Source organism: Ambystoma mexicanum, chromosome 6p (genome assembly GCF_040938575.1).
Source record: "Ambystoma mexicanum isolate Mex_15411 chromosome 6p, UKY_AmexF1_1, whole genome shotgun sequence".
Lineage (NCBI taxonomy): Eukaryota > Metazoa > Chordata > Amphibia > Caudata > Ambystomatidae > Ambystoma > Ambystoma mexicanum.
In genome coordinates, this window is record NC_090935.1 from 796,916,983 (window position 1) to 796,989,071 (window position 72,089).

The window sequence follows — 72,089 nt, forward strand, 5'->3', positions numbered from 1 at the left end:
TCACTGTCTCCAGAGTTCTGATCCTCTCTAGCCTGGGCTATTGCAACAGCTTCTTTCTAGATCTTCCTGCCTCTACTCTTTACAACTTATCCAGAACAGGACTTTGAGGCTTGTGCTTGGCCTCAAGCCCAGGGATCGTTTCTCTCCAGCTCTGAAATCTCTTCACTGGCTCCCCGTGGCTGCAAGGATCAAGTTCAAGACCCTCTGCATTGTCCACAATGCTTTCTGGAGCCTAGGACCACTCTACCTCCTGCTTTCTCTTCCAAAACATTTGCCTTCTCGCGCTCCCCGATCATCCACCTCCAACTCTCTGAGGATCAGACGCTTCTCCAAGCAGATAGTTTGGGGGCAGATCTATCTCCTCGACTGGGGCCTCCCCTCTGGAACAGATTCCCTGACTCTCTCAAACTTGAGCTGAACTACCTCCGGTCCTGGAAACAACTCAAGACCTTCCATTCCGCTTCCGCTTGCTCTCTTCTTCTCCCCTGCTGATGTACCTGACTGCTCAGCGCACTTGTCATCTGGTCACCCTTTGTACTCAGGCATAGGCTCCTGCATGTCCAATTGCCCTCACGCGGCCTCTGGGCTCCCCAGCACTTGAGGGGCTTTATCTGCAACCCTACAGTCCCTTCTCTCTGCACTTATGAGTCACCCGCTGGCTGCATTTGTGAGTTAGCTGCACTTCCCCTCCCCCGGCACTTCTCCCCTTCCTTCTTCCCTGCACTTGCACAATCTGAATGTCACAAGGCCTAGTAAGATCGTTATTTTGTCCTCCCTTTGTTTACCCCTCCTTGTCTTGTTGTGCCTAGAAGCACTTGTGTACAGGCACGTTATCAATGTCACCTCAAATCATATCATACGGGGCAGTCCTACACCTTGGAGATCTCACAAAACTTTGCAGGACTATAATATGGATTAAGCAACCCTTTCTTGTTCTCTTCAGGGATCTGCAACGCCCATGATTCCGCATCATTCACTATGCTAGCTAGGGTGAATGGGAGTTTTTGTCCAACACATCTTGAGAGCCGAAAGTTGCAGAACCCACGTGTAGAAGAAGGGGATATTCCATGTTCTGGCTTAACCTGTTTCCCAAATTGTATGGTGGAGGCATTGTCATAGAACCTTGTTGTCTGTGGTATATTAGGCAGCTGACACTTTGAGCCTGATGGGAGCTGCTGGCATACCAACATGGGGCCTCATTACAAGTCTTCCGGCCTAAAATAAGGGTACTGATAGCAACGTACCAGCCGCCTTTCCAGACAGGCAGACTACAATTCTGCTTTCTGGGGCCTCTGCGCCCGGCAGGTCTGACCTGCTTGGCACAACAGCTCCAGAAAGCATAGTTGTCAGAGAAGCACCAGCACCATTAGGAACAGTGGCAGTGCTTCCAAATCCCCATTCCCGTGGAGTCCTATTCGATTCCACGGGAATGGGGACTAACATTTTCCGGTGCCTGACTTCCCGGTCCACCGGGACTTGTAATGTTCCAGTGGCACTGGGAAGTCAGGCGCTGGAATTGGTGTTATGGGGTTGGCAGCAACCCGTCGGTGGCACCTGTGGGTTAGCGCCAACCTCAAAATGAGGCCCAAAGAAATGTGTACTGTACAGACACATGTTGCCTCTTGCACCAAGGGACCATATTAACGGTATATGTTTCCACTTTGAAAGTTCTCCAAATAAAAATAATCTTACACATTTTATTATAAACACCTCAACATATAAGGTTTGCCTCCTTCCCTGCCAAACACCCCGTTTTGGCCTGAATAATATTTATTTAGAAAGAAATGGGAATAGTGTGGAAGCCAAAATCATCTTTTTTTAGCATTTGATCTTGCTCAATGTAGCTACACTAAATATAGGCCAACCAGCTGAATCAGGCTTACTTTTGTTTTGCAACACAAGCCTTCTCCTTCCCAATGGATGCTTCTTAATATTGAGAATAATGAGGGTGCTAGGGTGGCGGTGAGTACGGCCCAAGTGTGTGCGGATGGAAGTTTGCTAAGGGTATACCCAGAATCGATGAAGTATATTGTCATGCTAGTGCTCTCTCAGGCTAGTGGTTGTAATTGCAAATAATGTTCCTGACCTACAGTGCATTAAAATGCACCATTTTCCATGAACGATATCAAAAGTGGGCGGGCCCCTACGTATCAGTCAAACAGCAGTCACAAAATGTTTTTCGATTTGTGATAGTGGGTCTGTTTTTTGTGGGGTTCCCCATGCTTGTTTTTTGTCTAAGTCCTTCTGCGCAGAAATGAAACCCAGTTTATTGGTGTCCGACCCTTTGAATTAAAGATATGCTTTAATACATACTACATCCTATATCCTGTATGTAAGCCTTTTTTGTATATAAATACTGTGCATGTAAATCTTGTATATTTATAACAATGTGTAACTAAGCTGATAAGTATCCTTGTAATGCTTGCGCCCAACTACCTCTGGGTCTCGGCTGCGCCATATCAAATAAACAAACAAACAAACAAACAAGCTTTGTCAAAAATAGGGTCCCAGCGAATCTATTTGATGACAGACTCCTTCAAATTCAGCATTCAAAATATATGATACAGTGCTTTTGATAACTTTTTTAAACAAATGCATGTAAATAGCACGAATATTGTAAACTAGGCTAGTGACTGTAATACTGAATGTGCTGTGGGTGAGAACACTGGGCCAAAGTTTTACTTCACGCAGTAGATGGTTCTTTAAAATGGTCCAAAAAGTTCTAAGGCCCTGGGATATGGCTATTTTGAGCACTTTCCTCATCGAGCATTGTAGGAGTGAGCCACTTAATTTATGACCTGAGGATGTTCACATTCTATCTTTGAACAATTAAGGGGAGAGCCAGAGGACATTCTGTTTATTGGCTGTACTTGTTTTATCCCTGGTAATCAGGTTTTGCAAATCCAGATAAGATGAATAGAGCATTTAGCAATCAGTGAGCCATGTCTTCAGTCATTACACAGTACAATGAAATACCCTCTAAGAAGACATATGGCAAGATTAGCTCTAAATGCAATCTCCTCATAATCCTTCTCAATAAAAAAGCTCCAAGGGTGACAGACAGTTTTATCTTGGCATCACAAAATCAGCACAAATGATCTCGAGGGCTTGGCTTGGATGAAACGGAACGTATTGTGCTGCAGCGCGGCCTTAATATCTTGGACCCATATTGGGTTGAGGTAGAGGTACCTCAGAGGTACACTATTGATTGGGAGCTGGTCACACGTTGCCTCGGGCACTGGCTCCATGATCAATAATCACTTGAGAAGGTCCTCTCTCAGCAGCTGACATCATTGCCATTGTTAAACGTGTACACATCTCGTGCTGGAGTGGAAGGCAACAGTTGGCAAAAGAAGCTGAAGGTATGTTGACTTTTTTGCTGATGGTAAGTCTGCCACTCTGCCATGGCACAGTCCACAAAGGTTTATGCCGGCCTCCGCATTACTGGTGCCATTTTGAGCTTGCACCGAAAAGCAGCACAGCTTTCCAGGTTCTTCCCCAAGCAAGTGATGGAAATTGTTCAATCTGATTGATGTTGCTGTCTGAATAGAGAAAACAGTTAAAGTGGCAATGAGAGCAAAAGAACCTCTTTGAAAATGAACCTTCACAAATCCGTCATGGAATACATGTGAAGCATGTGACAAGTGCATCCATTGTCTTTACATGTGATGTTATCAGCCACTATCGCCAGGGGAGTGAGTATTCAGCATTGCAAAAGTGGGGGGCCGGGGGTAAGCCAAGAAAAAAGTCCTGCTACACCCCCTGCCGCCCCAATCAACTTGTTTGGTAACATTAGTGGCAAATGGCATTTCAATAAATACACATAAGAAAACAAATAAAACTGCAGGACCATTACAGATACAGGACATTTGTGTATTAGAGCTCTGCCCATGCTCTGTGGGGGCAGGGTCACACACATTGCTTAAATGGTGAAACCGGGATGTGGACAGTTAAGCAACTAAACACATCTTCCCATGGTTAGTTGACTTAGATATTTATTAAGGTTTTGCTATGCATTTCATGTGCTTAAATAATACTTTATAGCAATGCCTTGCAAGCAAACCGCACTACATAATAAACTAGCCTTTCACAATAAACTAACTATACACCATAAACATCGTCATAGAAATATGTTGAACAATAAGAGTATGGCTTTAGTTTTATTCTCCCCATCCTGCATTCAAAGTCACAAAACCATCATGCAGATTATTGTGAACGTCTCAAATCCCCTTTCGGTTTCGAAGCCATAGGGTGTCATTACAGTTTTGGAGGTATCCCGCCTGTAAATCCAGCCTGATGCCACCTAAACAGTAATACTGTTTACGCCACTTGGAATGTCGGAATTACTGACATATTCCAAGTGGGGGAAATGCTGGTAATTCCCATAGGACTCCACGGAGGGAGATTGCCGGCATTACCGGCAAAAGAATTTCTCTTGGCTGGAGGTAATCCACTGCCTCCACTGGCAAACTTGTGTTTTGCCAGTGGGGTAAAAGTGCTGGTGGGTAAATCCCAGCAGTTTTTCCAGCATGTTTACTATACCAGCAAAAATGTAATGAGCCCATATTCATTATTTCATAAAGCATGCAGGATTGCACCCTTCAGACTTCTGATCACCCCCATTCACTTTTCTTAAGAGACTAAAGTCCCTGCTTGAAGTCCCTCCTCCCTCCCATCAATAGTGAAGTCTTCCATTATCTAACTATAGACCCATCTCCAACATACCTTACACAGCCAAACTGCTAGAAATGTACGTCTACCAAACAACCCAAGAATTCATAGAAGAGCATTGCCTGCTAGACCAGGCACAAGTTGGTTTCAGACCCATGACAGGAACAGAATCAGCTCTCCTCCCAATATGGGATGACCTAAAAACAAATGCAGACTCGGACAACAGTACCGCCCTGATTCTCCTTGATCTGTCTGCAGCTTTCGACACTGTCAACAACACCATCCTCATAAAGAGACTAGAAGGACTAGGGATAACAGACACTGCCCTACTATGGATCAAATCCTTCCTAACAAACAGAACAGAAACAGTATGGATGAAACCTTTTAAATCCAAAACCAGAGAATCCACGTGTGGAGTACCACAAGGCTCATCCTTCTTCCCGCTGCTATTCAACATCTACATGTACCTACTAATCAAACTCATCAAAAAACACGGCCTCACATGCTACAACTACGCCAACGATACTCAAATAATCTTCAACATACAAGATACCAGAGAAGAAAACTCCACACTAGAGAATTGCCTTCGTGACATATTCAACTGGATGAACCTCAACCATCTCAAAATCAACCCAGGCAAAACAGAGATAATGATTGTTTCAAAAAAGGGAGGAGACATAAACTACATCCCCTAGCCAAGAGAGCTCGGCACCACACCAGAACCATCATCAACTGTAAAAAACCTAGGGGTCCTGATGGATACCAATCTCACTCTAGAGCCACAAGTAAGCTCGGTAATCAAGAAATGTTTCTTCCTCCTGCGAGCAGCAAAAAGGATCCTACCGTTCCTGTCATTCGCCAACAAAACACTTACCATCATCGCTCTGATCATGTCCAGAGTAGACTATGCCAACAGCCTATACCTGGGCATGCCCGAACGACTTCTAAAAAAACTGCAACGCATACAAAATGCAGCAGCCAGACTCATCCTCAAGCTACCCCGAAGAGAACACATCACACCTGTGCTAAAAATACTACACTGGCTACCACTAAAACAATGAATAAAGTTCAAGTCCATGTGCATCACGCACAGAGCAATACACAAACAAGGCGCAGAATTCCTAAGCGACAAACTACGCCTACATCAACCGACAAGAACGCTAAAATCAAGCACCGACCTACGCCTGGAACCAAAACCCTACAACAGAAAAAAACTCAGAGGATCCTCTTTCTCCCACCAGGCACCCAAAACCTGGAATGACCTACCTAAGAATATACGGAACACAACAAACTACCTAGCATTCAGGAAACTCCTCAAATCATGGCTCTTCACAGGGTAACCACAACGGAGACGTACCGGAATGCACAGACATTAAAACAACGATGAAAATAACTCCTCTCCCGGCCACTCTCAATCTGGACAAACACTCGAACCAAAGAACTAACCACCAGACAGAGCATAAGATATCATGGAAAATAGCCACAAAAGGAAGGCTCCAGAGACTGAACACATACTTAGACACAGACGAAAGCCTGCAAGTGACTCGCCGACTTGCACGTACCAGACGCACCATATCCAGAAAGGCAGACGCAATTAGATAGAATTGAGAATATTAGCATGGCCACACTTGGATGGAGTTGTGGACATTGGCCTGCGTTGCATTTGAGGGGACTCTGAATGCTAGCATGCCCGCCCTTAGATGGAGTTGTGAATGTTAACATGTCTACATTTGGACAGAATTGAGAATGTCAGCCTGCATCACATCTAGGTAGGACCATGAGTGTTGGCATGCCCGCACCTAGGTGAAAGCTGAATGCCAACATACCCACACCTGGATAGATTTGTGAAATATAAGCATGCATTGCACCTAGATAGGACTTTGAGCGTTAGCATGCCCGCACCTATGCGAAACCTGAATACTAGCACATGCCACACCTAGAATTGTGGACACTGGCCTGCGTCGCATCTAGATGGGACTGATTGAAGGATGGCAAGCCTGCGCCTAGATGAAACTTGAATATTGGCGTGTGCCACACTTGAATTGTGAACACCAGCCTGCGCAGCATCCAGATGGGGTTGCGAATGATAGCATGCCAACACCTGGACAGATCTCTGGACGCTAGCTTGCGCCGCATCTGGACGGGACTGTGAATGTTGGCTTGCCCACACCCAGATCGAATTCTGGACATTGGCCCACGCTGCATCCGGATAGAGTTGTGGGGGTCAACTGGTGCCACACTGGGACAGAACTGCAAAGGCCAGCATGCCAAAGGTCAGGTAACCCACTAACCAATATAAGCTCAAACTCTGCATACTTATCTCACTCAAACTCACACAACCATCTCTCGCACAACAAAAACGCACGCACTTCACAACACTGCAACAACACATAAGCCGGACCAACAGCACACGCAGCCTATCACAGACCCGATACCCGCACCAAAGCTCAGCATCTGGTGTATAGCGAGTTGAAGCTGCCAACAGAACACCACTCCTCTCACTATCCTACTCCCTCTTCACCTTACTAACCCACCCCACCCCACCTTATCATTTACAGATCCGCCAGAGCGCCTGGGGACCAATTCCGTTGGTGACGGTGCACGGTACAAATACCTTTAACATTTAACATTTAACATTGTAATGCTTTGTGCCATGACAATGAGGGTGCTGAGCAGGAACACCATGCTCTGCACGCATTGTCCTGCCAGTGGGACATCTTTCCCGTTCGGCACCTTGTGAGGCTTCCAAACAGGACAGGTGTCCCACTGCCAAATGTCCTGGTCGTGCTCTAAATGAAGCCACTGGGGGGGGGCAAGCTTCCCCCCTGCTCCTCAGCTCAGTACATCACTATCAGAACAGTAATTGGTTCTCCAGAAGAAGGTTCAGAATAGCCCCAAACATGTAATGGCAGAGAAAGGTGAAGAGGACACATATGGAACTGTCATAATTCGGCATCAAAATTAACTTAGTATTTTTACATTTTGATTGTAAGGCTTTGTGCTAATGGTTATTAGGTTTGGCAGTGACCTGTCTGTCCTTTCAGCTCTTCATTGTTTGTTGATTGAATTCATTTACTGCAGTTTACAGGTTCGTCATTTAATTTCTTTCTTATTGCGTTTCTGTTTTCTTGTTTCAATCTATTAATAATAATTTAGCAGGTGTGTGGTTTTCATTTATCGACCTCGGAAGAATGAAAGGCTGAGTTTGGCTCTGCTGGATTCGAACCTGTTTCAATAGGCTCTCTACAGATGTCAAAGCAGTGCTATACTCGCGGTGCTATCGGACTGGCTAACTTTGTTTCTTGTTAATTATTGTCACCATTTGTTTGATTGTAGCATTACATTAATCATTGTAAAGCGTGTTTGTGTGAGCCAATAAACAATAAGATACAATATTATATAGTTAGGTGACATCATGAATTTGGAATAATTCAATGATTAAATGATACAATATTAGGTACCACACACAGCTGCTGGGAATACCTTGCAGTAGGATAAACCTGGAAAGACTTGTATGAAAAACTGAGGAATGAACAGAGTGCTCGGAGTGGGGCCTTTGTTCCCCGTCTGATCAAGTTATCAGAGCCCCCATGCTCTGTGCACTATATAATAGTCCTGGGTGAACTCTCAGACGTGACCAACAGACATTCAGCAACAACCCCATGCAAAATAAGCTATCTCACAAATATACGCTTGTTACTTAGACCTCCTCTATACATACACAACATATTCACCACGAGGAAAACTGGAACCCACCCAGACCCAAGGGCCCACCCTAGACATTTTGGGTCCATATCGAGGAAGCGTGTAGTCGTCAACATGTGCTGAGTGTTTTTGAGTACTTGTCAGTGTCTAAGTCCAGTAAATTGACTCCCGTCTAAAACAATTGGTGAATTTAGTCGCACAGTAATCGATTTACAATTAAACCATAGTCACCAAACGGCGACTGGTCCAGAGTTGGAGACCACCAACTCATCAGCATAACCATGCGTACACCCCAAGGGACTTTCCCAGTCTAGCGGTGAATATTGCTTCCTGCGCAGACAACAAAACCACGCCCCAAAACATAGTCGTGCTCAGAGCGTGTTTACCAAGTGCATGTTCACAGAAAGGAATACCCACATTTCAATGACAAACCCTGTACTCACTGAGAAACCACAACACAGTATGTACAGTGCAAATGCTTTATTACAAGAGACAACGTATGGCCATTAGAATGTAAGCGTTACGGGGAAATGCATTAACATGCAAGGCTCCCAAGCACTCAGTGGCTGTCGACATCGTGTTTCCATAATTTTTTCTTTATTTTATTTTTATTTATTTATTATTGTGTTACAGTTCACAAAGAACTTTTCACAAATACATATATAAAAAAAAATATATATAGAAACATATCAACATAATAATAGTTCAGCAACACTTACAAATAGACTACATCAGTAAAAAGAAAAAAGTTAGCAATTTTGCACAGCAAATATAGGTAAAAAGACTAGCCATCACTATTCTCTAGACTCATAAGCAATTTAACATCTTCTTCAAATTTACATAGACGTTCTTTGGCCACTTTCCATATCTGAGTGATAGCAATAGTCAGATAATTACTCCTCCCAGATAGACATCGCAACCAGAAGTTCTCACTCTCAATATCATTAAATTCCCTATCAAGTTTGGCAAAGTACTTGTTATAGATTGAACTCATCGAGTGACAGCAAGTAAGGACATGTCTTATAGTTTCCACCTTATCGTTCATTGCACATAGTCTACAAATTCTCTGATCCTTCGATAGCCCCCTCCAGGATCCACGGACCCCCAGGACATCAAGTCGATTGAGTCTAATGTCCATGAAGATTTTGCGATTAAGCTGTGATGGCATAAGAAGGAGGTATCTTTGCGGTTCCTTAAAGCTAAAAGGCATCAATGGGAAGGTTTGCAGTGATCTCATACTAGAAATCTTCTCATGGCTGGAGACCCAGTCCCACTTTTCTATAGCATCTTTTAGGGATTTTAACACTGCAACTTCACCATAGTCCCATCTGGGTCTCCAATAGATTTTTTCAAACGGTTTCATATTTAGTCATTTAAATTTTTTAAGAGCCTCCATATTACCCTCCTCCAGACCCTCTTTTAGTATATGTAGGAGAGTACCAGATTGTGCATACATAATGTTTATGTACAGTTTGGCCCTATTGTGTTCAATTTGGGTGGCCAGAGAGATGAGCCCTACTGCCAAGCGAACAGCCTGTATAGGTTTATAATTATTCAGACCCAAAATGATACCTTCAGTGGTATCCGCCCATTCTGACCAATCGGCAAATGAGGTCTCCAATGCATATAGGAACATAGCCACAAGTTTTTGCTTATATATATATTAATAATTCCCAACAGGCTATATCCAGCTGTCTTTTTAGAAAAGTACATGACCGCAGTGAGAGTGGCCATTACTTTAGCTCTTTTATTCTGCTGGACCAGTTTATTCAGAGTCCCTCTATCCCCACAGAGCTCGTAACCCAGATATTTATAGGAATTAACTTTCCTGATCACCCCCAGGGAGCAAGGTATTACCAGCTTACTACAGCTGTTCTGACCCACAGCCATAAACTGCGTTTTGCCCAGATTGATAGTGAGCCCATTCGCACTTGCATAATCACATACAGCCATTGCACTATTGCATATGCCACTATAAGTGTTATCAAAGATAACAATATCATCGGCATAACATATCCAGCCAATTTTTTGGGAGCCCATTCTGGGGAATGCATTCATCTTGGCTTTAAAGATACCACCAAAGTCCTCCTTGAAAAGGTTGTAAAGAGTGGGTGCTACGGTACAGCCCTGTCTGACCCCTTTTGCAATAGCAACTGGCTCAGACATGGAACCTTAATTATTAATATGAATCCTGGCCTTACTATCATCATATATCATTTTGCAAACATATAGAAGATGAGATGACATGCCAAGCAACTCAAGTTTAGACCATAATCTTACCCCTCAACAGAATCAAAAGCTGAAGAGAAATCAACAAAGAGCATGTAAAGAGGTAACTTGTTCCTACCTTTTGCCTGTTCAATGAGTGTGTTAACTATAAAGATATTATCCCTGGGAGAGCAGCCTTTGCGAAAGCCAGTTTGGGTCCTATCAAGGACACAGTCCCTGGCAATCCACTTCATTATTTCGCAAAGAATAATAGAACAAAAAATCTTACTAGACACATCAGTGAGAGCAAGAAGTCTATAGTTCTCAGGTGAACTTCGACAGCCAGACTTAAACACAGGGATAATGTGGGACATCGTCCATTAGATAGGCATGACACCAGTATCAATAACTTTCTGAAAGATAATCCTCAGAACATCGGCCCAGACCTCTGGGTTATCCTGAATGATAACATTGCAGAGGCCATCGGGCCCAGGCGCTCTAGATGTTTTGAGTCCCTTGATTGCCATAAGGATATCTTCCCTTGCTATCGCAAGAGTGTCAATAGGTCTTTTGGCCAGTGTAGTAGCATCTCCCTTAAATTTATTGGCAAGATATTTGACCCAAGTGTAGCTGTTAATAGGAATAGCCTGCTCAGAGGTCCCATTTTTACCCAAGGATCTAAACCTGGACCATAGAGTTTCCGTCCATAAGTAGACGAACCATATATTGCCAGTTAATATTGTTCACAGATGACAAATATATTCTTATCTTATTCCGATAGTAATTTTTGATCTTTCTCTTCTTGTTACATATGAAAATAGGATCATAACTACTGATATCACACTGGCGGAGCTTTCTACGCTTCTCTCTTTTCATATCACGGATGACCCTATCATAAGCTCTGATTCTGTAGGGATTATCTTTAAAGGGACCAAGCTTAATCCCCGTGGGCATAATATGCAGTAGGTGTTCGGATAACCATATGCAGATGTCATCAGCAGTACGATATATAAGATGGTCAAGATTAATATCAAGAAACCATTTCTTTGCTTTACTAAGATTACTGACCAGCAACTACATGAACCTACATTACCTACATGAACACTTATGCTGCACCGTGTACTGGACTTGCTTGAACAATGTTTGCAGCAGAAGGAATGCAGGTTGCAGGGGAGACACCACCCCACACCAACTGTAAGTACATGCTACAGTCTCACTTAAGACCGTGTGCAAAACCTCTGGAACATAATTGCGACTGATATTGCACGCAAATAGAGAAAGCTGCCGGATGTGTTTTGTCAGTGGACCTTCAAGTGCTCCAGCAGATATCAAAAACAGTTTCTACAAGTCCTATAAATGATGTTAAATATTCCGCTGATATCAAGTGATACACATGCTGCAACATGAATGCAGTTCCTACGAAGTAACGGGCAATGTTCAGTGAATGGTAACACTTGCACGTTCTTGGCTCATGGGGACAGATTGTTCAAAATATGTGTGACTCCCTTCCTGTGTTTATTCATCAACACATGCCGCACTTGTTTCAACTATGCGGGTGACACTCACATAGTTTACAAGATCACACATCCAAAAACATAGATAACAGACCTTAACACATGACTATCATGCGTCGATGCTTCAAGGACCTCAAAAAGACGTTCTCTCCACCCAACCAAAAGAGAACCCTTGATCTGTAGTGTGGCATCCCCTAACCCAACACTAATGCACTGCCAGAATGTAATGCACCCTTGTCTTCAACTGTGCATTAGCTCTTACAATGGGAAGCAACCTCAACCTTGAACCACAGGTTACTACCATAATAAGGAGTTGCTTATGCATATTCCGATACATCATGTCCAACCTGCCCTTCATACACGGAATCATGGCAGTTATCTCACAGGTACTAGCAAGGCTTGACGGCAACAACAGCCTTTGCCTTGGAATACCAGAATGCCTACTCCACAGAATATACATAGTTCAAAATGTGGCAGCCAGATTATTCGTAAGGCTGCAAAGATTTGAACAGATTTCCTAAGCACTCTGCACACGTCATTGACTCCCAGTCTAGAAGAGGATCTATTACACAGCTCTATGCACTCTATGCATCACTCAATGTGTATACTGATCAGATTGATTTCTTAAGTCAACCTTGGTGGGAACACTTTAGGAGGCCACCCTAGTAATGGTGAACAGGGTAGAGTCTGAGAGTTTAGCCAAAACCCAAACAAGGTAGAGTGGAGAACAATCAAGGTTTAGTTTCAGGAGGGTGGGAGAAATATCTAGGTCCTCAGTGAGTCCACATTGAATAACACCTGATAATTCAGCTTAGAAGGTCAATGTATAAAACAAAACAATGTATTATGCCTTTAAGAACTCACTAAGAAATGAAAATAGCAGTAAGTATTATCACTCAAAATCATATATAACAAATGCAAACATTCACCAGTAGGTTCACTTACAATGCATAACTCAATAATTAACCAGGTAAGTCAGGTAAGTAATCAGATTCAGATAAATGATAGAACCAAAACAAATCCCAATGCCCTTTTACTTAAGAAGTCCACCCCTAGGCGGTATGGGACCTAATGCCCAAAATGTTCAGGTTCCAGTACAGATTACTCCATGGAAGGTGTACTCACAAGGATGAAATGGGCTTGTGGTGGTATGTTAAAGGAGTTCAATACTATTTCAAAGTAAAATAAGTATTTGTTCAAAGAAAGGTCAGTACCAACCTCTATCCCAGTGCCAAGGCTAGATCAGGGGTAAGATACTTGACCCAGGTTTGATGACCAAAGGTCAGTACAGAAGGAGTTAGGGGACTAGGGGCTTTGCAGCCAATGTTACCCTACTGTGGACATGTGGTGGGGTAGGAACAAGTATGTTTACTTACGCCCTTGACTCCGATTTTCCCAGGTCACACTGTGTATCGGGCAGGAATCACTAGGGACATGATCTTCAGTCCTTTGTTTGTGCGAAGGGTGCCCGGGGGCTTCTGGTTCAAGTGATTCTTCCAGTCAGGTCCAACTTCAAGATGCAATCTCAAAACAATTAAGAATGCAGACTGTCGCAGTCCATACCCCTTCAGGACACTTCACAGAATGCAGTAAGGAAGGTTCCATTGATGGCCACCACTTGCAGGTGGCGACTGGCAATCTTCCAGTTGTCATCACAAAAGCAGCTCCAGGAAGCTGAACTTTCTTGAGAAGGTGATACATGGCACAAGCTGGCGATCACCAGAGTTCTGAGGTTTAACATGGAATGGCACTGGCTGCAGTGAGGTAGCCTAGGAGGGAGCTGGTCAGTCCCCCGGCAGTACGAGGGCACTTCTGAGGGGTCTGAGGGCAAGGGTCAAGTCTAGTTGGTCCACTTGAAGCATCGGTGAGATGTTAAACCATATTCGCATAAATATCATCTGATTATGAATATTGTCCTAAGCCATTTCACATTTGTATTAAAACCTGCAGTTAATTAGAATTGACTTCAAACGCCATTTTGGAAAATATCCTCCATCTTGATTCTAACTTATGCTCTCTGTTCTGTAATGATTAACCATGTTTTCAGCTGCCAGAGCAGAAACAACCTTTGAGCCTATGTCAACACTGGGCCTGACAGAGCAGACTATTTGTCCTGTGCAAACAGACCTTGTAGTCAGAATGAACTCTCATTCAAAATGTTATCTATGTCTACAAAACTCATCCTCCCTCAAACAGTGATATACAATGCATGTAAACTAATGCTCTGTGATTTTGAAGGAATCTTTTGTACATTTCTTGAAACAGGACTTACTCTAAAAACTAAACATCCACACAGCTGACTACAACAAAGTGTGTCAGTATGTTTAAGGAACATTGGAGCCAAAGTGAACTTCAATTTTTTTTTTTTTTTTATTATTAATTTGATATAGCTGGTAAACCAACTTTTCAAATATTTACACTCATTATCATTTTGTTAAACTTGCACATCCACACTTATAACAATAAAAGATATGTAAATACTTATTTGTAACTCATTAAAAATAATTATGAGGCAAAATAAAGCAGAGTAGAATGAATAATTATGTTACAACCATCAGACTACCCTTCACTTCGCATTGATACAGACAGTCTTCATAACAGGAAATATTAAATTAAGAAATTGCACAATTGCGAGCTGTATAGTTAATCTTGGATTAGAAAACAATAGATTCCATATTTGCCTAGCACTAGTACCGCTCTGAACCAACAATTTACTTCCAAAGCATTTCACTCTGATGTCATGTAGAGCGGGGCATTCAATTATAAGATGTTGTAATGTTTCACATTGTCCTTTGTCATTACAGTGCCGACAGAAGTTCTGGTCCTTTGGTATTACTTTCCTTCTGTGTAAAATCTCATTAGTTTCATATTGATTTAATCTGAATCTTAGATATTTCTGATGGGATGCAGGTGATGGGTATTTTAGCAGATACTCTGCTATTACCCCATACCTTTTGACGCCAAATGCCTCGAGGTTAAAATCCTTGAGTTTTGAGCAGATTGTCATGTTGGATATCCAGTCTGCTTGATAAATTTTATTTTTGGCACGGTCAGGGTTTGTCAAAAGAAGCTCGATCGTTACTGAAGCACCAGAAACCGCATTTAGCGTATGATTTCTCCACTTCAATGACATACCAATTTTGGAGGTTAATAGGTTTAGGGCCAATACATTTAAAAGGCTGCGTTTCCCTATACCATCCAGCATTTTCCGTAGTAGAGCACATTGCTTCCATAGTACATGGGCATATAGGGAGACCAGACCCAGTTCATGTCGCAGTATGGCCAATGGTGTTCCTGGAGAAAGTGTTAGAACTTTTTTCCAAAATCTGGCTTCTATGCTATCCCAAAATTTACGAGTTTGTGGTGCCAAAGCCTCGACACCATATAGCAAAATTGGGATTACTTTGGCCTTATAAAAGTGCACAATATGTTTCACTGTGAATTTCCCGTATCTTCTAAGAATGATTTTCGATTGTGAAATCAAGGAGCTTAATTTAACCCTAGCTTCAGTTGTCGTAGTACTTAGGTTTTTTTTGTGTTCAATGTAAACTCTGAGATATTTATATGCAGCAACTTTGGTTAATACACAGTTTTGAAGGGACCACTCGAAATGATATTTTTTTGAAAAATTGTTATTACAAATTAAAATTTTGGATTTAGCTGTATTGATCACAAGGTTATTCGATGTTGAATATGAGCCCAATTGATTAACATGTTTTGTAAGCCTATAGGTGTGCAAGATAATAGTACTAAATCATCTGCGTATAGTAAATAGGGAACCCTTTGAGTTCCTATGCGAGGCGCATCTGTTACGCAGTTCCTTAGTACAGGGCCTATATCCAGAATGAAAAAATTAAATAGAAAAGAGGCAAGAGCACAACCCTGCTTCACTCCTCTATAGGTATGAATGGCTGGTGATAATCTTCCGCCCATATTTAATTTAACTCGCATGGATGTAGAGGTGTGTAACAATGTCACTAAGTTTGTAAGAGAAGTTGGACACCGATGTTGTTTAAGCTTAGTTATTAACAAGTCTCTATCAATATAGTCGAAGGCGGATTTAAAGTCGATGAACCCCAGATACAAGGGGAGTCCACCATCAGCTTGCTCCGATTGAATCATCGAAAGGGCTAGAATGTTCGGTATTGTGCCCATGCCTTTAACAAAGCCTGACTGAAATAAATCTCTTAGGCTGTTTTGATCTACCCACTCATAAAGCTCTTTTAGTATTATTCTACAAAATATTTTCGCCGGAGCATCCAATAAAGAAATTGGGCGATAACTCGTTGGTAACTGGCGGTCACCTTTTTTGTAAATCGGAATTGTAACGGCTTCCGTCCATGTTTTAGGTAATTTTTGGTGTTTATTTATTGCAGCGAATATTTTGTAGAGAATTGAGCTCCAAACTTCAGGATGTTTTTTCATCAGGGCATTAGAAATCCCATCAGGGCCTACTGCGCACGAGTTGCTAGAGGTCATAATTAGGTGTTTTATTTCCTTCTGATCAGTATGCAACCAAAACCTCATTACTTGTTGTGCATTTAGTGTCGAGACCGTGTTTATGGGTAAGGCATATAAGGATTGGAAATGATCTACCCACTGATGTACCTCAACTACTGAGGTTTGAAGATCTAACTGGCGGGCATTATTAGTTTGATTTAGTATTGCCCACATTTTTGAGATGTTTTTATCAGCCCGAGTCGACAACATAATAGCTCCATCTTTTTGATAAAGATTTGCTCGATGTCCTTTAACCCAGTTATTATAACTCAGGCGGGCTTTTTTAGTGAGAGTCGATCTAATGGAGAGAGGGAGCCTTGCTAAACTTCTTACCTCAGCACGGTAAGCTCTTTTCCTAATGAATATGGAGCTATCAAAAACATGGATATGACTTTCTCTTTTGGTATTCACCGCCTTCTGTTGACTGTACAATTGCATTGCATTGCTATATGTTAATCCTATATTTGAAGTTTGCCAGTTAATGGAGTTAGTTGAGTCGTATAGAATTTGATTGAAGTGCCACAAGGCGTTCTCTGACCATCAGAGTCGATTCTTACCACCATTTACCACAATGCAACCACCTCCTATTGGCTTAGGTTTGATGTCATTAGTTTTGGCCATTACTTGCCAACTAGCACACAACATATTATGGTCACTTAACACAGATGAGGACACACAAAAGGAGCACATTGCTGACCATAAGGCACAATTTACATATATGTAATCAATTGTGGATGTAGAATTTCCTCTCTTCCAAGTTGGTGCAGGGGGCATATCTGTGTTAAATGCTCCATTCAACATTTGCAAGTTTCTGTGAGTAACCATTGTGTTCCATTGTAACAGTTTATCACTCTTGTGTGTCCCGTTTGTTGCTAAGCAATTCATATTCAGATCCCCTGCTAAGATAAAGTACAGGATCTTATCATCCGCAGATACAATGTCAAATATCACATTCAGATCCCTAAAGAAACACTCAGTGGTAATAGCTGCTGGATTCCAATATATGTTCAGAATTGCGTAGATGTCACCGTTAATCACTGCCCTTACAAGTAGCATATGAGTGTTTGGCATGGCCCACAACTGTGACGATGTTCCCGGATCGTCTTTCAACGCCACCAGCAGACCCGCAGTGGGTCTGCCTATAATGGGCTTCCTAGCTGGATTCAAATGTATTTGATATCCTGACCAAAGTATGGGGCTTAGTAACCAGGTCTCTTGCAGCAAAATTATGTCAAATTTGCCTAGGCCACTCACATTATTATTCAGCAAATGTTTGTGACCCCGCGAATTCCAGCTAACCAAAGTAAGAGGGGTTAACTTTGTCAAATTAGATAGCTAATTTGAGTTACTGTTGCAATTGCATGCACACAAATTCCTATCATTTGGCGATTGATTTAAATCTTGACCATTTGCTGCAACAATTTTTGCCCTTGGCATGGATTCTGCATTGCTTGACATATTAGGTTCTAATACGGTATCCATTTCTGTGTCAAGTAAAAAACCTAGATCAAATAATGAGTTCTTCGCCTGCCATACCAGATTACGAATTGCTCTGGATTGGAACCACACTCGAACTGCATTTAAGTTCTGATTTGATATAAATTCCACCAAGGTCAAATCAGCTGAAATTATGTCTTCCAGCAGCGGTATGTCTGAAAAAATTGCTAGTGTCGCTCTTCTGTTGAGATCATATTGCGTGCATGGGGCTGGTCTGCATTTCACAATCATAGAACACAGTGCCACTCGAGGATTGACTTTTCCCATTCCCAACATATCTTGTGTTTTAACACTCTTAGTGGGGATCACATTGTTCTTTTTCTCTTCCAGATTCGGAGCCAAGTCCCCTAGGGCATTTTTAATCAGCGTTAATACTTCCTTTGAAAAGTCCGTAGGTAGGCCCAATTGTGGAGAGGTAGATAAATCAGAATCGGCTACAGGAGTGGGGATCCTTAAAGTGTTTGCATTCGAAGTTACGGCGGTAGTCACTGATACTGCTGCTCCTTGGATCATTGGAACAGACCCTCCAATTTCACTTCCCTTCTGTGCTTTGTTCACAAGTCCCACGATTTTTTCAACATCATTAAGTGATTTGCAGTGGTTGGTTAACGATGTTGGATCTATAAGTGGAGGAATAGAGAGGCCTTGCATGTGAAAATCTACTGCTTTCCTGATTTCAACTCTATGGGCCTTTGCATCCTCCCCACTATTCCATCTTACTTCCATGGTGTCACTTGTGTTTCTCGTTTTCACTGCCGGCTCTGCCTCCAGACGCTGTGAGCTCTGTGGCTCACTATGCGAGATTACTTTTACCAAAGCGTCTAATGGTGAGTATGGTTGGGCTCTGGCTCGCATACTCGCATCTACACTATTATTTGACTCACAGTCACTCAGTGTAGCAAGATTCTGACGGGCACTATTTTTCTTTTTCTTCAAGAAGATTGGCGCAATCTTCATGTTAGGATTTCTCACCACCACATTTTCACCAGCATTCAATGACACATTTGCCCTCATCTTTTGTTTACCTTTCAAAAAGATGGGGGCCAATGGAATTGACTTCTTTGATTTAGATGGTACATGAGCTACATCCGGTTTATCCGGGAGGTTTTCTGTTTGGGATCCCTTCGTGAGCATGTTGCATTCGGCTATGTCTTCAATAGTGCCCGATATTTCTATATTATCATGAGCAAATTGAGGGAATTTTTCGTGATTACATTTTCTCTGTGGATCCCTCCCCTTAAGTGGGCTAGTGGGGGGTGTTGGTTCAACGATCTTCTGCTCATCTTCTGTGGATGCCAAATGATTGTTTCCAATTCTCTTTACAAATAGGTTAGTAACCGATTTGTTTTGCTTTACTTTACTCTGGTTTTTTGACTTTTTTTGTAAGTTGTCCCTTTTCCGTTGTGCTGTTTTTTCTTTAATTCTTTTGGCCCTTCTTGCTGCCCTCTTCCTCATTTTCTTTGTTCCTTGATGTGGACTTATAGGTCCAACTTCTTCTACTGCAGCCTCTTGAAAGTCCAACTGACTGCTGATATTGGTTGCTAAGGATTTTTCCATTGGGACTGCATGGGAAAAATCCTCATTCATATTTGCCAGCCTCATAAATTCTTCCAATGTGGACGCTGAAAGAGATGATTCGCAATCATTTGTGGGCTCTGCCTCCGTAGACTCTGTTCCCACATGTCCCTGTGAGTTTCGATTATACAATTGGAGTTGGTTCAACAGATCCTGTTTTAAGGATCTATCGGCCTCTTTGGATTTATAAATGTCTGCAATGGACCTGTGTATTGCAGAGATATCCAAACCTTGTTTGGTAAACTCCAATTGCATCAGTTGTAATTTCGGCAAAACACATGAATTAACGGCATTGCAGCAACCTGCTACGGAACCGTCCAATGCGGCTACCTCTTTCGTTAATTCCATCATAGACCCAGATTGAATTTGAACTTCAGATTTCAGGAGTTCAAAAACAGAGACCAAAGAATTCAACACATAGCTGAGTGCAGTTAATGTGTTGACATTCGACTCCGGCTGCTCGGCCAGAGTTTCATCCTGTGTTGCCTTTGGGCTAGTAACAGCAGATGTTTCAACCAGTTGGAGGACCTGCGCCGGACCTTCAAGTACTTGGATGTCTTCGGTGCTTGAGAAATTCAGATTACTCAATATTGGAGCATTCATGTCCATAGCAGAGTGGCAGTTGTCACGATCATCCGGCTGGCAGACATCATCTAAGGGGCTTGATTGTATATCGTTTGGTCCATGGGTAAATTTGTCAGGCACTACTTTATTAGCCCCAAAATGGTCTTTTATTTTTTTGTGAATTTTATTCGTTGTTGTAGTATATTCTAGCCCTTTTTTCCACTTGTCAGCTAGAGTGGGTTCAGAATCCAAGGCCTCCACACATCTGGCGGGCGTGGAGACAAGGGGGAGGCAAGGATTTACATGGACCAGCACTTGGATTTGCGATTGCGATTCCCCCACCTCCCTCGTTTGCCCCCTACTGTGCTCATCTATAGAGCATTTAACACCACTTTCCAATTGAGACTTTCTTAGTTCCGGTTCCTCCCTTTCTAAGGCTCCCAGCTCATCCTGAGATGGGGTACTCCTTAATTTCATAATGCGGCTTCACAAACAATGAGCAGGAATACAGTTAGCCGCTAGCGGGAGGAATTGCAAAGAACAGAGCAGCTACGTCTTCTTGCGCGTGTCGGAACAATTCCCACGCGTAAGCGCAGAGTGTATTAATAAAGCACAGTTCAGGGGCTGCAATGATCAGATACACCGCTCAACTCCTCCCCCGCTTTGACAACCAAGAAGCAAGTCTCGATGAAGCCGACCGGCTCAGTTATTAAGAGACCCAACAGACGCCGAATGGCGCCCCTCCCACTGCAGGCACGGAGATAAACAGCAACACTACAGCTAGGCGGCTCAAAGGCTTCAAAGCCCGCAGTCGCCGCTCAGCCCCACTCCTGCGTTCCACGCTGAGATGAGATAAGGGTTATGTTTGGACGGCTACGAAGCGCGTAGTCGTCCTGCAAGGCACCTCTTACTCCTCACACACGCCAGCTCCTTCAAGTATATTCAGCGTGCAGAGGAGACACCAACACGTTTTTAATTACTCCAACAGATGCAATGGACACTCGCTGAAATACCAAAACAAACAATGACGGAACCCGGCAGCTCCACTGCACTTAATCACTTATTCAGGAGCCAAATGTGAATGTCAATGGAATGTCAATAGGGCGGCCATAGTTCAAGACGATACGGGTTTTACCTGATGAATTAGATGGATAGATGGTAAAACAGAGTTTCCCGCCTTGCCTCGGCCGACTGCACAGACTGCAATGACTGCTTCCACTTGCACACCACTTCGCTCCGCTTCGCGGTCCTGGGAGTTTTTAACTCCTACACAGCCAATAGTGGTAAACAGAGAAGTAGGACTCCAACCAAGTTGTTGCACAGGTTTCAGTTGAAAAGGCTGGAGACTGCAATGACTGCTTCCACTTGCACACCACTTCGCTCCGCTTCGCGGTCCTGGGAGTTTTTAACTCCTACACAGCCAATAGTGGTAAACAGAGAAGTAGGACTCCAACCAAGTTGTTGCACAGGTTTCAGTTGAAAAGGCTGGAGACTGCAATGACTGCTTCCACTTGCACACCACTTCGCTCCGCTTCGCGGTCCTGGGAGTTTTTAACTCCTACACAGCCAATAGTGGTAAACAGAGAAGTAGGACTCCAACCAAGTTGTTGCACAGGTTTCAGTTGAAAAGGCTGGAGACTGCAATGACTGCTTCCACTTGCACACCACTTCGCTTCGCGGTCCTGGGAGTTTTTAACTCCTACACAGCCAATAGTGGTAAACAGAGAAGTAGGACTCCAACCAAGTTGTTGCACAGGTTTCAGTTGAAAAGGCTGGAGACTGCAATGACTGCTTCCACTTGCACACCACTTCGCTCCGCTTCGCGGTCCTGGGAGTTTTTAACTCCTACACAGCCAATAGTGGTAAACAGAGAAGTAGGACTCCAACCAAGTTGTTGCACAGGTTTCAGTTGAAAAGGCTGGAGACTGCAATGACTGCTTCCACTTGCACACCACTTCGCTTTAAAGTGTTGTCTGCATCAATAGCCTCAGCCATATACAAACATAAGAACTGAATGGTAGACAAACTAGAACTATGTGCCTTAGCAATAAGCTATTGAATTTGTTTCTTGAAACTAGGATCAACCTAAGCTAGAGAACCAACAACACCATTGAATCTTCAAGGATGGGACAACATGTCAAAAGTACAAATCAATAATGCTATGTGAACTGGGCACAAAATCTAATTTGTAACCTATTAGTTTGGAGATGGGCTGCGATATGATCAGGACTGTGTATAAATACTGCATGTTTTGCGATGACCAGTACTCACTCCCCTCACAGTGTTATCTGGTACACACTGCGAGGTGTTGGGAGCCAGATATCTATCTGCTTTGATATTGGAATATGTACAGAGTAAAGTTATATTCATAACTTTTTGACTTTGTGAATGGCAGATCCAATTTTTGGTGGTACTAAGCCTCGATATTCCTTGATTGATCTTACAAGATGGCGCCCGAATAGGCACCCTCAAGATTGATGTCACCTCTCTCATTAAGAACGCGGCTACCAGACTGAGATCGGAGCTTGAGAAAAGGGGCCCCTTTTTGTATGAGAAGCGACACCTCAACAGTACTGCACGTTCTGATCCCTGAATGGTGAGCAAGCGGTTCGAGAGGACATCTTGATGAGGGTCCCCATATTGAGGCGGGTATTTTTGCCGTAATCGTCAGCCATGTCGATCCTTTGTAATTCGATCAGACCTCCTTTGTCCTTTGCAATCAGGTAAGTCATGCCCCAATTCCTAAGCATCCTGATATTTGGTTGCAGTTTTGCACTTGCGAGTTCAAACGACGCCAGGTAACACCAGTGATCTGACATGCCTGGGAAATTGTCTGCCTGTTCCAGGTCGTTATTCCACAGGGACAGACAACTTTGATATTTGGCCGACCGGCACCACAGGAGGGGTCACCGGCATGTCAATGTACTGTAAGAACGGCATTTGGTAGTATAGTATTCAATGATATTTGGCACAGACAAACTAGACATGCTTCTGAATTTCAGTGGCCAGTAAGTGGTAGTTTTGAGATTTCCCGAATAGAGTATTTAGAAACTATATTGTTAAAGGAAAAAAAAAAGACTAGACCCACAGCATTTGATGTGATTCAGAATTGGAAAAGAGAAGCTATGTAGCAACTTAAGAGTAAATAGAAGCATAAACATTGTCATATTCAGAAATGGCATTATTGTATGATAAACAGAAATAGTCAGAGTTTGTTAGAAACACGGATAGGGCTTTTTAACTTGGTGTACAGAAAATATATCAGTCTAAAGATGTTCATGTCTCAGATGAACTCATTGACAAACTCTTAAATGAACATAGGCCTGGTACCACTGCACCACCTCCTTGTGTACCTATTCCTTTTGTCTTACCTCTTCCCGCTGTCGCACCTCCTCCGGTAGCAACTCCTGTTCTTGCTGTTGCTCCTCCGCTACCAATTATTGCTCCTCTTCCTATTGTTGTTCCTCTGCCTTTACCTCCACCTTTTCCGATTGTTACTATTCCAGTAATTCTGTCTTTGTTACCAGCGGTAGTGTCTCCACTACCTGTTGTACAGGATCTGTCTACTCTCTCTTTCCCAAGCGGTTCTGCTCTGTGTGTAGCTGATGAAGGGGCGAGTGCTGAATCAAATGTAGTGACTCAAAGTACAGTTTTCTAAAGATAAGAAGAGAGAATTGTATTCATGGGCTAAGCAATCTAAAGAGAAAGGTGAAAGAAAATCTACTGTTTTAGCTGTAATGTGGAATAAATTGACAGACATAGATGTTCCACAAGAGTTGAGGGATTTAAATGTTTTAGCCTATTCAAGGGATTCTGCGGAGAAAGTAAAAGAGCATGTCGAGAGGGTTTTTGAGTTAAGAAGGGAGTTAGAACGGTTGCAGAACGATGAAATAGATGGTGGACGCTTTGTATGTGCAGAAACGGTTCCTTCCTCCTTGTAAGTCGATGAGTTAAGGAGCTCAAATTTGCACAAGGGATGCGCTTAGATGGATTTTGCATGTGTTGATATCTCCCATAGAAGTATATGCTACGTATAGTCAGTATACTCCAGAAATGCAGAGGAAAGTGTTACAGCTAATGGTAAAATTCCTGAAGGATGAGTGTAGAAAGAAAAAAAGATTTGTTGTCCCGCAGAAATGATGATTGTTTATAAGAGAGCCTTTTGCACCTGATACTGTTCCTACCACTTTAGCGCTCGATCTGGCTTTATTGCTCAACAAATGTTCGGAGTTGCCTACTTCTTAGTTGCTTATGAGGGAGGGTCCTCCGAAATTTGTTCTTAAAGTTGAGATTCAGATGGTTAGAGGGACTAGAGGTGGGAGTACATAGTTTAGAGGCCAGTTTTCTCCACAGAGTAATGCGCAGTTGGGCCCTGTACACATGAACCAATGTGCTTATTGCAGACACGAGGGCCATTGACGAGCACAATTCCCGATCATTCAGCAGAGATCGTATAACACATTTGGTGTCATGGGTAGACGATCCAGAGGCTGCCCTGGGGCAGGGGGTCCTGGTAGAAGCAAGTTTTCTCCAAATTCACAGACTTTCTCGCAAGATAGGCAGCAACCTAGTATAGATAGTAGAAATATTTTTGATAATTCTTCAACTGCCTATCTTTCTGAGGATCTTGTCTTTGACGATATATTGTTTCGCTAGGACAGACCAAATCAGGGTTTGGAACCAAGGCCTTTTCCCGTTAATCAGAAAGGTCCCTACGTTGAAATGATGGTGGGGAATAGGAAGCAATTATTTTTTAATGGATACAGGAGCTCAGAAGTGTTCCATTGACCATTCACGGGTTCCATACATTCCACTGTCAGGGCAGACTAACGTTTCTTTAGGGTTTTCTGGTACGCCAGTAGTTAGTCCGGTTTCTTCGCCGGTACCGATTTCACTGGGTCCATTTACGGATCACTGTCCATTTCTTTTGACAATGAACTGTGGAGAGAATTTGTCGGGGTTGAATCTGCTTAAGGAATTAAATGCGGTAATTCTTTGTTCTTCGGATGGAGTGCGTTTGCCGATTTCACCACACCAATTTTCTGCCTCACAGTTTCTGACTAGACCTTTGCCACCAGAATTTAGTGAAGTTTTGGAGTGTTTATGGGCGATTGATGATAATGATGTTGGTGTTTTACAAATTGAGTCTGTTAGAATCATTTTGAAAACAGGAGTGAAGTTGCTACGAATTCCACAGTATAAGATTTCAGTTGATGGTGAGCAAGCTGTGAAGTGTATAGTTTCTGATTTTGTACACAATGGGGTAATTGAAGAAATTGCAGGAAGTTTGTGGAATAGTCCGATTTTACCTGTGTATAAGAAAGGGGATAATGCAATTCCTTTTCGGTTCATTATCGATTTACGCGCTATCAATAAGATTGTTGTTCCACAATTTCCAATTGTACCTGATGTAACCACGATATTATCTCAGCTTCTGCTACTCATTTCAGTGTGATGGATCTTAAGAAGGCCTTCTTTAGTATTCCCGTAAATATGGATAGTAGATATTTGTTTGCGTTCAACTTAGGGGGACGCTCGTTTACATTTACTCGTGTGCCACAATGGTACATGGAGATTCCGAGCATTTACAGTAGGGCTTTGAAAGAGCAGCTCAATACACTTGAGTTTCCTCCCACTTGTCCATTATTGCAGTATGTTGATGACCTTCTTTTAGCTGCAGACTCAGAAGTTGATTGCAAGGAGGGCACCATGTTGCTGCTTATTCATCTAGCAGAGCATGAGCATAAAGCTTCATTGACAAGTTTCAATATTGTCGACAGGAGGCCGCCTATTTAGTCCATCTCCTGTCAAAGGAGGGAAGAAGATTGACACCTGAACGGATAAAAAGCATCTCTAGCATGTCTGTCCCAAATACGCAGAAGGAAGTCATAGCCTTGATTGGCATGGCTTCTTACTGTAGACAGTGGATCCCCAATTTCGCACTAGTGATCAAACCAATGTTGGCATTGACAAAGAGGACATTTCTTTGCCACTGCTGTGTAACTTGGAACACCAGAAAGCTTTTGATCTGTTCAAGACTGCACTGTGTTCAGCACCAGTTTTGGGCACACCAAATTTTGAAAAGGCCTTTGTTTTATATGTGCATGAATGTGATCGATGTGCTTTGGCTATGTTAACACAGGAACACGGGGGGAAGAATAGACTGTGTGGTTATTTTTTCCTCCACACTTGATCCTGTTGCATGCGCTTTTGCTGCGATGTCTGAGAGCTGTCGCTGCTGCTGCGTTCGCGAAGCAGAGTGAGGGAATGGTTCTAGGCCATACTTTAACTGGCATGACACCTCACACTGTAGATGTTCCATTAAGTAGAACGCAAAACGCAACACCTTACTTCTGCACGATCAACTAAATATGAACTGATCCTATTTGCACTGCATATTCAAATTGAAAGGTGTTGCGTATTGAATTTGGCTGAATTGATTCCTCTTCCGCAAGATATTGCTTGCAGTGACAAAATGTCACATGACTGCCTTTATACCACAGGGTAAGAAATTAAAGGCAGGATTGATTTAAATGATGCACCTTTGAATGATCCACAAGGGGAGCTGTTTTTTGATGGCTCCTGCTTCAAGGTTCCGGATGGTACATCCACCGCTGCTCATGCCATCACTACACTAAGTACGATTGTGGAAACCAGGAGAATTTCGCATAACTCCGCGCAGGCTGCAGGGATTATTGCACTGATTTAGGCTTGTGAACTTTCCGAAAAGCTTAGAGTGAATATATTTACAGATAACCGGTATACCTTTGGGGTGGTTCATAACTTGGGTTAACTATGGGCAGAGCGAGGTTCCTTGACCTCACACGGGAAAAAATATTTGAACATGGTACCTTGATAGTTCAGCTACTCTCAGCACTTGTGCTTCCTACTCAACTAGCAATCGTGAAGTGCACCGCACATCAGAAAGTAACAGATGATGTGGGGAGAGGAAATGCTTTTGCTGACAGAATAGACAAACTGCTACTGATTTACATTCTAAGATGTATGTACTGGACCCTACAAAAGGGGGTTCCATGTAATAATGTCCCCTCAAAAATATCGCCATGCAAAAATGTCGCGAAAAATGGCCCTTTTTTGTGGGGACATTATAGCATGGAACATGCGGGGGACAACCCCGCAACCCCCAAACCCTTCTTTTTTTTTTGCTGCCCCTATCCCCATATATGGTCACCCATATAATATCGCCACAACCTTTTTCCGGCGATATTATGTACGGCGACCATATATATGGGGATAATATTACCTGATACCCAAAAGGGGTCATTAACACTTGTGTGATAGATGAAGGGATTGGATGCATATTCAGGCTGACGCTACCCCAGACGAAATCAAACAGTGGGCTGAGGGTCCAGCAAGTTTAGATGATGAGGGTTGTTGGGTAGACACGAACAATATAAATGGATGCTGCCCAATGCTTATGTTACCGCTATGGTGACAATGGCTCATGGTCCAACTCATATGTGCCAAGAAAGATTAGTAAAATGTTAGAATCTGTCTGGGTAAGTTTTAATATCCCGAAAAGTGCTGAGCGTTTTGCCCAGAGTTGTATGGTCTATCTACAGCATAATGTGGGGAAGGGTACATCGACACCAAGGGGTAGTTTTGGTCCACCTTCTGTCCCTTTTGAGGTAATTCACTTTGATTTCATTGAAATTGAGCGCTGTAACAATTTTAAATATGTTTTGGTAGTTATTTGTGCTTTTAGTAAATGGGTTGAAGCCTTCCCTGTGAAAGATGCCACAGCAATAACAACGGTGAACACCATGCTTAAGGAATATTTTCCTAGGTTTGGTTTGCCGAGGGTCATCTGGTCGGATAATGGTCCACATTTTATCACTGCTGTTATTCTGCAAGTATGCGCAGGATTACAGATCGATAAACAGTTCCATTCGGCTAGACATGCTTAAAGTGCTGGACGTCACAATGGTATTCTGAAAAATAAAATTGCTAAGGTTTGCGCCGGCACCAATTTGAAATTGCCGGACGCCTTACCAGTAGCTCTCCTTTCAATGCACACGACCCCACAGACTAGGACTGGGCTCTCCGATTATGAAATTATTATGGGGAGGCCAGCTAACATTTGGAACATCCCCAAACCTTGATATTTAAGAGATGTGAAACACTTAATTCTTTCTGAATACTGTGATCGGTTAACTCAAAACTTGTATTTAATGTATCAACTGTTGCAAGAAGCCCTACCAGTTAAATACGAGGGGTCAGGTCACAGAATTCGACCCGGCGACTGGGTGCTCACAAAGTCATTTGAGGGAGCATCTAGTCTCGTACCACGCTGGAGAGGAACTTTTCAACTCCTATTGGCCACACAGACTGTCGTACGAGTAGCTGGAAAGAGACACTGGATCCATGATACCTTTCCCTTTGCTACACAATGGAGAAGATAAGAAGAAAACTACTGCCTCTGTTCCCAACGACCAGTTAGCCTTGAACAGCACCAAGATTGTTCCGGAGACAAGTCCTGAGTCCGTGGGGCCTGGGGATATTGCTGCTTTGTCTCCAAATGCTTCTGCAGATCCTTCTACACCCTTGCACAGTTCTGTTGACATTTCATCACTTCCATCAGGAAGCAACGACACACTGTTCACAGATCAAACGGTACAAGGAGTCACAAGGTACAATCTGCGTCCACGGCACTAGTCTCACTGCACAAATACGACTGTGCCAACGGGGGAATGATCATAGAGCTTGGAGGTGGCTGGGGACTGGGAAAGACTGTCTACAATCAGGAAACCACGTGATCAGGCGATCACCAGCAAACGGACTATGGAGTTTTTTGCAGGAATATTTTGGAAAAGAGCTTCAAGGAACAATGCCTGACATCGTCCCTACTCGTGCGGACCAATCGATCAATCATGTGGCCAACAATGACATTGGACGATCAAATACATGGGGCCTCATTACGACCCAGGCGGTCTGGAAATAACGGTGGCGGTAAACCCGCCGCCACCGTTGTTTCCGGACCGCCTGAGTCCGACCCCTGCAGGCGGGAGGTGATGTTCCCGCCAGGTCTGACCTGGCGGGTTTAACACCGCCCCCTGCAGGCGGACGAGGAAACACCGGCAGCATTACGAGATGCTGCCGGTGTTTCCATGATCCCCATTCCCATCGAGTCCAATAGGACTCGATGGGAATGGGGATTTACACCATTCCGCCTCCGTGATTCCCGGAAAACCGGGGTTGTAATGCCCCGGTAATTCCGGGAATCATGGAGGCGGAATGGTAATACGAGTCCGGCGGTAACCAGGCGGTTTTACCGCCGCGGTTACTGCCGGACTCGTAATGAGGCCCATGGTCTTTAAGGACGTATTGTCTTCTTGTTATTGTGTTAACCAGTCTTACAGTATTGATTGCCTTTGGGATCTGGTATATAGAAGAAGTGCACCCACTTGAAACATTCTTGCCTACTGAGAGTGTTCCTACTATGTCTACACCTTTGGTGCACCTGCACACTCTATCTCCTAGGGACTCTCAACACAGACAGAGCTATCACAACAACACACTTCTGTTAATAATGAATGCAACTCATGTGATTTTGAAAAGAACAAATTAATGGTTCTGTTCGCATTTGCCACAGCATGGGGAAAAAGGGTTGGGCTGGTATATTCATCCTTTGACTTTAACTACTGCATGTTATGCCTTTCTATGGGCACTATTCGTTGGCCATTGGAATAATAGCATCTCAGGGAACTTTGACAGGACTAATTTGAATGAATTTGAAAGGCGGGTCCTGACGCCTCTGGGATGCTCACTTCTTGCAAATAGGAGCAAGCTTAATGTTGCTTCTATTTGGCCTTTTGATAGACTGTCCCGACCTTTCCAATCACTGATTTCTTTCAAGATGGCTCCCGTAGGCAACTGGGATGCCATGCCCCCTTCTTACACTATCAATCATAGCCCCAACTCCATTTCCTTCTTTATACAATAGGATGGTTCTCAGCCAATGGGTACTTTTGAGGGTTGCACCAACATTGTGAATCTAACTAGTGAGGACAGACCTTTGTATGTAGATGGTCCAGTTTATTTTGTCTGTGGCAATGAAGCTTATCCTTGGTTACCTAGAGATTGGCAGGGTACTTGTTATTTGGAAACATTGCTACCAGGGCTATTTGTAGCTACCGCCTCTGAGGTCTCTAGAGCTCGTCCATGGGTGATGTAGTGAAATCCTTTGTTCCATTTTGGGGACAGATCATGAACTCAGAGTATATTAGGAGACTGGCAAGAGCATTGGAGAAAGCCATCAACCGGACCACCGATATCGTATACAATAGGACGTTAGAAAAAAAGCAATTAGATTAGTGGCTCTACAGAACCGGATGGTGTTAGACGTCATACTGGCTGAGCGTGGTGGAGTATGGAAATTGGTGGGATCTGCTTGTTGTGTTTTCATACCTGACTCCTCCCCTACCATATTCAAGGCAATTCAAAATCTACATACCTTCAGTACTGAAGTACATGTCCCAGAGGGAAACTGGAATCTTAGTACTTGGTTCTGGGACTTATTACGATCATGGGGTTGGAAGATCTTTGCAGTCTTAATGGTGATTCTTGGTATTCTCCTGTTCTGTTGTTGTTGTGTACAATGCCTCCCTGTCATATGTTCCATGATAGGAGGATGTTGTACACAAGCAGTAGGTACACTAGGACCTAGGATACAAATGCCTGAAAAAGCAACCAATGCCTTAGTAATGCATGAAATAACTATTAAAGAGTTAATGGCAATTGATGTTTTTGAATCCAACAACTCAGAGGGTTCAGATTATGACACATGGTCATCGTATGGTCAGAATGTTTGAGTGTTGCTCTTGGCTTAGGCTAAAAGGAGGGTTTGTTAAACCATATTCGCATAAATACTGTCTGATTATGAATATTGTCCTAAGCCATTTCGCATTTGTATTAAAACCTGCAGTTAATTAGAATTGACTTCAAACAACATTTTGGAAAATATCCCCCATCTTGATTCTAACTTCTGCTCTCTGTTCAGTAATGATTAACCATGTTTTCAGCTGCCAGAGCAGAAACGACCTTTGAGCCTATGTCAACACTGGGGCTGACAGAGCAGACTATTTGTCCTGTGCAAACAGACCTTGTAGTCAGAATGAACTCTCATTCAATGTGTTATCTATGTCTACAAAACTCATCCTCCCTCAAACAGTGATATACAATGCATGTAAACTAATGCTGTGTGCTTTTGAAGGAATATTTTGTACATTTCTTGAAACAGGACTTACTCTAAAAACTGAACATCCACACGGCTGACTACAACAAAGATTGTCAGTATGTTTAAGGAACCTTGGAGCCAAAGTGAACTTCAATTTAAAGTGTTGTCTGCATCAATAGCCTCAGCCATATTCAAATATAAGAACTGAATGGTAGACAAACTAGAACTATGTGCCTTAGCAATAAACTATTGAATTTGTTTCTTGAAACTAGGATCAACCTAAACTGGAGGACCAACAACACCATTGAATCTTCAAGGATGGGACAACATGTCAAAAGTAGAAATCAATATTGTATATTTGTTATGTGAACTGGACACAAACCCTAATTTGTAACCTATTCGTTTGGAGATGGGCTGGGTTATGACCAGGACTGTGTATACATACTGCATGTTTTGTGTTGACCAGTACTCAAAGCCCTCACAGTGTTTTCTGGTACACACTGCGAGGTGTTGGGAGCCATATATCTATCTGATTTGATATTTGAATCTGTACAGAATAAAGTTATATTCATAACTTTTTGACTTCGTGACTGGCGGATCCAATTTTTGGTGGTACTAAGCCCCGATATTCCTTGATTGATCTTACAGAGAGTCTTGAGAGATCAGGCAGAGGAGCAGTGCTTCACTGGGCCAATCACTAGAGAGGATGCTGATCAGCTGCAGAAGTCATCCTCGGTTCGACAGCATGCTACTCTTCTTTATAGGAATCTTGGCTCCAATGTAGATCTCAAGAATGGCTGCAGTAGCCCTTCTCTTATCTAAAACAACTGCTGGTTACACATCTGTCCAGCAGAAGACTCTCTGGCACCAGGGAATGTAGACTGGGGTCAGCGGCATAACACAAAATTTGGGGGGCTACAAACTATGCTAACGGGGGCCCCCCATGTGAAGCTCTTTAACAAAGCACTGGACACCCACACACCGGTCTGTTTTAGAACATCATGCATGCGTGATGTCCTTATTGATAATGCTGATGCAAGGGCATGCACACACTGCGCTACATAAAAGATATATGTTTTTTAATCAAAGCTTAAATATTTCACCTAGTGTAAGAACAAGGGGGCAGCGTCTGGGCTCTGGCACCCAGATGGTCTAGCCACCAGTAGCGGTTGGTGTATTTTTTTTGGAGGGTTGTCAATATTTGCCACAAGTATGCGAGAGCGACCAATTGTAGTGAGGGTGTTTGATCCAATGAAAGGTGCTTCAGGTGGGGCTCTACCCCTGGGAAAATGTTTTGAACAATGGGTTAAAATGGTGTATCATACAGAACACTTTGTAAACAATTGAGTAAAAAGCAAAACGGTTTGCAATTGTTTGTGTTGGGTAACTCATCAACAAATCCATATGATGCAAGTCATCAACAGTGCACAGGAATACTTCCCAATGCATTTGCATGCCATTCCTCACAATATACTGCAGTATAACAAAAGATTGTCATGCTCTCCATGCTCATACATGTCCATTCTGGCTACATCAATATATGCCAGTGCCTCCTGCTAAGAACATTCTCCTTTCAGCATTACCATTAAAAATGCCATACCACAATAAGAAAACAATTCCAAATTGTGTCTAATGTAGGCCAGTCTGAACATATAAGTAGGCTTATGCTTGCTTTATCATCGATGCTCAGTAACCAATTGTATTGCCACAGTAAGCAAAAGCTAGGCTGGCTATACCGAGATACCACTTTAGCCATGTAATAACACATATCATGCTTGATTGCTTTATGATAGATGCCAGGTACAAAATGCTAAGCCACGGTATGAAACGCTAGACTTACTGCACCAAAATGCCAGCCTAGCTACATAATAACACATATAAAGTTGGCTACACCCCGAAATGCCAGTAAAACAAGCCATGTAACTTATGGAAATGTCAACATTGTTACCATGCTCCCCCGGTCCCTCAGTGACTCACACACACCCATAATTACATTCATACCAATTCACTCACCAGTCACTTACCCATACACCTTCTCTCACTTTGACTCACACTGCATTCTCCACACATTCACCCACCAAAACATTCACAGTCACATTCATACGCATTCACTCATCTGTCACTCAACCATACATCTTCTCTCATAGTCAATCACAATGCACTCTCCACATGGCACCCACCCACCCAGAACATTCAGCTACATTCATACCAATTACCTCACCTATCGCTCATCCACACACCTGTCACAGTTACTGACACTGCATTCTACACACAGGCAACCACCCAGACCATTCACACACACATACACACATGATTACATTCATACTCATGCACACACCAATACACCTTCTCTCACATCCACTCACACTGCATTCTAGACACAAGCACCGACTAACTGAGAACATTCTCAGTTAGATCCATACCCATTCACTCATCCAAAGACTTTCTCTCATAGTCACTCACACTGCATTCTCCACATGGACACGGGTACCCACCCACCCAGAACATTCACAGTCACATTCATACCCATTCACTCACCTATCACTCATCCATACATCTTCAAAATTCACTCATACTGCATTCTACACCGGCACCACCCAGAATCTTCACACACTCCATACATTTTCTCTCACTTTCACTCACACTGCATTGTCCATCCGAGCACCCAACAAGGAAATTCACACACACAATCACATCCATACCCATTCACCCATCGTCACTCACCCATACATCTCTCACATTCACTCACACTGTATTCTCCACACGAGCACCCAGAACATTCATCCACACACACTGCATTCTCAATCACATGACAGGTGCACTCACTAACCATACATTCATGCACCATTCACATTCACACAGACATAAACATACATACATACATACATCCATAACATGAATTACACCATCACAACAGGTACTCACATACACATAGTGCGTGAGCAACGCTCCTTCTCCTTTCCAGACCTCTGTCTCTGGTGCAGCACACAGACAGGAATCAGGGACTCTGCTTCCTGTCTGAGATGCGCAGCGAGTGTGCCAGTGGCGGTGAGCCTCTTTTTTCGCACCAGCTGCAGTCGACCCCAGCTCAGCCCTCTGACTGAAAGTCAGGGTGAGGGCTGGTGGGGCCCCCATCTCACAGGGGCTGTGGGGGTCCCTGTTATTCCAGTGGTCATCTTTTGTTTCTTTTTTGTAACTATTTCTGTTTGAAGCACACAATATGTGCAATACATGTGCAATAAATAAATAGAAACACAAATAAAATTGCAAATAAATACTGCCAGAATCTGCATAGCCTTTTGCTGTAGAACACACAGAGGATGTGTTGGATAAAGATGAGCATGGCAGTGCTTGTGGGGCAAGATATATAAGGCAGGTAATCAGGTAGTGCCTAAATAACTGACAAACACACAGCATTGTTCAGGGTGGAGCCATAGTCGTCAGGAGAACAAGACAAGTAGTCTGATAGTATTAGTAGAAGTCTAGGGCAGGAGCAAGAGGTGGGATCAGATGGCCATGAGTCAAGAAGTCTGGTAGGGTAAGACATCAAGGGTCAGGAGCCACTGTGTATAGATTAAGAGATTGCAGAGCAAAGACTAATTGAACAGAGGCTTCATAGTACCCTCCCTTTAAGTAACTGATCAGTGGGACAAGCAGAATGTGAAAGCTCAATGTATTGTCAGACACTGCCTTACATGATTGCACTTGCTCAGGGTGACTGAAATTCATGCAGGTATTTGTAGTTTATGGCGGCGGCCAGTACTGGAAATGGAAATTATTAACTGTTTAAATACCACCAGCAGGCAGGGTGTGGGGTTGTCGCTAGAGTTTACATACATTTGTGTGAGCCCCTCCATAAGTAAAAATTTCAATTTTATGAGATTAATGATTTACTCCTGGGAAATAGCCCAGGAGAGGAAGAATGTTTCCTATGATGGTGCAAGTAAAGTATAAAGGGTGCACACCTTTTAAATAATAATAATAATAATAATAATAATTTAGCATTTATATAGCGCTACGAACCCTCAGGTATCTGAGCGCTGCTTATTATTACCCACAGTGTGTGGTGCTCATTTATCGACCTCGGAAGGATGAAAGGCTGAGTTTGGCCCTGCCGGGATTCGATCCTGTGTCAGCACAGGTTAAACATGCAAAGCTTGTATAAATATTTTCTGCAGAGTGCAATCCTAACAAGCAGTCTAGTGGGTACGTTTGTCAACTTTCGTCCTGCTGATGTGTGTTCAAACCCAGGCTTCAGCAACAAAAGTACATTAAAACAATAGATCTCTTGAGGGTTGAAAATGGTCATCCAGAGAGAAATATTTTGCCGGATCTCGGATACGGCAAAATCCAGCCCAACGACCAGCGCTGGTGGTGGTTGCATCTTTTTTTATATACAATATAGACGAAGAAAATGTAGTAGCAATGGGTGCCAATAATTTCTGACAGGAATTGGAGACAGTTGACACTGGAGGAGCCACGGTGGATCATAATGCTAGGCAGGAACCATGGTATGGAGCATGGCTGCTATCCAGACATGAGACCCCAGGATGTTGTGCTACATAGACCTCTGCCACCAGAAATCTGACGAGGAGTTGGGGATATCGGCTACATCCCATGGACAGCAGGAACCCATTGTCAGACCCCCCTACCCCCAGCATCTAAATCTAGGCACAATGGAGCAAGAACACAAAACCTTTGGGATGTCAGCTTGTGTGATATTTTACTGCCATTTGTCTGTGATAACCACAGCATAAATGCATGAAACAAAGCACTATCATTTGGCTTCTTGCCTTTAATCCCAATTTAAGGTGAAAATGGCTTCATTTAACATGGGGAGAGAGAGGTACGGCACACATGAAGATACCGTTGCAATGTACAAGATTTCACGGCAGTAGCACTGGTAAACGCACTTCCTTCCAGAGCAGAGGCTGAAAGGACAGGCAACCTCCAAGCATTCTGAACAGCCAGAAAGAATGATGTCAACTTGCTGGTGCATTTTTTAAGCTTGCACTTTGTTGGTTCAGCAGTGTCAGTCACCCCCAACTCTCTTCCTGTGGGGGGAACCACTGACCTCCTCAGTGTCTTATCTGATACCAAATCCTAACGCACAAACACGTTAATCGTCACATTCAAAGACTTGTTAACCTTACCTTGTTGGCCAAACTTCATTCAGTGCTGCTGCTTCTGGTCTCCAGGCAGGGTCTGGGCAATGTGCGGGCCTATGATAGCGAGAATTTCTCTGCTTTTCGGGATTGCCGGGCTCAGGGTTGCTTAGCAACCAACTACATAGACAGTGGTGCCTGAGAAGGGAAAGAACGTCTTGATCGCTGCACTGCCTAACAAAATGAAAAAGGCACCTGTAGGACCCTTTCAGAGTTCATGCCTTTTTAATGATTTGTTGGCAATGTGAGGCGTGTGGGGTCAAAGGGCCCCTGTGCAATGTTGGGGCTGCAGGGTCTCCAGTTATGCCATTGATTGTGACAAGGCAGGCCCAGTCCCATCCCCCTGACTCACACACACAAATGCTCACTAACCTGCAAAAGCAACAGCTTTCCTGGACAAGTGAATTACCTTATATGGGATCTCTTGACCTTAGAGGTCAGGAGGAAAGCCAAACTACAATACGGCCAAAGAGCAAGTGAAAAACCAAGTGTCACGGCCATCTTTGAGTGCTAGCCACCTTTAGTAGCCATTCGCATTAAAGGTGCACAAGTAAAGTTATACAAACATGGGAAAATGTTACTGCTCCCACCAGCTTGTCTTTGGCGCATAAAAAAGAAGCCAAAAACCCAAAAGATCAAAAGTTATGGGGATACAAAATGCCCCCATTGCACTGCACTGTAAGGTGCTGTGTGCAATTGACAATGTAAAGTTATTCCAAAAGAGAAACTTTCTCTCTCAGTACTGGCAGTCTTAGGGACCTGTCACTTTCCCCATAGCAATGATCAAAAGGCAAGGGAAGTGAACCTGAAGGCTTTACTTCCCTTCAAAAAGTCAGGGCAGGCTTAAAAATAAGCACAACAAGGGTTGTCCCATTGGAGTCAATGGAGGGAATGGTGCAAAAAGACAATCTTTCCTGACACCATGGCAGACATACACAATCAACCACAAGAAAATTCTTGCACTGCATACTATCGAACATGTTCAGATCCAGCAACAAAGCACTGCAAATATTGCCAAACTTCAAATGTAAACTGCAGTAAAGGTTCAGTTCCTCCCTCCTACCAACCACACTCTAAAACCCTAGGCCCACAAACATACACACATTTCAGAAAGCCCATAAAAACCTGTTATTCACCTAACACCAGGACGAGATCAGCACCAGGATCTTCATGCACCTGCACGCCTACTTGCCTGAACCTTGATTTAAATATAGAAAGCATCTATATTCCACATGCCACCCACCAACAAAGATTAATGGAAAATGAACACACCTGGGACACATCTCTCACAACCAAAATGAAGCAAAATGAATACTACCGCAGGCAGCAAACAAATCGCCACAACCAATTCTCTGGGTGGGGCATACTACCTCACTCCCAAAGGGCACCCAATCCCTTGCTCTACCTGCACTACTCTTAGCCCTCTTTGTCTACTTCCCTCTCATCCTGACTCACCAATCCTTAAATCTCCTTCCAGCTTACACTGATCATACACATCAGCGACAAACCACCACCACATGACCATTAAACAAGGGTTGAGTAAGCTCCCCCTTCTAGCACTTATCTAGAACCAAAGCACTAACTTGATCCTTCAGTTCTTGAGTAATCCCCTCGGATAACAGAACCATGACGGCCGGATTCACAGAACGTTTTCCAATGGGATTACGCCATTATAGAACGCCTCTATAAATCAGGTGCTAAGTGTCTCTGCTAAACTCTTTGAATACACACTGGCACAAAGGACACAACTACTTCTGACTTGCACCCATTAACAGGTTTTGCATCTGCTCTGCAGCAATCTGATTAACGTCCTTTCTCTTTTCTTCTAGATCCATACACAGCAAGGCCAGCAGGAATAGAAGAAGGGCTCTGTATAAGACCACTTCACATTCCATCTATGCAGACATACACACTTCATGTACTAATTCTGATGCATAGGACATTCTTTAGTTGGTTTCCAGTGACATAGAACATACAAACTAATATACAGTCTTAAAGATCTGAATGTAATATTCAACGTCTTTGAAAAGCTGTAAAGGATGGTTGAAAGGGAAACAGTAACTATACAGTTTGTATAATGGAATATATTTGCAGCAGGAATGTCATTATGCCCAGAAGACAGAGCACAATGAAAAAGAATGAGATCCTTTAAGAAAGTGCAGGAGGCAGGTATACAATAAAGAGGACATATGTGCAAGATGCAAAGTCAGATGAATGCAATTATTGGGATATTCGACTGGCAAACGAACTAAGAAGCCAAACGAGTACACGAGACACATATTGGAAATTGTAAGAGTCATGTGTGTCAATAACTACATTTTAATTCGCAGTAGAGCTATTAAAAAAGAAACAGCGGTTTCTTCCTGTAGTCCTTACACAGTCCTTCAACTTTCAGCACTCTGTGAATACTGTCGCTGTGTAGCAGAGGGGACAGCACAGGAAGGCAAAAATCAATCATATCAACGCAAAGGAAAACCTGCCTCGTGACTACTGCAAGGAAGAAGGTCTTTGAAAGCTTTTTCTCTTAAAGGATCATGATTTATAAGGCTCGTGTTACTGAAGAGAATCAATATGTTTATAGAAATAAGACTTGTACAGCCCAAGCAACGATCAGCTTAGTTCATGATTAATATTGTATTCAATAGAAGTGACACAAAGAGCAGACAGCAAAGGAATATTCATGAAGGCTTCTCTTGCTTGTGTGTGGGAGCTGCAGCACGGGAAATAAGAATTATTTTGATTATCAAGATGGCCACCAGGTCATACCATTCTCAACTAAGGGCCTAATTTACAAAAATGTTATAACATGGGAATGTCCCATTGAAATGTTTCTGTACATCAGACCCTAAGTGTACTCAAATGTAATGCCTCCCAGAGGGGAGATGCTCAAAGGACTCACACATGTATCCGTCTGCACTCAGCGACCTACTCTGGAACTTCTTCTGGCTTTACTGGCTTGCTAGTGAGGATTCTAGGGAGATAAGACTTTAACGAATTTAGAAAAAAAAACTTCAGACTTTATTTCGATGAGTGCTGTGCCTATTGGCACCTTTAAGCATTTGATGCGCACCTTCATCATCAAGCTGATTTGCAGAATGTATGACAACCTGACCTCATATGGCTTTGAACTATAAAACCAGAAACATGGTAACCATCCAATATACTAGCAATACATTGTCATGTTGAGGGGGGGGCACCAGAGAGCATGCCTGACTTATTTCACCCAACCGTACAAATAGGGCTCAAATACACCACCATCCTCTCTATCTCTTCTTTCTTCTTCTAATTTCCTTATACAAAGCAATTATGTATATCAGGCAGATAATATTGCGACAAGGAACAGTGAGGAAAGAATGAATATGGATGACTCCTAAAGTACTGCCACTAGGAAGAGCAGGACGATGAAGAGTCCTACATAGCACCGATATGAACATTCTAGTGATTGGAAGCTAGAAAAGGCAATCCAACATAAAAACTGAGGAAGGACTCTCCTCGAGGTCAGTCCTGTCTGGCAGCAGCTTCACGCTGGGGCGTGGAGCAACGCACAGAGGATGCGCTGCAGGCCCAAACAAATGGAGCAGGAAGGTCAGACCGAGAAGGCGGAGAAGAGCCTTGACGTACCTGGTTGTTGAGGAACCCAGCATCCAGTGGCAGAAACCAAGCCAGCCGAGTGGTCCAGGAAAGACCGTATGCACAGTGAGAAACCAGCATGGTGGAGCTGCCGGAAAATGAATTAGGACAACGAGGGCCCAGGGAAAGCTGCAGAAGCTTACTAGTGTTGCTGAGAACCGGAACCCTTGCAGACCAAGGGCAAAGGTTCTCAGAGGGTAACTGGGAAGACACAGGGTTACCCAAGAGGCTGTGGTTGGGAGGATGTGCAGAGCCAACGTTTTCGTCCCAGTGGGGCCGAAGAGAGAGACTAGTTGTGAACGCATGCAGTAAAAGAGCACCCCAAAGAGACTCAAAGAGAGGCTTGGCATGATAGTGAAACGGGCCTAGTTAAGAAACATTTAAAAGCTTAAAGAGGGGTTGGGGACCCGAACATTGAGAAACCGAAAGAGTTACACATACAAGATAATGCCTGGCAGGTTAGTGAACCAGGTTTAAGAAACCATCTTAGAAAGCTGAGAAAATAGGTCTGCGACCCACACTATGACATGAAACGTCAAGGAGAGAGATCCTTTGGCAAACATCACGAGAAGTCCAGGGGGAAGAGATCCTTTGACACAAGTGATGAGAAGTCCAGGGGGAAGAGATCCTTTGGCACAGGTCACGAGAAATCCAAGGGAAGAAATTCTTTTGCACAGGTCACGAGAAGTTCATGGGGAAGAGATCCTTTGGCACAAGTCACAAGAAGTCCAGGGGGAAAAGATCCTTTAGAACAAGTCACAACAAGTCCAGGGGGAGAGATCCTTTGATAGGATAATGCTGGTAGACAGGCAAATCCTTTATAAAATGCTGCTAAAGTCTGCACTATAACCACTGGATCCCAAATTGGTAGATAGTATGTGGGGAGAAGCGTAGGGTGATCCTTCTGCTGAAAATCCTGTGGGGCTCTAGACCAGTGGGGAACAGTCACACTGCCTGTTACAAAGCCACTTCCCTGTGAGTGCAGTCTCCACTGAGGTGGGGGGCCACTTGTGCAGCACAGAAAAGGTGTGTTTCCTCCTCAGAGGATGCAGTGCCCATCAGCTCCATCTCTTCTGTTGAAGTGGAGGTGTGAGCCCGATGTGAGCAAGTGCTGGTGTTGGCTATAAGGGGTCAGAATGCTTTGTGGACCCTTGTGGAGGTTTCCCTGTAGTTGTGATGCCCCAGGGTACCACTCTGCAACCTCTGCTTGTCTGACTGAAGGCACAGGTGCAGGAAAGTGCACACACCAACTAATCTAATGGATTAAGCCACAAGCTTCTCTTCCCCCTTGGAGAAACATGATTAGAATGCATTAACCTATTGGTCCATCTCCTGAATAACTTAGTATCAAGATTCTATTCAGGGATGTAATTTCACCAAAATGCAATGGGTAGAGGATGTGACATCACCCGACCATTTACCTCTGCTGACATCACAGGAAGTGATGTAATTTGACCCCACCCTGAAGTGACATCATGGGAAGCGATGGAACATGACCTTTCACCCCTTGACAAAACAGGAAGTGGCATCTCATAGCATTGTTTCTAAGTACACTACGAAAAATATAAGACTGAGATGGTTTGGCAGAGGGAGAAGTTTGAAAACCTGAGCGCTCGTACTATTATGTTTGAAGTGGATTCGGCTGCGGGTAAATGCAAGGTGGGGGTCGCCTGCCAAGCTTGCCACAATTTGTAAATTACAGAACAGAGGTTACATTCACACTGCGCACAAATCACAAAAATCCATGCGTAAGTTGCATGTATTTAATTGATTGTAAGTCAGCTTGACACGTATTTCGAGCTATGTGCTCTTCGTCCGAGGCTGAACACACCATATACAAATAAGTTTTAAAACCACATCAAAATAATGTATCCATTGAGGTAACACAAACCAAAGGACAGTTTAGCAAGGCAGAGAACCATAGGCCGCACGACAATTCATTTAGGTTGGCACAAATAAAAGGCAATAAGGATTTCGGAAATTATGCATTCACAAGAACAAAACATTTTACCCATCCAGGTGAATATTTCATATAATAAAAAAAGGATCTCAAGCGGCAGATATGCACATAAAAATGGAGAGATGAAAGAGATGGGTAAGGGAAAAGCAAACACAGACAATTAAAATTAATATTTGTATATAAATTATACATGGTTCAGTGTATAAGCTGTATCCAAGCTTCGCAAGAGCCACATTGCATATGATAAAAATAAAAGGAGTATACCTTGTGTAGTCTTGGTGTCAATCTCTGTCCCAGAAGAATAAAATTAACTGGTCAATAACCTGAAGCTATCACTGGTTACGCACAACTCTAACTAAAGAGTGGCTAAATGTAGATATTGCCACTTACCAATTGTCGAATGATTGTGGGCGCACGTATTGTGCAAACTGTCATCTTAAAAAATAACAAACAATACTAATTAGATTAGACACCCTTGGATTTTTTAAAAAATGCAACCAAACTCATATTGATACATTTAAATTACACATACCTATATAAACCGCTGTTGCATGATTCCATTCAATAGATAATGGTAATTACTGTATTCGTGCAGCGTTTGTAAATAATATCTGTCCAAATGTGTATCCACACGTCTAACATCAATTCCATGATTCTCGTGCACACAAAAGTAAAAGAAATACGTGCGCTGTTAGCCAAATTGGTTAATACCATTATTATCCGAATCAAATGTGTGAAGATAGAACCCATTAGACCTACAGTGGTCATACAAAAAGACTCCTTACTTACCCAGTCTTTCGGCGTGTTATCCCTTCTGAAGCCACCATGTAGGGTGAGTGATTCTGATCTCAAAAGTAATGCCACATATATAGTACACTCAATAGTGGTAGTGGGTATGTACCCCAAACTAAGATATAGAAAATTATTTTTGCTTATTCCAATTGAGGCTGGATTCGCCTAAAAGGAGAGAAAAAACCCTAGTATGGGATGGTGCTTTCCACCCCACTTTTAAGCGTAACTAACCACACTGTTACCTGTCAACATACCAAATCAAATCCAACACTAAATATAATCAAGTGTGGTTGTAACATTGTAGTTAATGCTGCTCTTGCTAAAACCAGGTAGAGCGCACACACATCCCTACGTTACTAGAGTATATGTAGCACTGGCACTGAATATTCAAAACATTAACATTACACTTTTTACAATGGCGTGATGGCTGTTAACCATAAGAATATGTGCTCATGCATCTCCAACAAACACCAATGGGAGTATTCAGGGTATCAAAAAAATACTGATAATGCATGTTTTGTGCTTCCAATTGTCTAAGTTTCAATGCAAGGTTGCCCACTCTCTGAGGTAAGGTGACTTTTGCCAAAACCTACAAATTTAATTGCTTGTCATCCATTTGGTGTACCTTTTGCCAATGTATCGCTAACAGATATTTAGTATCCTGATTTGATATAGTCGACAGGTGTTCCCTCATTCTAATTTTCAGTGGCCGAATCGTGCCCCCAATGTAATAGAGTCTGCATACACATAAGATACAATAGACACAGAATTTGGAATTGCAATTGATAAATGAATTCACATGATATGTTCCCAAGATTTCAAAGTCAACTGTTTTGTTTTCCAAAGCATGGGCACACATTGAGCAGCCCCCGCATTTATAGAAACCTTTGTTCTCTGCCAATTGCAACCAGGTTTGTGTAGATTGCGCGTTGGGCATAAAGGAAGGGCTAAGTATGTTCTTAAGAGTAGTTGCTTTGTTATAAATGAAGTTAGGATATGGGTCTAACCATGTACTGATATCCTTATCCAAATTGAGAAAATGCCAGTGTCGCTTCATGATGATATATGTTAGAACTGTCTGCATTGTAGCGTGTGATACATCTCAATTTGTTACTATAGGCCATTTTAGTGCGTACTTTGGGGGTGAGCAGATCCTCTCTCTTCATATTGTTCACTTCATGAATCGCTGTGCTGAGGTTACAATAATCGTAGCCTCTTGATAGAAACCTCTTGGTTATGAATTCGCATTCTATTTTGAAGTCACCAGTATTGGAACAATTCCTTCTGGCCCTAATGAACTCCCCCTTAGGGATATGTGTAATAACTGACTTCCTGTGGCAACTCTCAGCATGCAGTAATGCATTGACCAAAGTGGACTTGCAGAATGTTGTGGTTGCAAATCCTTTCTCTGACATAGAAATTGTTAAGTCTAGGAAATTAATTCATATGTCACTATATGTGTATGTGAATTGGATTCCCCAATTATTGGTATTACGATATTTCACAAAGTCAATCAAACATTCCACGGTACCAAACCATACCATGATCACATCATCTATGCACCATTTCCACACATGGATATGCTTTAGGAATTGCACTTTTGAAAAGACACATTGTTGTTCATATTGATGCATAAAGATGTTTGCCAGGGATAGGGCGAAGCTTGCCCCGTGGCAATCCCAATTAGCTGTTTATAGTAGACGTTGTTAAACAAAAACACATTATTAGTGAGTGTACACAGTAATAGATCCTTGAGCATTTCAATGTGTTCAAAATATGAAGCCGAATATTCACGAGAAATGTATTCAACACTTTCAATTGCTTTATGATGTTAAATAGAAGTATATATAGCCTTCACGTCCAGTGTGACCAACAGAAGGTTTGAAGTGAATGGTAATTCATCAAAAATCTGTAAGATATGCATTGTGTCTCTCACAAATGTGGGAGTTTGAACGACCAATGGTGCCAGACATTCATTGATATAAATGGAGATAGGTTCCATAATGCCCCCGCCCCCACTCACAATAGGTCTGCCCTCCGGAATCCTTGCAAAAGACTTGTGTATTTTAGGAAGGAAGTAGGCAGCGGGCATCACTGGTCCTTCCACCATTAGGTACTGTTTTTCAACATCTGTCAATATACCTCTACGGTGCCATTCAACAAATTATCAACTGTTGCTTGTAGATTTTGGAGGGGGTTAGTGGGTAATGCCTGATAGCACCCAGGGTATTCAAGTGGTCAAGTCCCATTGTGATGTAGACTTCCTTGTTCATAATCACCATGTTCCCCCCTTTGGCGTGCCTCCTAATTATTAGTTCCTGATTGGATGCCAACGAATGGATAGCTCTCTGTTCAATTTATTCAAGTTGGGACAGTAATGGAAATTAGTTTTCTTAGTACTATTGAAAAATATAGTTACAATATAACTTTAATGTGATATACATTTCATACAAGAATGGATCACCATATGTATCGTTAATTTCAGTGTGTATAGGCACATATTACCAAATTACCGTGAATGCAAGCAGACGTCCAAGGCCAAATGATAATGATGTGTTATTATATAGCACTTACACTTAGCTTTTTATATAGAACACATATGCATACAATATCACCCAACCTGTGTTGGCGCTCATTTATCGACCACAGAAGGATGACAGGCTGAGTTGAGGTGTTTAAGAACAGAATAAATCAGTGACTCACCCCCTGAAGTGTGCCTGAAATAAACATTTAATGAGTTTAGCAATTATTGTATAGAATTCCAGAAAGACACATTATTTGTTATTCCTATTCTTTCTTATTTAGGGTGACTGCTCAAAGTGTTACACTTTTGGAAGCCCCTGATTGTAAGAGGCCTGAACAAGAAAGCCAGCCACTGGACAAACGAAGAGCCACATGACACTGGCCATAGCCCAGGAGCTCATATTTAAAATAAAAAAGAAAAACATTTCATTTTTACATTTTTGTTTTTAGGGGTAGCCAGGGAGACCACAGGGGTAGCAAGGGAGACCTCAGGGTCGCAACTGCGAAAACCATGCAGAAGGTATAATGATAGGTCTACACCAGCTGTTAAGGTCGGGTCCCGCAAAGGGACGTCGTAGTAAGGCGGTAAGAGTTTACTGGTACCGGTGCCCTTACCGGTACCGGTAAACCCATACCGCCTACCGTGTAATGTGGCCCATTGACATTCAACTGCTGCTTTTACCAATGAAGACAACTCTCTCTCTCTCTCTCTCTCTCTCTCTGTCTCTCTCTCTCACACACATAGGCTCACACAAACATACTCACACAGACATGAGGATGGCGTTCCACTATCCCTAAAACCTAAACATAATACTTTTTTACACACAATCTTAAGGCACTGTTAAGCACTATCACTTTATGCTGTCAATTAGCCTTTGCAGGAAAGGCAGGCTTGAAAGGGTCTTTCAGTTTGTTTGTGCACCTTGCAATGTAAGAAACAAATATGCCTTTGTAAAAAAAGTTTGGCATCAAACCTCCCACTGCTCTGACTTAGGGTACTTCACTCTTAAACAGGGACCTTGATATTTACCTACTACTATTAACAATGAAGCCAACTCGGGTAAACAAAAAGACGCCATTTACTACTTTTCTGTGAACTGCCTTCTTTAATAAACCATAGTATCATTATGTATACCACCCTTCCTACTTCTGCTTCTCTTCCCATAAAAGTCAGAGTTAACCAGATATTTACCTCTCTTTACAGTTCTTCTAAAATAAGAAAATATACCTTTTTACAACTATTGAGTACTGTAGAGTGAATTGGGGACCTACCAATGTACTTTGTACACTTAAAAGTGATGCTCATTCACATAAGCTTCAATTTAGCACCCTCCTCTTTTTGATGTGAACATAATTGTCTAATCAATCTTATTTTCGTTAACACAATCAAGGATGGCTGTAAACCCCTCTTCCTACTTTTGGAGGTGTACTATAAAAGTCAGGTCCGATCGGATTCTTCTCTCGGTGTACAGATCTTCTAGGATCAAAATAAAAAGTGCATTTTGAAACACGATTTGACAGTTTGTAGACTTCCCACTATGAACATAAAATGTGTCTTTTAATATACAGTTTAACATGTAAAAAACAACTCTATATTAAGGTACTTTAGAATGAAATAAGGACAAGGCAATTTGCCTGATGTGTTTAACAGTGAGGCCCAAACACCAGCCAGCCATGAAAATAGCATACACTGGCTTTCTCATATGAACATAATAACCTAAAAACGGCAGAGTGAAAAAGGCACCTTTCCAAGGATCTAGTGATTCTTACAATGAAACTAACTTAAGCACTCTTCAAAACAGCATGATACATCTGAAGAAAACTAAAATGATGACAAATAGGGCGGGCAGGAAAAGAAATCCTGGATTTATTTGGAAATTAGAGGCTTTTCCTTTGGAAGTGGTGTGGGATGTATCAACCCACTCATCCAAGCAATGCAACATCACTGTGCATTGCTGGCAGCAGAAACATCATAATGACCACCAGAAAGCATGCTGCTTGCTAGAAATCACCAGAAATTGTGCAGTGAAAACCTGAAAAATAGGCCACCATCTACCTTTGCCTATGTCAGTGGTAACACATGAGACCACTGCCAAAAACTACAATTGGGCTACCCACAAAGTAGCCTGAAACCACTTGGAAATAGCAATGCTGATTGCAAAACAAACAGAGCTAGTTTCAAAAATCCGTTTTTATTTGGTGTCAAATGTGCTAAAATCATGGCTCACAAAACCACCTAAAAGATCCAACCTCTTTGTTGGGTGTTCCACATTACTCTACTGCAAGAATCCATATCAATACAATGTCAGCAAGAATCATATGCCATCAGAGAAAATCCCCTTTTAAAGATACTGATGGAAAGACAGCTGTCAAAAATGGGTGTAGTACCGTTACTTGCCTCTGACAGGTGCTGGCGAATTATAATTCTGACAGGAGAACTGGTGTTTCAGAAGTTAAATATGCCAAATAAGAGAATTCCATTAAAATGCCATATAGAGTGCCACACATTGATTTAATGCTGAAAAGGACTGGATTTAAAGATATGTTGCTTATTTTAAATGTATTAATGCATTTTTTTTTCACAAGGAACTATGTTACACTTGATCAGAAAGTAACCTGATGCAGTTAAAACTCCAAAAGGCTTGCTTCCCCTGAGAACCCTTCACACCTTGGGCCTTCCCACCAAAAGGGAGGATGTCGCATGGACATGTTAATCAGATGGGGAGGGGATTCCTCTGCTGGCAGGAGAAAGAAACAATAGAGTCTTTCAACTGAATAGGAATATGCTAAATTTGGGTGTAACTGTCAACAAAGTGTTGGCAGGAAACAAGACATGTGACCCTCAGAGTCAGCCCAGCTCTAGGGGCGGACCATACTGAGATGTGAATTGAAGTGAAAGCAAATGTATGTTTTATAAAAATGCTTATAACAAATCATACCAAGCTGACAAAAATGGGAAACTTTAAGGTTTTTAAAATGAAAAATCCACTCACAAGTTAAGACTAAGCTGGAATTTGTGTGATGTTCAAAGACTAAACTCCAGAATTTATTCATCTTGTAGCTGCTATGTTTATGCTAGGAACATGAAAAATTACAGAGATGTGCTCAGCTGGAATGTTTATGCCTGTGTAAAATTTGGTGCAGAACCCATATTGGGAAACCCAACAAAAGCGTGAATAAGTGGTCATTTCTGAACCCAAGCTGTAAGGAACATGGGACTTGAACAGAGACATGCCTTAATTAATCTGTGATGTGTATATGTATTGTGAACAACTTGTGTATCTGGGAAATATGTTTTTTGGGAAAAATAGATTTTCTATGTAAAAGCAAAGGGGAAGGATTTCAGTTAAGTCATAAAACACAGCATCACTCTACACATATGTTACACTGCTCCTGTCTCAAATCAGGGGACAGGAAATTATCTGACCTATCAGGATCCTTAGAGGGTTAGGCATTGTAGAATCAGCCTCCCCACCCACTTTGGAAATACATAAATAGAGACTGCTTAGGACAGGCAAGGGTGCACCTTTTTCCACTACTCAACAGATTTCTTGGCGCAGCACCCTGCAGGAAGACTCCAGACTCCAGACTCCAGATCTAGAACCAACTCTAGAATCAAACTCTAGAACCATGAAGCAGAGGCCTAACCCAAACTGAACTCTTTGCAGCAGGCCTTCAGAATCTTTTGCAACCTGATGCCTACCCCTAAAGTTCCACGGGGCCTAACTAAACTATTCAACAGCCTGGCTGAGCTGTTTTGCTTCTAGCTAAGAACCCGGTGCTAGAACCAAGGTCCTGACCCAGAAAGCAGCGCTGTCTCCAGAACCTGTCAGATCCAATACAAGAGGCCGTGCAGACCGCCGTGCAGTGCTGAGTGCAGACCAGAGTGCCTGATCCTCTCCGGTGGCGAGTGAAGCCAAACCCTTGACCAGATCCTGACGGGGCCCCTTCCATTCCCAAGCCTAGGAGTGAGTATCTAGTCTAGAACTGTGCATAGTCATCTCTTAGTCTAAAGTAATCTTATTCCAACCATTCCACTTATCGGGAACTGCATTATAGAATCTTGTGTCCATCCTGTTGATTCCAAATCTGTAAAGCGCATTCAGTCATTTTGAAATCTTGACTCTATTTCTGAAAATCTACCTTCACAAAAACCTCTGTAACATTTGAACCGCACGTCCTAGAACCGGAATTTAACTGTCATTTTGAAGCTAAGATCCCAAGCTTTCAAACAAACCTAAACATTCCAATTCCTTATAGTTTTTCTGTAATTGCATTTCAAGCACGCGGAAGAAATTGCCGCGAACAATTTAGCTCAATTTCACCACATGTCAGAATAGCTGTTTCTTGTTTGCAACTGCTGAATTTCATTTTCAATCTGATAATCATTCATGAATCATTGCTAGTGTTGACCTGTACCAATCCAAAGTAATTCTCACTGGTGCTGAATCTCCTTTAGTGAATTAAAATCATTTTAGCATATTTTTCACATTCATTGCCGTTACATTCAAAAGTATTTTTGCCAGTTTAAAACCATACCTGTTTTCTCTACGCTTGCTGGGGGAACTGGGAGTGAACTGCATTATTGACTGCATTCCTGAAACCTGTGTGCCCTCATTTCCACCTCTTCATATTGCATACTGTGGGGAGTGAGTAGTCACAAGGGAATTATCTTTTGATTGAAATAATATCAAGTTTTTTTCTGTGTTGCATTCTTTCCCATCTTGCATTTCCTTGAAACCATATAACATATTCTCTGCTACCTTATTCTCCTATTCCTACTCCTAATTGATTAAAGAGTTGTTGATATTGTAATATTACCCAGTACTGATCACTGTTCATATTCATAAGTGTGCTATTTAGGTATTGTTTCTATTCATAAAAGTGTGATATATATATTGTTCAAATCTTCAAATAAACCTTTTAATTTGCAAAACAAACCTACTTCTTGGCTCAGTGAGGTTGGGGAGATTCAAAGAGAGGGGCGTTATATAAGGGTTCGCCATCCAGATTTAAATAACTTTGACATACAAATATATAAATAAGGACTTCCATTGGGCATCCCAGACTAGGCATTGACTTAGTTGGAGTGCTGGATTGAAGTCACTTACAGATTGGGGTCTCGGTAGCCGGGACTTCTTGATTAGATCTACCACTTGTGCAGCTTAATACAGTGTGCTAACTGACAGGATACATAAATCCTGTTGGGCTACCACGCTGTGTTACACTGTAAACGCACCCCTCAAAAAGGAACGGTCTGTTTTGCAAAATAAAATAATAAACTTCTGTAAGTCAGGAAGGAAATTGATTTCCAGAATGGCGACATTGGTAGACATCAAGATAGCTAGAGGGCACCTTTTACATAAGCTATTTGTGAGAGGTGAGTGGACTGAGCAGGACCAGAATGCATGGTTGCAGGCGATCACACAACAGGTCACTACAACTGGGTTAGATATCTGGAGAGATCAGGGTCCCTTACATGTGGCCCTGAGTGAACTATATATGGCATCTAAGGCCAAGGATGAGCAAAAGAAGATTTCCAGGGTAGCAGCATATTTTTATTTATCTATGGGAGCCATACATGACAGACAAATGTGCTGAAGGCCAAGATATGGCAAGTAGGCAACTGATGGCATTAGAGAAGGCCCAATCTGATCTGGACTCTTCTGAGCACAGGCTGCAGAGGAGCCAGGAGTCAGAAAATGAAAGTAGGCAGTATCTAATTAAAATAAAAGAAGATATGGGTATCCTACAACAGGAAAGGGCAGACCAGGATACCAGAATTCTGGCCTTGCAGAGGGAGTATCAAGAAGGTTTGGACTCCCTGCTGCAGAGCCAGAAAAAGCTGGAGCAACAACTGGATTTCAATAGGGCATGCGCGGAGCAGGTAGTCACCCTGCAAAGCCACCTAGATAGAGAAAAGGCAGAGAACAATACATTATTTCTGAAAGACCTGGACACCCAGGCAGAATTTGAGGAAGAGCGGCAGAAAGCTGGTGCCCTTCAAAGGCAGAGGGATGACCTGGTGGCGCAGAGGCAGGCTCTTGCTCAGGAAAGGGATACCTTAGGCCAGGAAGTCTGTACCTTAAAAGGGAGGCTGGAAGAAAATCACCTGGCTCTCCAGGAACTGGGTGACCACCAAAAAGAGCATCACAACTTGTTAGAGCACACCAGGAGGGTGGAAGATGCTCTGGCAAGAAAGGAACAGGCCAGTAGGGATGGGACGCAGGAGGTAACCCTCCTGCAGCAAAGACTGGCCCAGTACTCCAGGACTAACCAGGAAGCACAGAGAGAAAATGAGGCTCTCCGTCAGCACAATGATAGACTCCAGCGACAGGCAGCCATGCAAGAGAGACTGATGGAATCTAGTAAGGCCTTGATTGAGGAACTGAAAGATCAGGCTCTTGCATGGCAACAGGGAGCAGGGGCTGATAGAGATGAGGTTCGCTGGGAAAGGGAAACACCTGAGCATAACCTCAGGAGCCGTAGTACCAGAGGCCTCCATCTCTCCCAGTCCCTGGATTCTGCCACCCCCATGTCCCCTGGCACACATGAGCACAGGGCCACAGGGATGGCAGATTACTATCCAGTCAGAAGTATGGGGCTTATAGGCGAGTACCTCCCAGGAATGGATGGGCGGGCATCTGGGTATGGGCACCCAAGTACAGTGCAATTTAGTGGGGAACCCCAGGAGAGTAGGCCCACTAAGGGCATCCTGAAAACCTCTGCCCAGTTAGGTCAGTGGGGGGTACCCATCAAATCCTGGGAGCAAGGAGGAATCAGAAGACTCCTCTGAGCATCCCAGGACACAGGAGACTAGGTCCCCACATTCTGCCAGCCATTCCCAGGCTCGAAGAATCCGGGAAAACCTGGAAGATCAGACGGCCACTTCTGGAAGCCGTGGCTCTGAGTCAGAGGATGAATGGACCAGGGTGGCCCGAACCAAGAAGGCCAATAAGGAAAAACGGGCCTTTGCTTAAGGACCACTTAAAACAGATTAAGGCAATAAGGAGTGTCATCACGCCTTATCACAAAAACACCAAGTATTCTGTGTGGGAACACTTAGAGCTCTTTGAGCAAATGATGGAGACTTTCCATTTGAAAGACAGCAGTAGCTGCATTCAGTACGTCAAATGGACATTCTCCTCAGAATACTCCAGTTTCTTTGCAGGGCTGGAGGGCCAAAATCATTCAAGATGGTCCACATATAGGGTGGCCATCTTAAAGCACTTTTCTGTTCATAGAAATCAACAAGAGGCTCGCAAGGCAGCCTACAATTTGCAATGTAGGGAGGATCAGCCCCCACAAGAATTTGTGCAGGAGTTGAAGCGCGCCTTTGCTCAGACTACCAAAAGGGTGCGCACGGACAGTAAAGAATTTGTGAATACATTTTTCCATGTGCTGCCGAAATACATCATGACCCAGCTAGTGAGAGATTTTCATGAGAAGAGGTCACTAGACTGGGTCATTGAACAGGCCACTCGAATCTGTGAGGTGCAGAAGCCCATAGAAAATAAAAATAATGTTCAGAAAAGCCCCAAACCTACCAGCACCCCTGCCGCTGCTAAGGTGGCAGAGGTAAAGGTTTCCCCATTTTAGATTTGGAGATGGGGGGCCTAAAAACCTGTATGCACAGAATAATTCTAAGCCCAGAAGGCCCTTGGGCCAGTCACAGACAGGGAGTCAAGGAGGTAGTCCCGCAAATGGGGTCCCTCACTCCCCTGACTATGTAAGTCCCCGCTACAAGGGAAACCAACCCATCCTGGGTTGTGTGTGGACTCCTCAAGCCCAAGGGGGGGAGATCCAACCAAGCACCTAACCCAGGGAACTTCCCTCCTAACTTCCCCCAGTAGGGCAGAAATTCACCAAATCCTGGGCAGAACTTTTTCCCCAGGTATCCACAAAATGTCCAACCCCAAAATCATCCATCCTTCTTTCCCCACTTGCCTGAGCCCAGACAACCTAATCCGGGAGAGGGGAGGCCAAGGGTGGAGGGGTACCCAAATCTTCCCAACCCGGGGTACTACCAGAGAAGGGATAGCTACCCTTCCCGGGATCAGCCCAGGGTGAAAACAGAACCCCGTATTAGCCTGAGCAGGTTTCACAGCTTGAGCACCAGGTCCAAAATATGGCACACAATCTGGGGCGCATGCTGAGGGCTCAACGGAACCCTCAGATGAGCATGCCGGCACAGAATGCCCCAAACTCTGGACCTGGTGCTCCATAAACAATGACAGGGGCAGCACCCCGATAACTCACCGGTTCCTAGTGAGGAGGCACAAGGGGAAGGGGGTGTCAAGCCTTGGAGGAAGCTTCCTTCCCCACTTGTAAACAGCCCCTGGAAACCCAGGAACTGGAAACAAAATCTCCTGCCCCTGAAAGCCTACCACCCAAGGAGCAGAGGGGGGGTAGGAGACAGTTGCCAACTTTTTCTTTCAGATTCCCAAGACTCCCCACAGAATTCTGCCCAACTCTCTTCTCTCTCAATGTCCAAAACTAAAATAATAGCCCACCAGTTGTCCAAATATTTGCATTATCTGTGCCCCCTTGCGGAGAAGGAGGGAAGATACTATGCCACAGTTCAAGTACAGGGGCAGGGTACAATTTTGGCACTGGTGGACACTGGATCCCAAGCTACCCTTCTGTCCAAAAAGGCCTTTGATCAACTAAACTCAGAAAGGGGGGAGAATTACCAAATTCCTCTCACCTCTCTTCCTGGACAACTTCAGAACTTCGACGGAAAGGAAATTCCCGTCGAGGGGACTGCGGATTTGGACATTAAAATTGGGTGACCCAAGGTGAAACACCCGGTCATAGTAGTGACTCCAGAGGGCACCCCTTGTTTACTAGGGAATGGCCTCCTGAGAAGGTTTCACCCCTAATAGATTGCGTAAACAAGGTCCTCTGGACCCAGACTAGCCGACCAATAAAATTGAAACAGAGTGTCAACCATGTAAGTTTAAACGGCACATGCCACATGGTTGAACAAAAATCTGACCAAGTAGAATTTCACTTCCAGAACAACCAAATTACAGACGTGACAGTAATAGCTGTAGGGCAACAGACTGGAGATGGGGTGTCTTCTCTATTTCTGAAAATCAACCTTCCTTCTAGTTTAAGGTGGTATTCCACACTGGAAGGAAACACTCTGAAATTCTTTACCAATCCACAAGCAGACATTCCCACTCCTATAGTCCAGAAAGATGTGAAATCAGCTCAGAGCCTGGCTGATATTCAGCAAATTGGGGAGCAGTTGTTCATCCCTGTTCAGTTAAATGAAGGGAAGGACTCTGTTCTCGCCCAAGTGTGTGTGAACAACGGTAAGAGCTTCATCAGCGAAGCCATGTTCCGCCAACTCCCAAAAGATCCAGCCATTTCCACCTTTAGAGTTATATGCAAATGGGAAATGGACCTGGAAACACTCAATTCTAAACATCTCCTGCCAAGCAGGTGTATGCTCAAAATTTCCATAGGCAACAAGAGCAGAGTCCATGATTGTTGGGTCGTGCGAGACGTCACTGCCACCTTTTACTTAGGCAGTGACATTATCAATCGCGTTGCCATTAGTTTGGACCTAATAAACTTCATAGCTTGGTCCCAATTAGCGAATAATCCCATGGGCTTTGATGATCCAGAGAAAGAATTTAGGTCAGCTCAATTGCTACCTTATACAGTTGAAATTCAGATTGGAGAGGAAGTCACCATCCCAGAAAGGACCCGACAATTCTCCCTGGAAGTGAAAGTTAAAAGAGGACAGAAATTGAAAAACCCTGATGCCTATATTCATCTGAATGCTTCTCTCCAACAGCAAGGGTTGGGGGTAAACCCAACACCACTAGTCCATATAGAACATGACACCATTCCAGCAGAGGTGGATAACAGCGACTTAAAGAGTATCACTCTAGCCACAGGCACTATTATTGGAATGGCGGTTGATGACCGACATTTTTCCATTGATCTAGGTAATGAACTGTTAGGACCAATCCCCAAGGACTGTTTTGACAGTGACAGTGATGACAACACAAAACCAGACAGGATCTTTACCCGGGGGTAAACTTCCTGGTGTACACTTCCTGCCCTTATGGTAAGGAAGATGTGACTTGTGACTTCAGGAGGGATGAGGTGATTTTCCAGGTCCTTGAGGGCTGCCTTTCCCACCTGAAGCCACCAGTCCAAATCAGCACTCTGACCAGGGACTTCTCCACCCAGCTGGAGGAGGCTGCTGAGATAGCGAAACCAGAAGTCTTTCCAGGCTTCAGGCAGATGGTTGAAGAGAGATGCAACCTAGCTGATGCCTGTGTGACTCTGGAGCAGAAGCAAAAGTTGAAACAAGTTTTCTTGGATTTTCAGGATCTCTTTGCGGTGGACTCATATGACTGTGGTCACACCGGCATCCACGCAACAACAATTCCCATGGACCTGGTATGACTACAGGGTTTGTGAAGCAATATCGCTTGCCTCTTGCATCAATGGAGTCCCTGTCTGAAATCATTAAGTACCTTGAGTCCCGTGGGATAATCCGCCAGTCCACAGCACCTTCCGGTGCTGGGGATATTGAAGCCAAACGGCCAGTGGAGACTATGCGCCGAACTTAGGGAGCTCAACAAACGGGTCCATACTTCCCGATGGCATCTTCCCTACATTGACCAAGGGCTGGCCCAGATCCAGGGGTCACAGGTATTCACTGCAATAGACCTGACCAATGGATACTGGACTGTACCTGTCAGTAGGGAGGACCAATACAAGCTGGATTTTACCTTTGGGGGCCAGCTGTACACATGGACCCGGACTCCCTTCGGATACCTCAACTCTGGCAATGAATCCACATTTTTTCTACATAAGGCCATGTCCGACATGGGTGAGAGGGGTAACCTGGCTCATGTAGATGATGTCCTCATCAAAAGCTCATCTGTGGAGGAACACATAACGGAGATCCGTTATGTTCTGACACAGTTGAGGGCCGCCGGGGCAAAACTTTCCTTTTCGAAAGCACAGTGGTGTAGAACCTGTGTTAATTTCTTGGGCATGAGATTACTCCTCAGGGTCTATGACCCCAGGAAAAGAAAGTGGAAGCACTCCAGAAACTGAAAGACCCCACAACTCTGCGGGAATTAAGGAGCCTCCTTGGACTGACTAATTACAGCAGAAAGTTCATTGAGGGCTACGCAGAGATCACCAGACCCCTGATTCATCTTTTGAAGGGGGGGGTCAAGTGGGAATGGGGTCCAGAACAATCCGAGGCAGTAAGACAACTCAAAAGAAGCCTCTCAGAAGCGCCTTGCCTAGCTTACCCTGTCAGAAACAAGGAGTTCTTCTTGGAGACAGGGTTCTCTAATAAATGCTTGACTGCAGTATTATGCCAAAAGCATGACAATGTCAATAAAGTAATCTCCTATGCGAGTAAAACTTTATCCTCTGTGGAGGAAAAATTCAACGATTGTGAGAAGGCACTCCTAGCTACAGTGTGGGCATTGAAGAATTACCGCCCGTTTATCCAGGGGGAACACATCATAGTGGAGACTCCACACCATCCTCTGCAATATCTCCAAAGTGACAGAATCCGGGCCGGAAATGTGAGTAATTCCCGAATTACTTCCTGGATTCTGTCAATGCAAGGCTTTCCTGTGGAGATCAGATATGGCCAAAACAAGAAGAGTACCCTCGTGGAAGGTCTGGCTGACTTACATGATTGTGCCAGAGAAAACTGTCTCGAAGACGGAAGTCTAAAAATCAAGGACAACATGGAGGCATACCTCAATTCCCCACACAAAGTCTTTGAAGAAGACAAGTGTACGGGAATGCCCACTGTCTATGTGGATGGATTCTCTTACCATGTTGACAACAACGAGGAAAAAGAACTTGTTGCCGGCGTAGGGAATGCATGGGTGAATGAGATCCCAGAACCCTCCGCTGGGTACAAGATTGGTCCCCGGAGTAGTCAAGTGGCAGAGTTGATGGCTGTGCATAAAGCCATCCTCACTGCTGTCCAACATCAACTCCACGAACTGGTTATAATCACAGATTCAGTTTATGTACGGAACAGCTTCGTGGAGCACCTGGTTAATTGGAAAACCAGAGGCATGCTATGTGCTAACAACAAACCCGGAAGTTAATTCAAAATATTGATAATCTGGTCACCTCCAATGGGATGACCATCTACTGGAAAAAGATCAAGGGTCATTCCAAAGTAGAGGGACCAGACTAAACTGGAAATGACTTTTCTGATCAGCTGGCCAAAACGGGGGCCATCCAAGGGGATCTAATAGAGATCGAGTCCCTGTTGGGGGAAACCCAGGTCACTGCTATCACTAGGTCCCAGACAAATGTTCACAATGATATTTCAACTGCACAATGGAGTAAGGAGACCCCAGATGCTGATTTGATTGCGGCTCAAAAAGGGGATCCGATAATTGGTAAGTTTTATCAACACATTGAGGACCCCGAGAACTTTCCCCTGACGGATACCGATTACATTGGGAAAGAGGACCTCAGAGTGTTGATGAAATGTCCAAAAATGTTCCAAATCCAAGACGGTTTGTTGGTAAGGAAATCCCTAGCTGGCCATGATCAGTGGGTGGTTCCTACCTCATTCCGAAGCCTGATGTTAAGTCACCCCCATGATGCAGCCACAGCTGGTAATAGGGGGTTTCGTACAACACTTTAAATCTTAAGAGAGGTTGCATACTGGACACACATGGGGAAGGTCCGCGAACAATACTTGAAGGGGTGCCTTGTGTGTGCACAATTTCAGCCAACATCCCTCACACACCGTGCACCTCTCCAAAAGAAGGGGATGCCACTGCCATGGTCAGATTTGCAAATAGATTTAATCGGGCCTGTGACTCGCTCCTCTAGGGGGAATAAGTACATGTTGACCGTGACATGCTTATTTATTAAATGGGTGGAATGTCTCTCGACCCCCAACTGCAAGGCAGAAACAGCAGCTGCCCTGATGATCAACCACATCTTTTCGCGTTTTGGACTACCCCAAAGAATTGAGTCAGACAGAGGTGGCCATTTCACCAGCGAAGTAATAACAAAGATGTGCGAGATACTTGGGGTTAAAAGGAAGCTACATATTGCTTACCGGCCACCCTCTAGTGGTGCAGTAGAACGTTACAACAAAACCATTGTGAGCATATTAAAAAAAATTGTGGCAGATTCTGGGCCAAGTTGGGATATCCGATTACCTCTTGTCCTAATGGCCATCAGATCTACCCCTTCTCTGCAACTAAAATGTCACTGTTTGAGCTGATGACTGGATGCAGGATGGTAATTCCCCAGCATTTGCTCTACAGGACCCAAGAGCATACATTGGTCAATGCCTCCACAACACATGAGTATGTTGAAAATTTAAGAAAACACTTTCAACATGCTTTTGCCTATGTTCAGCGAAATCTAGAAAGATCAGCCGACAGCATGAAGACCCACTATTTCTTAAAGACTACTAGGAAAGAATACAATGTAGGAGACCGGGTTTATCTATACAATTTCCAAAGGAACCAGGCCAAACAGCGGAAATTTCTGCCTACCTGGAAGGGACCTTTTGACAAGATCGCATCAGTCGCCTACAAGATCCGCATCCCCAAATGCAGTTTGACATAAGGGGAAGACAAGTGGGTCCATATCAATCAGCTAAAGTGTTGCCATCCTAGGCACACTCTGCAGCAACTGGAGGAGTCTTCTGAAACCCCAGAGGGGGCCACTCCAGATCCATAAAATTCCAACCCTAAAATATTCTCTATATAGTCTATAAAATACAATGTCTCCTGATTTATAAAATGTATATGTCTGCCCCACTTCATTAATAAGGGTGGGAAAATGTCTACAAATATGTTATTGCTTTGTCATCATAGGAGAGAAAGAGTAAGAGATAAACCATGGAGACTGCCAAGGAGGACGACCCGGGGACCAGAAGCAAAGATCCGAGGGGCCCGGGGTATCGGTCAATACTCCCATCAGGACTGGCGAGGAGAACCGATCAATCCACCCCTGATGGAGGAAAAGATGCTGAACTTTGCCATTTGTGGAATCCGGAGGGATGAGGCCGACATCCCCGTCTTGCGAAGTTCCATTGATGGAAGTTCAACGGCCATCGCATGAGGGGGGCTTGTGGGATGTTTCAACCCACTCATCCAAGCCCTGCAACATCACTGTGCATTGTTGGCAGCAGAAATATCATAATGGCCATTGGAAAGCATGCTGCTCGCTAGAAATCACCAGAAATTGCGCAGTGAAAACCTGAAAAATAGGCCACCATCTACTTTTGCCTATGTCAGTGGTAACACATGAGACCACTGCCAAAAACCACCATTGGGCTACCCACAAAGTAGCCTGAAACCACTTGGAAATAGCAATGCTGATTGCAAAACAAACAGAGCTAGTTTCAAAAATCAGTTTTTATTTGGTGTCAAATGTGCTAAAATCATGGCTCACAAAACCACCTAAAAGATCCAACCTCTTTGTTGGGTGTTCCACATTACTCTACTGCAAGAATCCATATCAATACAATGTCAGCAAGAATCATATGCTATCAGAGCAAAATCCCCTTTTAAAGATACTGATGGAAAGACAGCTGTCAAAAATGGGTGTAGTACCATTACTCGCTTCTGACAGGTGCTGGCGATTTATAATTCTGACAGGAGAACTGGTGTTTCAGAAGTTAAATATGCAAAAGAAGAGAATTCCATCAAAATGCCATATAGAGTGCCACACATTGATTTAATGCTGAAAAGGGCTGGATTTAAAGATATGTTGCTTATTTTAAATGTATAAATGTATTTTTTTGTTCACAAGGAACTATGTTACAATTGATCAGAAAGTAACCTGATGCAGTTAAAACTCCAAAAGGCTTGCTTCCCCTCAGAACCTTTCACACCTTGGGTCTTTCCACCAAAAGGGAGGATGTTGCATGGACATGTTAATCAGATGGTGAGGGGATTCCTCTGCTGGCAGGAGAAAGAGACAGTAGAGTCTTTCAACTGAATAGGAATATGCTAAATTCCGGTGTAACTGTCAACAAAGTGTTGGCAGGAAACAAGACATGTGACCCTCTGAGTCAGCCCAGCTCTAGGGGCGGACCAGACTGCGATTTGAATTGAATTGAAAGCAAATGTATGTTTTATAAAAATGCTTATAAAAAATCGTAACAAGCTGACAAAAAAGGGAAACTTTGAGGTTCTTAAAATGAAAATTTCACTCACAAGTTAAGACTAAGCTGGAATCCGTGCGATGTTCATAGACCAAACCCTGGAATGTATTCATCTTGTAGCTGCTATGTTTATGCTAGGAACATGAACAATTACAGAGATGTTCTCAGATGAAGTGTGTATGCCTGTGTAAAATTTGGTGCAGAACCCATATTGGGAAACCCACCAAAAGCGTGAATAAGTGGTCATTTCTGAACCCAAGCTCATAGGAACCTGGGACTTGAACAGAGACATGCCTTAATTAATTTGTGATGTGTATATGTATTATGAACAACTTGTGCAACTGGGAAATATGTTTTTGGTGAAAAAAGATTTTCTATGTAAAAGCAAAGGGGAGGGATTTCAGTTAAGACATAAAACACAGCATCACTCTGACACATATGACACACTGCTCCTGTCTCAAATCAGGGGACATGAAATTATCTGACCTATCAGGATTCTTAGAGGGTTGGGCATTGTAGAATCAGCCTCCCCATCCACTTTGGAAATACATAAATAGAGACTGCTTAGGACAGGCAAGGACACACCTTTTTCCACTACTCAACTGATTTCTTGGCGCAGCACCCTGCAGGAGGACTCCAGACTCCAGATCTAGAACCAACTCTAGAACCAAACACTAGAACCCTGAAGCAGAGGCCTAACCCAAACTGAACTTTTTGCAGCAGGCCTTCAGAATCTTTTGCAACCTGATTCCTACCCCTAAACTTCCACGGGGCCTAACTAAACCATTCAACAGCCTGGCTGAGCTGTTTTGCTTCTAGCTAAAAACCCGGTGCTAAAACCAAGGTCCAGACCCAGAAAGCAGCACTGTCTCCAGAACCCGTCAGATCCAGTACAAGAGGCCATGCAGACCGCCGTGCAGTGCTGAGCGCAGACCAGAGTGCCTGATCCTCTCCGGTGGCGAGTGAAGCCAAACCCTTGACCAGATCCTGACGAGGCCCCTTCCATTCCCAAGCCTAGGAGTGAGTATCTAGTCTAGAACTGTGCATAGTCATCTCTTAGTCTAAAGTAATCTTATTCCAACCATTCCACTTATCCAGAACTGCATTATAGAATCTTGTGTTCATCCAGTTGATTTCAAATCTGTAAAGCGCAATCTGTCATTTTGAAATCTTGATTCTATTACTGAAAATCTACCTTCACAAAAACCTCTGTAACTGTTGAACCACACATCCTAGAACTGAAACTTTACTGTTATTCTGAAGCTAAGATCCGAAGCTTTCTAACGAACCTAAAACGACATTCCAATTCCTTATAGTTTTTCTGTAATCGCGTTTCATGCACGCGGAATGATTGCAGCGAATTGCAATTTAGCTCCATTTCACCACATGTCAGAATAGTTGTTTCCTGTTTGCAACTGCTGAATTTCATTTATAATCTGGTAATCATTCATAAATCATTGCTAGTGTTGACCTGCACCAATCCAAAGTAATTCTCGCTGGTGCTGAATCTCCTTTAGTGAATTAAAATCATTTTAGCATATTTTTCACATTCATTGCCATCACATTCAAATGTATTTTTGCCTGTTTTAAAACCATACCTGTTTTCTCTAAGCTTGCTGGGGGAACTGGGAGTAAACTGCATTATTGACTGCATTCCTGAAACCTGTGTGCCTTCATTTTCACCTCTTCATATTGCATACGGGGGGACTGAGTAGTCACAAGGGAAAAAGTGATCATATTATCTTTTGATTGAAATCATATTAAGTTTATTTCTGTGTTGCATTCTTTCCCATCTTGCATTTCCTTGAAACCATATAAAGTATTCGCTGCTACCTTATTCTCCTATTCCTACTCCTAATTGATTAAAGAGTTGTTGATATTGTAATATTACCCAGGACTGATCACTGTTCATATTCATAAGTGTGCTATTCAGATATTGTTTCTATTCATAAAAGTGTGATATATATATTGTTCAATTCTTCAAATATACCTTTTAATTTGCAAAACAAACCTACTTCTTGGCTCAGTGAGGTCGGGGAGATTCAAAGAGAGTGTCGTTATATAAGGGTTCACTTACATATGTCAGTAATTTATATATTTGGGGGTTCAGATCAGTGATTCGCTTCCGGTAACTTTGAGGAACCTTTTTAGCAAATTCTGTAGGTGTTAAGATTCAGAAGAAATGTTGGGATCTGACGGCCTTTGTCGCAAAAAGAGATACTATTCTACTGAGGGACTACTGAAAATATGTAAGACGATTATTGTCCATAGTGCCCTCTATGGTATAGAGATCATTTCTATCAGGGAGGTTCTTTGGATAATATTTTAGTAGGAAAATGATGGTACTTTACTTTGGGTCTTTTTAAATCAACACCACTTGAGGCCAGTTGTTGAGAACTAAGGTTAACTTTTTTGTATCCCAGTTGGAAAATTGTGTGTAGTTGTTTATATGTCAAAATTCTTTCACAGCAATATATCCAGACATCACCATATGCAGTTTTGTGGAACTATTTTTGGAAGAATCCTAAAGAATCCTTGGTGAAAGATGTAGAAAAATGGCATAAAGAGAGTGGATTCACCATATGTTTTCCTGTTCATTTAGGTTTGTCCTGTAAGGCCATTAATCAGAAGTCCAAAGTCCTTCAGCCATTATCAAATCCACCACGCTGACTTAGTGTACTTCAAACTAAAATGGAGACCTTCTCTCCTGCTTACTACATTTAACAGTGAAGCTACTAGCTTTCAGATATAAACAATACCATCTGATTGCTTCCTTCTTTAACAAACCATGTGAGCTTGTTGTAAAGCACTTGTCTATCCCCAATTAATGTGATTTAGGAAGGATTAAGGATCTGGCTATGTGCCTACTGCTTTTAACAATTAATCTCGTTCACACAATCTTCAAAACAGAATCTGATACTTTTCTAATATAAACAGAAACATCGGAAATCTTATTTGTTTTACACAGCAATGAATTCATTTGGAAAGCACTTTTAGTTAGTACTTCCCTTAGTACCACTGGTAGGATTCAAATAATTGCAATGTCTTATCCAGTTCACCAGATATTTCCTCAGTCTAAAGACCTCATCAAATAAAATAAAATGTACCTTTTTATACAAACGTTGTGATTTAAAAAAAAAAAAACATTATTCTCATTTAAGGATTTCAGGTGCACTTATAGGCACCCTGTGATTTACCTTGTGATTTTAACAGTACATTTCACTCACACAATCTTCACAATAGCACCCATTACCTTTCTAATATAATAATATGAATCTAATAACGTCTATTGTTTATCTTGGCTGGCTGTACAAAAGATATTCCTACTTTTTGTAGTCAGGAATGTCAGGTTTCACCATTGTTTATAGACCTTCTCACATAAGAATACAATATATTTTTTACAAATAATTTGACATAAGAAATCGCTATTAATATTTAGGGTACTGCAGAGTGAAATAGGCGGCTTCCCAAATAGCTTTTCCTTCTAACAGTGTACTTACACAATATTCAAAATAATACCTACTACCTAACTTATATGAACGTATTAATCCAAAATCACCATGTTTTCACAACGTCGTTGCTGGATGTACTCCCCCTACTTCAATTATTCTTTCCATTAAAGGCATACTTTACCAGGTTTTTCCCTCAGTTTACAGACATTCTAATATAAGAATAAAATGTGCCTTTTTACAGATAATTGTCATAACAAGCACTACTCGCACTCATACCTACCTAACCATCGGGTTTGTCCCACAGCCTCTGGGTTTTCATACTCTTCTCCGGGTCTCCGGGGAAGAGCATGAAAGCTCAAAGTTTTTCAGGGCTTCAATAAAATGCATCAGCTGATTTCCCTTTGCAGTGATGATCAGAGTTGCCTGTAAGAGTACACAAAGTCGGTCAGGCAGCAAACACAGGGCTCCCACTGACACAGCTAAAAAGTTAACAATTAACACCTCTTTGTGGTCAGTGATAAGAGCCAAGAGGGAGCATTATCTATTTGCATCAGAAAAGACAAATAATCTCCAGATACAGATCCAAGTCTGTGCCTCATGTCATTTTAAACTGTCTCATTTCTATTATGAGTTCTTATTTTGACACTCACAAAGGAGGTTTTGCATTGATGCTGAATTTAATGTTTTCTTAATGTGCATTTAAATAATCAGGATCCCTGGGTTAACAACTAAGCAGACAGACCTATCACAGTATCCTTTGTTATGGGGGCATTACATGTTGAGAGCACATTTGAAAAACGGTAAATGTAATTTTGTAAGCTTTCATTTCTTTGCATTCTGGAGGGTGAGGGGGTACAATTATACTGTTTTTTAATTGACATATTTGAATGAGGATTTATATATTTGGCAAGCTGGTTTATTTGGATTCCTACACTTGTGAAGTCATTTTTGTAATGCAGATTATTCTTAAAAGCCAAACAGTGACAGGTTCTCCTACCCACTTCTCCAGAGAAAATATGTGGGCATGTGCTTATGTTACAGAGTGGTCTCGAATTCCTGCATCACCGCTTAGCTAAAGTGTGTGATCGTGGGAAAATAACTGTATGCCAACTAACAGATTTTTAATGAAAAATGTGTTAGCCCTGCTTTTGCCCTAAATAGATGATATTTTGATCATCATTTTTAATTATGAAAAATGCATGAAAGTTAAAATTTATTGAGATAGAAATAAATTAGAGATGCCAGTATTACATTTGAATGGGAGCTTTCATTTTTTCAAACTCCTAATACTTCATGTTCATTTTGTGTGTGTGTATATAATCTAGAGGTGTGGTGAAGAAAGAGTTTATAGTACTTGTAAGTGTGATGCCGCAGAAATCTCAGGGTTTTTGATTTTCAAATGTAGACAGGTCTCACTTCTGAATGCCGGTCAAGTGGCACAGCGAGTAGAGCGCTGAATTCTGGCGGGGCCAAACTCAGCCTTTCATCCTTCCGAGATCGATAAATGAGCACCACACACCGTGGGTAATAATAAGCAGCGCTCAGATACCTGAGGGTTCGTAGCGCTATATAAATGCCTAATTATTATTATATAGGCACCTTTTATTCACCAATTTGTTAATCTAGCTTGCACAATCTTCAAAATAAAATCTTATCCCTTTCTGATATGGACATAAAAAGTTTCCATTTCTTGACACACCATATTAGCGGATTGTAAACCACTCTCTCATCTTCTTGTGGTTTTCCCATAAAAGGTAGGACTCACCAGAACTTTCACTTAGTTTATAGAACCAATTGAACTGTTTACAAAATCAAGACAAGCAATGAACAAATCTATCTGCAACAGCCTCCAACCCAAGACCACTGCCTCACTAATGGAACATACTTCTAAACTAACTTCATAAATTACTACGCATCAAAAACGACTTAATTGATATCCTTTGAGATCAATTAAACACCATCTCTGAAATATTTCACCCATATCACTTGACAAAAGGTTCATATGAACAAAATACAAGATCCATCATTGTATTGCATGATGCCTTCATCACATTGGCCCTCATTAGGACTCCGGCGCTAAACCATGGTGCTATTAGCACCATGGTCCATGCCGGAGTCCTCCATGGAGAAAGGGGGAATTACCACCCCATTCCAAGGTTGGCGGGGTGGTAATTCTCCCTTTCTCCATGGCCCTTCCCCATTCCCATTTTTGCCCCATAGGGCTCAATGGGAATGGGGAAGGCGGCAATTACGGTACCGCAAATTGTGGTACCGTAATTGTCATCAAGGTCCCTTTGCAGGTCCCTACTTCAACGGCTGGTCCAGACATGCCGTTCAGGTCAGGAGCCGCAAAGGGATCTCGTAGTAAGGCGTTAAGGGGTCAACGGCGCCGCAGCCTTTTACGGTGCCGTTAACCCCTTAACGCCGGGGTCGTAATGACCCCCATTGTCTACTTAGACAAAAATCATTTTACCCCCTCCCATAAAATACCCAACAAAAGTAAAGATCGTACAATACTTACCTTCTGCTTGAAAAAATAAAATGCAGACCCCCCCAATCTTGAATCAAGCATAGATATTTTGCAGATGAATCTTCATGGCAAGTGGTTTCTCCTCAGCTTTACAGTTAAACACAGAGCCCAGGGCCTCTAATCCACACTTAACAGTAAAAAAGCAACTACATGATGTCCACACATTGAAAACACAGCGAACTAAGAAGGGTGGCCACACACAAATGAAATCGAAGAATCACCAAACTCTTTTTTACCAAACGGTTTATATTCTCCAAACACATTATTCACACCATACTGCACGAATCACAATCAAGATACAAATTAATTGTTTTCAATCCAAAATCCATCATCATTACAGAATCAACTGACTTTTTACATTTACCGCACACTACCTGTAAACAGAGGACATTGAGGATCCGCAGGCAGTTTTGAATTCTAGGTGATTTGTGGATTTATTGTTGATGGCCTTTTGCAGGCAGAGCAAATTTGAGCTGAATATAGGCCTCCAAACTTTTACAGTTAATTGGTTTGGAAAATGTGATATTAAATGGGAGCAGGTTATACCTAAATGATCTGCTTGACTAATTGGAAACAACCAGACTGTATTGGCATTCATTGCGGCGGCAATGATCTTGTTTGCCTCTCAGGTGTATAGCTCTTCCTCTACATGACACATGATTTTGCCTAACGGTTTGACAACAATACCATGGTCAAGTGGCACAGTGAGTAGAGCGCTCGCTTTGACATCCGTGCGAATCCCAGTGGGGCCAAACTCAGCCTTTCATCCTTCTGAGGTCGATAAATGAGCACCACAAAACGTGGGTAATAATAAGCAACGCTCAGATACCTGAGGGTTCGTAGCGCTATACAAGTGCCAAATTATTATTATTATTATAAGATTTACAGTTTCCATACCTTTGTACACAGTCTCTCAGTAGCTGGTAATGCTCCTGTGGTGCTCCTGTTTTATGTGCCACACCAGCTTCTTCTTGCCGAAAAAAAGGTCTACAGCCAGAGAGATAGTTTGTCCCCACACATGACAAGTGCCCACCACCCCATGTACTGTATCCAAAGTGCTGTCCTAAACCAACGAAAAAAAGTATCACACCAGGACATCCATCATAACCAGAAATAACTCCCACCTCATTCCGTGACTGGCTAGGTGGAAAGACAATATGATCAAAAGGTTGCAAAGGATCAGTAACCACCCCCATATACCATTGCATTTAAAGGGTAGGGATGAATTGCACGGTATAGTTAATATTGAAGATCGATGTGTTATGTCACTTTTGATGACATGTAGCCAGATTCTTCATTATTTGGTTATTTGTCCTTTACATTTCTGTGCTATGCATTGCTCAATTGGGTGCTTTTTACTTCATGAATTCACTTGCTGTGTACTGTTCATTTTTGATGAATTTGTATACCAATAACAATTACTGTCATAATGACATTATTATAATAGCGCTCTGCTGCATCCTCACAGATCAGCCAGGAACAGTAGAGAGAAAAACAACATATGTGTCTGCATGTCATAAAACGAGAGACTGTGCCAAAAGAAACACATCTACCTTGGTGTAGTATTAGGTACTGTGTTACCCCCAATGAATGTACCCACAATGTGTGTATTGAAATATCACACCCTTGCTGCACCAGCTCCTATCACTCACAGTATCAAGAGAGTACTGAAAGAAGGAAATTGACCTGTATGTCCAGCTACTCAATTTCCTGAATGTATGGAAACAGAAGGTAGACAACATTCTTTTGTGCAGTCCCTCAGAGGCGTCTGGCAAATGTCACACTCACCAACAAGTTGTGCCCTACCAGGGATCAAAAGTACTCATCAAGCCATTTTTCTTGACCTTTTTATACAGCAATGCTCAAATCCCCATAGTGAATTTTCTGCAGCCGTCCCTTACATAGCGCTTCGGCAGTAATGATTTGGCAACTAATGCAGCAAATACTAATTCATTGGCAGGCAACCTCACACAGGAAAGAATCCGCATAGCCCTGTGGGAAGCCATTTCGCTCATAAACCTTCGGAAAAGACCTTAATTGGCCACCTTAAATGTCACACCCACGAGCAAGATGTGTTCTAAGTGATGGCAAAAGTTCTCTTCAAACCATTTTGCTTGCCCTTTGTCTGTAAAGGGCAATGTGCAAGTACTCATGGTGAATTTGCTGCAGCCGCCACTTGCGCAGCGCTTCAGCAGTAAAGAAGTGTCAATCCATGGAGCAGTTCTGTGCTAGTTCACCCCAAACAGGCCAGGATCCCCGTAGCCCCGTGGGAAGCCATTTCACTCAGAAACTTTCCCAGAAGAACCTAATTGACTTTTACAGGAACTCTTCTAGTTTTGCTTCTTTTCTTATCGTTTCCAGACACACGTTATTACATCATTTACAGAATAACTTACAATGAAATCACAAACCTGATTAGCCCGTCCACCATATGACAGTAATAGGAACAGTGCAGTCACAAGTGCAACCATATTTAAGGTATTCTGGACATGAAGATACATTGTATTGGCCCAATAAAATGATACGCTGATAAATATGTGTGTTTTTAGTCCAAAAGGCTATGAAATGCACAAGGCAGGTATCCACACATAGTCCCCACAAGGTAGGTAAAATGTGTGTGTGTGTGTGTGTGTTGCCTTTGCAACCACTAGGTCAGAGGTTGCAGGGACTGCATGAGTGACAGACAGTAAACACGACTCTCTAAGCACCTGGTTTACCCTCTGTGTTTTCCACTCCGTGTCCCTCCCTTCCCAATAACAAAAGAGGCTTTCAGTTTTGGTTATGGTTATGATTAAGGAGGTTCCGCTAAACGTACATCTCTGTGTCTTTTTTTCCAAAGGCGGCCCTACAACCCCCAACAACTGGCGATGGGGGGAAACAAGCCAGTTTTCATATGCAGCTTTGTTCGCTGCAAGTACTGTATCATCCGTGCTAACTGCACTGTGTTCCGTGCTTGCCGACATGTTCTGCGTCCATTGACCCACAGCTGGTGCTACGTCCTGCTACTGTGGCTGCTGAGATGCTGCGTCTTGTACCATTGAAGAAGGTGCATGAGGGAAGGGAAGGAGGCCTGGCACGTTGCCTGCCCGTCAGGTGACAGTGCTGTTGTCAACAAGGAAGGTGCGCAGGAGGACATTGAGCAGCAGCCACCCGATCACTTGGGGTCTATAAGGAGAGACATCTCGATACCATTAGACCCACACATTACTTGCCCACACAGCAGGACATTTGATAATAATAATTTGCTTTTGATCCTCGCAAGACTCACACCACTGGTGGCCCAGGTGCCCAACTGTATGCCAGCCCACGCCAACACATGCACCAGGTGTCTCCTAGTGGGCTGCAGACCGCACTAGCCTGAGGAAAAAAAGGGTGGACGTCCGTCAGGTGACCCGAGTGACCAGCACAACAATGTAATGGTGGACCAGGAACAAGATCCAGGTGTGGGGAAGCAACGAACAGCAAAAGTGCCATTTCTGAGAAAACGTGCCCGTTCACCCTCCTACTGCAACAGCACAAGCGGCCACAATGGAATGAATGGGTTGAGGAGTTTATCACAGGAGAGGAGAAGTCGTCGGTCCTGAAGGACATCTTCTTGAACCTCGCTGGGAAGGAGATAACGGGTATCATCAGGCGCAAAAAGGACCACCAATGACGAATTGGTGGTGACTCTAAACAAGAAGCTGGTGATACAACCTAACAGGGACTATGAACGATATGTATTCAATGAATGCCAGCAGTCCATCGATGAAACTGTGGAGGAGTTTATCACCCGGCTTCGGCAGAAATTGATACACTGCCAGTTTTTGGATTTCTCCGATGATGAGGCAATTCGACTCTGTGTCATAGAGGGGTGTCTAGCATCTGCCCTACGGAAGCAACTTCTAAAGAAGACTCTGGCCATTGACGAGGTCATACAGATGGTGAGTGTCCATGAGAGAGTAGAGATTCAATTGACCACAATGGAGAAGCCCAAGAAGGGAACCGAAAAGGAGGAGTCGGTGGAAGCGTGCTCAGCTGTGAGTGAAACAGATATAATACGTGGCCACAATACACTCATGGTGAGAGGCCCGCAGAGAGGGACGGATACCAGGGGCGGTCGGGCCCCTGCACTCAGAGACTGTGCTACCGATGTGGCCAGGCATTCCCACATGCGGGGATGTGCCCAGTCATCAGCCAATGATGCTTGAAGTGTGGCCATGAGGGCCATTTCCACATCGTCTGTTGGGAAGGGAGGCCATTCCCACCTGGATGACAACCACAAGCGATACCCACAAGGTGGTGCCCACCACCCAGACCAAACCCACAACAATGGAGACAAGCACCATTCTACCTGCAGCTACCAGGAAGGATGGGCCAAGAAGGGTGATGGACCAGAAGACTACGGAGAGCCCACGAGCGAGGAACAGATTTTGCAAGCAGGGTTCGGCCCGGATAAGTATGAATATCCAGGAGACCTCTGCAATGAATATGACGATTACTCACAGAAACCATACCCTGAGTACACTGACAAGTTTGTCAATCTGATGCATGGGGAGCAGGAAGGGACACCAACATCACGATAGAGAGAGAGAGAGACATCCAGGGACCAAGACAGAGGACAAGATTGTTCAGCTAGACTATGCCACCACATTTTCCAAACTGGACCTCAACCAGGGGTACCATCAGCTGGAGCTGAATCCAGAGTCGAGAGTGATCACGACATTCACCACCCATGAAGAGTTATTTCGCTACAAGTGCCTGAACTTTGGAATATCGATGGCCACAGACATTGTTTAGGAGGCCATGAGGCAACTGCTGCTCCCAGTGAAGTCGGCATTCAACTACTCTGATGACATCCTGGTCTTTGGGACATCAAAAGAAGAGCTTGATCAGGTGCTCATGTCTGTGTGGGGCATTCTGAGCAAACCAGCGCTATCATTGAGTTATGAGAAATGGAATATTTGCAAGGACAAGCTACGTTTCTAAGGACACATATTCTCCAACCAGGGGATGCAACCAGAGCCAGAGAACGTGTGAACCATCAGGGTGCTCCTGGCGCCGACAGAAGTAGCTGATGTCAGGTCATTCTTGGGGAAGGCTGGGTACTGCATGTGGTCACTCCCGAGATAGGTGATCACCATCAAACTGCTACGGAGACTGCTGTGGAAAAAATAACCATTTGAATGGTCTCAGGATTGTCAGAGAGCATTCACCACCATCAAAATCGAGTTGGAAAGAGCGACATATCTAGCCTACTTCAACCCAGCATGGCACACAGAGATTGTGGTTGATGCCAGCCCCCTGGGGTTGGCAGGTATCCTTGCCCAGCCGGAGAAACCTGACGCACTGGCCAGCTACATAGTGGCCTATGCCAGCCACGGACTAAGCCATACTGAAAGTGCATACTCACAGGGAGAGAAAGAGAGTTTGGCCACTGTCTGGGCTTGTGAATACGTCCACCACTTTGTGATAG